The 72089-nt window shown below is 31.0% G+C and overlaps 1 protein-coding gene and 1 long non-coding RNA gene across 3 annotated transcripts; both read right to left on the bottom strand.

The window, feature by feature from the left end:
* Window positions 1-14882: 14882 nt before the first annotated feature.
* On the bottom strand, window positions 14883-18172 carry LOC149499126 (uncharacterized). Its single transcript, XR_016322712.1, has 2 exons — window positions 17582-18172; window positions 14883-15227 (listed from the first exon to the last, which is right to left on the bottom strand). It is a non-coding gene; the product is annotated as an uncharacterized LOC149499126 (long non-coding RNA).
* A 13285-nt stretch (window positions 18173-31457) lies between these two features.
* On the bottom strand, window positions 31458-35961 carry LOC149499125 (E3 ubiquitin-protein ligase, putative (DUF177)). 2 transcript variants are annotated; one of them, XM_089726317.1, is made up of 7 exons: window positions 35765-35961; window positions 35283-35462; window positions 34060-34149; window positions 33057-33146; window positions 32874-32970; window positions 31989-32034; window positions 31458-31674 (listed from the first exon to the last, which is right to left on the bottom strand). In XM_089726317.1, exons 1-6 carry the CDS (start codon window positions 35948-35950, stop codon window positions 32012-32014), a joined length of 666 nt encoding a protein of 221 aa, XP_089582443.1. In that variant the 5' UTR covers window positions 35951-35961; the 3' UTR covers window positions 31458-31674; window positions 31989-32011. The 2 variants fall into 2 exon arrangements, with proteins under 2 accessions (XP_089582443.1, XP_089582441.1); XM_089726315.1 differs by having other exon boundaries at window positions 32890-32970.
* Window positions 35962-72089: the final 36128 nt, after the last annotated feature.

Here is a 72089-nt window from a genome sequence, read left to right as displayed (position 1 = left end):
AAAGCTTAAGCAAATAATAGAAAACTGAGTATCACTTATATTGTGATTTATACTGAATGTTGAAGGGCATATTAGAACTTGGTATAATTACAATACAAAAATCCAGAGTTCTAATGTTTCACAGAGATAAAACTTATTCACGTTTAGAAACAAAAACTCATTAAGCACTTTGCATTTCTGAAAAAATTAACAGTTGTGTAAACAAAATATAATCAAGTAGAACTTCAGAAAATAAAAGAATATAAATATAGAGATTTATAGTGGTTCGGCATTAACTCGCCTACATCCACTCCTCAAGACTCATCTTGAGATCCTCCACTATGTTATCTCTGTTCAAGGGTAGAGACAAACCAACTTTTCAAGGAAATAGATCAACACCTAGATCTAACATTTGTCCCACTAGATTTTCCAAAGGTTCTGATCAACCTCAACCCTTTCTATTTTTCCAGAGTACAAAAACTCACATCAAGATATTAAAATCTCACACAAAGGAGAAGGTTGCTTGATAACCTGTTACACCATAGCTTTTCATCTCAGCTATTACATAAAATTTTTTCATTTAAAAAATCTCTAGTCTACAACAGATTACAAAACTTATATAGACAGAGAGAAATGCAATTGTAAAGCACAGGAAGAATAGAAAACATATTTTGAAAACAAAAATAAAGTTCAGAACTGTTCTTCAAAAAATGTTGTTATTAAATTTTCTTTTCTCTTTGAAAATATCTCTTGAAGCAAATCGATGAAAAAAAATAAAGGGGTTTGAACGGAGAGCTTTGAGAGATCTGAAATTTTTAATCAATGGACTCTTACTCTTGCAAAAACCAAATTCTCAAAAGAAAAAGCAAAATTTTTATAAGAGGAATAAAAATCCTATTTATAAAAGATGTTGATCTTTAGCTTTTAATTAGTACATTTGACATTTTGAAAATAGATGATACACGAAAATCTTTTATATACTCATTTATTTGTTGCCAAAAGTATTTAAGCCAAAATCTTTTTCATTTAGGTAAGTGGAATAAAAAGACAAAGATCTGACTTTTCTTTTTATGGCATTTTCCAAAAATAAAAAGATATGTGAATCTTTTGCAAATACTTGATTATTTGTTGCCAAAAATAATTAAGCCAAAATCTTTTTCATTTAGGTAAAAGAGTAAGATTTGACTTTTCTTTTTAAGGTAATTTTGAAAAATGATTTTGAGAGAGAGAAAAATATTTTTGTGCTTATAAAAGAATATTCTCTATATCCTATAATATATCCTAAGATACTAACCACTGAAATATCTTCAATAATCTTCATGGTCTTCAAAAAATCTTAGATTTGTAGGAACTTGCCTTCTTTAGCGATTTCCATATTAAAAATCTGCATAAAATAATTTTAGTACATACAAGAATATTAAATTTATTTATTTTGCATAATCATCAAAATCTCAAGATAAAATTGACACTTGAGCCTATAATCTATCCCTTTTTTATGATAACAAAACCAATAAATTTATTGAACATAAAAACATGTGCTCCCCCTAAGTTTATGCATATCAACAAAATACAAGTTTTAAACATAACAGATTTATCATGAAGCAAGATTATAACATATATAAAACTCCCCCCTGAATAAGTACAATATATTATCTGTGGGATTAGAATAGAATACAGATTTAGAAATTGACATTAGAATTAAAATTGAGTTCAAAGGTTTAATAATCAGAGCATGTGGTTCTCATTTATGTATGGCACAACCCAAGAGGGGAGTGAATTGGGTTTTCTAAAATTGTAACTTTTAAAAATAAAATTAGAATTTTGTTGCAACCGGAATAGAAAGCATTTGTGAGAGTTAGTTATCAAGTTTAGAACTACCTCACAAAGCTTGATGCAAGGTTAGAAAGATTATGTAAGGAGTAGCTATTGTGATTAGAACTGCTTCACAAATCTTAATCAATTTCAGAAACACTTTATGAAGGAAAGTTATTGTATTTAGAACTACTTCATAAAGCTAAGATAAATATTAAATTTTCTGTGAAAAACAGCTATTGAATTTTAGAACTGCTTCACAAAGCTTTAAGCAAACTTAGAAAACTGATTTAAATTCAAGTTGTGATTTATACTAAATATAGAAGAACATATTAGAACTTCGTATAATCACAGTACAGAAATCCAGAGTTCTAATGTTCAATAAAGATAAAGCTTATCCAGGTTTAGAACCATAAAATTATTAACAACTTTGCATTTCTAACAGATTATCAGTTATGTAAATAAAATAGAATCAAACAGAACTTCAGAAAATAAAAAGATAAATACAGAGATTTATAGTGGTTCGGCACTAATTCATCTACGTCCACTCCCCAAGACTCATCTTGAGATCCTCCACTATGTTATCTCTTTTTAAGGGTAAGAGATAAACCAACAGTACAAGGCAATAGATCAACATCTAGATTTACCCTTTCTCCCACTAGATTTTCTAAAGGTTCTAGTCAACCTCAACCCTTTTTGTTTTTGAGAGAACAGAAACTCAAATCAAGACATTAGAATCTCACACAAGGAGAAGGTCGCTTGATAACCTATTCCACCATAGCTTTTCACCTAAGCTATTACACAAAAGTTTTTCAATTAAAAAGCCTACCTACAACAGATTATAGAATCTATATAGATAGAGAGAAATGCAAACATAAGCATAGGAAGAACAACAAACAAGTTTTAAAAAAGGGTTTAAAGATTAGAACTCTTCTTCAAAAAATGTTGTTATTAAATTTTCTTTTCTCTTAGAAAATTTTTCTTGAAGCAAAAGGACAAGAAGAAATAAGGGGGCTAAGAGAGAGTTTTGAGAGATAAAAACGTTGATGTAATTAACTCTTACTCGTGAAAATCAAAATACCCATGTCCTCACAAGAGGAAGGTGTCTTTTATGAAGGGATGAAGATCCCGTATTAGAAAGTATAATCTTTAGCTGTTAAAGAAGATTTTTGAGTTTCCAAAACTAAAAGGTACATAGAGATCCTTATTTATTTTGTTGCCAAAAATTTTTTAGGTCAAAATCTTTTCTTTTAAGATAAGTACATAAAAACAAGATTTTAGACTTTCTTTATAAAATGATTTCTGAAAATAAAAGATATAAAAATCTTTTTCAAATATTTTGTTACCAAAGTTAATTAAGACAAAATTTTTTTCTTTTAGGAAAGTAAACCAAAAAGATCATGATTTGATTTTTATTATTTAAGGTAATTTTCGGAAATCATTTTTGAGAGAGAGAAGAATTTTTTTGTGCTTATAAAAGAATATTCTCTCTATCCTACAATAGATCCTAAGATAAAAAAAATCTTCAATAGTCTTCATGGTCTTTAATTAATCTTGGATTTGTAAGAACTTGCCTTCTTTATCATTTTCTATAAAAATAAATAAATCTGTATAACATAATATTAGCACAAACAAAAAAATATTAAATTTATTTGTTTTGCATAATCATCAAAATCTCAAGATATAATTGATCCTTGAGCCAACAATCTACCCCTTTTTGATGATGACAAAACCAATAAATTTATTAAACATAAAATCATGAGCTCCCCCTAAATTTATGCATGTCAACAAAATTATAAGTTCTAAACATAACAAATTTATCATGAAGCAATATTAGAACTTATAAAATTCTCTCTAAATAAGTGCAGTATAATATCTGTTGGAATTAGAATAGAATATGGTTTGAGAAACTGATATTAGAATCAAAACTAAGTTCTAGGTCTAAGATTCAGAATATACGTTTAGAATTAAGAATTAAGTTCTAAAGTCTAACAATCAGAGCATATAATCAGAGCAAATATAGATTTAGAAACTAATATTAGTGCTAAAACTAAGTTCTAAGTCTACATTCAGAGCATATGTTAGAATAAAAAAACTATGTTCTAAAATATAACTATCAGAACGTCATAGAAAGCCTAAAGCATATTCTATTTATATGGAAACGAAACACAATAACAATATCACATATTAGAACATGATAAGTATATAGATTAAGTACTAAAAATATAACATTTTCCCTCAGGTACTTAAGCACCAAAATGTACTGTGTTCTCCTCCTTTTTGTCATTATAAAAGAGGGTTAGTAAATCAGAGCAAAATAAAAAATAAAAAAACAAATAAAATATATCTAGAAAATTCTAAACAGAATAAAACAAACTGCAAAAAAAAAAAAAAAAAAAAAAAACAGAAATAGTTCACAAAACATAGTCAAAACAGATTAGCATGAAGTCAGAGGGGTTTAGAATCAGTTCTAAGTCTTTTAGAACTTCTGAGGTTCTGTGTTGTTGAAGTTTCAGTAGGACTTTTAGATTGTTTAGAAAAGGGATAAAGAGGAGGCTTCCTTCCATGAACTCTATACCTTCCAGTAGTGTGCTTTACTCTCTTAAGCTTTTCTGAGGTAGGAGTGTAGGGCGTAGCCTTAACCTTTAGAGTAGCTAGTCTTCTTTCATTGACACTTTTCATTCTTTCCATAGACTCAATGAGGGACTGATTATGTTCAATCACAACCTTACTATGTTTAATGGCCTCATCAAGTTCCCTATTGGGCTATTCAATGAGATCTTCTTCCAGTGTGTTCAGCATTGCCTCTCTATTCTTTTGTTTTGATAGAGATTCTAAAGTCTCCTTAGTTTCAGTTTCTAACTCCTTTTCCTCTTCATTATTTCTAACTTTTTCTTTTTCAACATCACTGGCATTTTCAACTTCTGCTTCATCTCCCTTTCCAGTTGACTTAATTTCTTTTCTTCCAGAATTCACAGAATCCTTTTTCTCTTCAGTTTCAACCTCATCCTTCTCTTTTTCATCCTCTTTTCCTTGTCTTTTTCTGACTTTATTTCGATCTCAGCTTCTGTCTCTTTTCGTTTTCTATTTCTTCCTTTTTCTCTTTTTCTGTTTCTTCCAATTTTTCTTTTTCTTCTTCTTTCTTAGTTTCTTCCAATTTTCCTTTTCCTTTTACTAATCATCTCTTCTTCTTCTTCTTTCTTAGTTTCTTCCAATTTTCCTTTTCCTTTTACTAATCATCTCTTCTTCTTCTTCTTACTCTCAGCTTCTTCTTCTTCCAACCTTAATTTTTCTTTTTCTATTCTTTCTTTTTCATCCTTTTCTTTTTCCTCAGCAACTTCTTTCTCTTTTTCTTCTTCACCTTCTTCATCCTTTAGCTTCAAAGATCCACTATCAAACTTTGAAAAACTATGACCCTCACTCTTACCTAAATCAACTTCCAAAAACTCAAAGGCACGAGTAAGCACCATACCATAGGGTAGTTTCTTTAGGTTATTTTGCATCTTATCAAAAATAATATGACACAGATTGAAGGGTTTCTTTTCAATTATATGCCACATTATACACAGTTCAACTTGGTTTACATAGGTGAGTGAATCACTCTTTGGGTAGATGTAATGCACAACTAACTTGTGTAACCACTTCATGTTGTCGTTAAGATTAGAGCATTCAATCACATTCTATTTTTCTGCAAAACCCTTCCTTGTGATTTTCCTTATAAATTCTTCCTTTTTATACCCTTCTGCCCTAGAGAATTCCTTAATCTCTGTTACCTTAGACCCATTATTTGGTGTATTATAGATTTCGCTCAACTCAGTGTAGGATAACACTTTGGTTTCACCCTTGATTTTCATAGACAATGTCTCTAAACCAATGACTTTGAGAGAGCCATAAAACTCCTTAACAATACTCTCATAGCAAGGTTTACCTAAGGATAAAAAGTTCATCCATCCTTGGAACTCAAATAGTACCTAAAAGTTCAATTCTTGTTTTCCATAGAATTTTCAGTCAATCATATATGAACGCATAAGAGGATTTGGGGATAAAATGGTTTTACCTTTGTTGTGAGAACCAGAGATCTGTTCCTTTGATTTTTCTTCCCTTTTTGATTTCTCCATTTTACTTTTCGATTTTTCTTTCTTCGAACTCGATTCCACAATTGATTTCTTCTGTCCTGATTCTTTCTTTTCGTACTTCTTAGATAATCTCTTAAGAAGTTGTAGTTCTTGGACAGTTAAAGAATCAGAGGAGGAAGAGATACAACTCGATTTGGCCATGGTTAGGATTTTGGAACAGATTGTGCTTAGGGTTTTGTTTGTGAGAAGGAGATAGATAAGAGAAAACAGTATTTGATAGAAGAAGGAGTGATTAATTGAAGAAGTTATAATTATAGGAAAGAAAGAAACACTTAAAAGAGAAGTTATAACAAAGAAGAAAACTAAAATAATAAAAACGGTTGGAAAACTCAACCGACCAAAAAAATTAAATAAAAGAAATAAAAAAAATGCCGCCAAAAATAAGTGAAATAAAAAAAAAATAAAATAAGATGAAATAAACAAAACTAACATAAAAAACTGACTTTTTTTTTTTTTAAATAAAATCTGATGTAGATGGTGACATTAGAAATCAGTGACATTAGAAATCCACATCAGAACCTTATATAGCTCTTCTAAACACAAAAACGTTTCTCAAAGTCACACAGAATAGAATATTTGAACATAACACAGAACGGTCTTTCAATGTCAAATATAGAAAGCATTTAGAACATACACATAGAATTCTAAAGTTAAGAGTTTAGAACTAACATACCGAGTTCTATTCTAATTAAGCAGAATTGGCTTTCACTTAAAGGTTTAGTAAAAATATCTGCTAATTGCTTTTCTGTAGGAATGAACTTGATCACTATATCACCTTTTTGAACATGATCACGTTTAAAGTGATGTCTGAGTTCTATGTGCTTGGTTTTGGAGTGCTGAACTGGATTCTTAGATAAGTAGATGGCGCTTATGTTGTCACATTTGATTGGAACTGTTTCTAATTTCAGAACATAGTCTGTCAATTGTTGTTTGATCCATAAAACTTCTGCACCCAGCTTCTAGCAGCAATTTATTCTACTTCTGCAATAGAGAGAGCAACAGAAGTTTGTTTCTTGCTAAACCATGATACAAGGGCACTACCTAGAAACTGGCAAGTTCCAGACGTGTTCTTTCTATCTATTCTTCTTCCTGCGAAATCAAAATATTATACCCAACAAGATCAAATGTATCATCTTTAGAATACCATAGACCCAAATTAGAAGTTCCACAAAGATATCTTAGAATTCTTTTTACAGCAATTAAATGAGATTCTTTGGGACATGATTGAAATCTAGCACATAAACAAACAGTAAAGTAAATGTCAGGTCTACATGTAGTTAGATATAGTAAAGAACTAATCATACTTCTAAACAGTTTAATATCCACATCCTTTCCACTTTTATTTTTTTCTAATTTTGAGGATGGGCTCATTGGTGTACTAAACACCTTTGCGTTCTCCATTTTGAACCTTTTTAATAGTTCTCGAGTTTATTTACCTTGGTTTATGAAAATTCCATTATCACATTGTTTGATTTGACATCCAAGGAAGAAGTTTAATTCTCCCATCATACTCCTTTCAAACTCACCATGCATAATCTTAGAAAATTCCTTGCAAAGAAGGTCATTAGTAGAACCAAAGATTATGTCATCAACATAGATTTGCAGAACTAGAATATCATGTGCTTTATTCTTAATAAATAGTGTAGTATCAACCTTTTATCTAAAAAACCATTTTCTAACAAAAACTTACTTAATCTTTCATACTAAGCTCTAGGAGCTTGTTTGAAACCATAAAGTGCTTTAATAAGTTTATAAACATGATTTGGTTTATCATAAACTTCAAAACTGGGTGTTTGTTCTACATACACTTCTTCATTTAGAAAATCGTTTAGAAAAGCACTTTTCACATCAATTTGACATAATATGAAGTTTTTAAAACATGCAAATACATAAAGCATTCTAATGGCCTCAAGTCTAGCAACCGGAGCAAAAATCTCATCAAAATCGATGCCCTCTTCTTAGTTGTAACCTTGAGCCACTAACCTTGCTTCGTTTCTCATAACATTACCTTGTTCATCAAGCTTATTTCTAAACACCGATTTTGTTCCAATAACAAAATGGCTTTTAGGTCTTGAAACAAGTTTCCAAACTTGGTTTATCTCAAACTGATTTAGTTCTTCTTGCAAGAATCCAACTTTCATCATTTTGAGCATCTTCTAAATTCTTATTTTCTAATTGAGAAACGCAAGCAATATTACCAAAACATCTCCTAAGCTGACCTCTAGTCATCATCCTTTCTGAAGGGTTGTCAATGATGTCATCTTGAGGATGATACTTGTGGAATCGACACTCTTTTGGTAATTCAGAATTCTCATTTTCTGTTTCTAGAATGTGACTTTCACTTGCATTCTGATCTTATGTTCTATTTCTATTTTAGCCTGATTATTAACATTCTGCTCATTTTCTGGCTATTCCAGTTGTTCTGATTATTCATTCTGCTTTTCTTCATTAAAATCTACAACATCATCATTTTCTAAAATTCTACAAGTAGAATCAGTTTCATGAAAAACAACATTGATAGATTCTTCTACAACTAGAGTTTTCTTATTAAACACCCTATATGCTTTACTATTATTAGAATATTCTAGAAAAATTCCTTCATAAGATTTAACATCAAATTTAGCAAGGTGATTTTTCTTGTTGTCTAGAATAAAACATTTAGACCCAAAAATGTGAAAATAATCAATATTTGGTTTTATACCTTTATATAGCTCATATAGAGTCTTTTTCAGTTTAGATCTTACCAAAGCCCTGTTTAGAATATAATATGCAGTGTTAACAGCTTCTGCCTAGAAATACTTTGGTAGTTTAGAATCACTTAGCATGGTTCTAGCCATTTCCTTAAGTGTTCTATTCTTGCGTTGCACTACTTCATTTTGCTGGGGTGTTCTAGTTGCTAACAAGTTATGGAGAATTCCTAATTCTTTGCAAAAAGCATCGAATTTCTGATTCTTAAATTCTCTTCCATGGTCACTTCTAATCATAAAGATGTTGTATCCTTTCTCATTCTGTATTCCCTAGCAAAGATGAACAGACACCTCATATGACTCATCCTTATTTCTAAGGAAGAGTGTCCAGGTGAATCTAGAGTAATCATCAACAATAACAAATGCATAAAATTTGCCTCCAAGACTAGAAGGAGTAACAGGTCCAAATAAATCAAGGTGTAGCAATTCTAAAGGTCTAGAAGTAGAAACCATGCCCTTAGATTTGAAAGATATTTTGGTTTGTTTGCCCAATTGACAAGCATCGTAAATGTGATCTTTCTCAAACTTTAGCTTTGGCAACCACGAACCAAGTCTTTCTTAGACAGTTTAGAAATAAGATGCATGCTTGTATGTCCAAGTCTTCTATGCCATAACCAACTAGAATTATCAACAGAAACTAAGCATATGTCTAGGTTATGCATATCAGAAAGATCTATTAGGTCTATGTTCCCAAACCTTTTTCCAACAAATAAAGTTTTGTTATCATGCATGTTCTGAACTTCACAATAAGAGGGTTCAAAGATCACTCTTCTATTCATAAATTTGACTTACACTTAACAAGTTATAATGTAATCCTTCTACCAAGCATACATCTTCTATTGAAGGATTAGAACTACCACACAAATGCCAACAATATTACCTTTTTGCTTTGTCTCCAAAGCTTATTAAACCTCCCTTGTTCTTTTCTAATCTAGTGAATTTCTTTCTATCACCAGTTATATGCCTAGAGCAAGCGCTGTCCACGTACCACATTTATGTTTTTAGCTCACTCCTTAGGCACACCTAAAAAGATCACGCAGATTTAGGTACCCTACTCGTATTGGGTCCTGGAGGGTTAGTGGTAACAGGTGTAGATCGTTTTACATTTATCTTACTATGATTTTTCAAATTGCTTATGATGTTCTAAAGTCGCAACATTAGAAATAGCATTTTTCTTAATAGAAACCTTATTTTGTCTTGAAATGCTATCATAGCTAAAACTTGTCTTATCTTTAGAAAATGATTCTGAAATTGACTTTAGAATTCTAATCTCAGTTTTCAAAGATTTATTTTCAGCATTCAAACTTTTGCATTTTTCTTCAATGTGTTTCAGATTTTCACAAATTTTTCACTACAATTTTTAAGATCTTTGATCTCTATAATAAGATCTTTGCATATAACTTCTTGATAAAAAGCATCTTCCAAATGATTACATTCAGTTTTCAATTTTCTGAAATCTTTCTTTAAAACTTTATGCTTTTAGCAAGCTTTTCAAATTTAGTGCAAAGGTTATTATATGTATCTAGAAGATCACTTTCAAATTCAAGTTCAGAGATATTTACATTCCTTTCATCACAGTTTTGGCTTGTTTCATCTGCTTCACTACTTTCAGCTTTCTGTTTTGAAGTCAGAGTGACGATTTTCTTAGAGTCAGAATCGATAGTGGCCATTAGACAGATATTCGCGTCACTTTGACTTTCAGAATTAGAATCATCTTAGTCACTCCAAGCAATACAAATGCCTGCTTCAGCTTTTCTTTCTTTAACTTCTTTTTCAGCTTAGGACAATTAGGCTTGATATGACTAGGCTTCTTACACTCATAACAAACCACTTCAGAAGGTTCTTTATTAGACAAGTTGCTATTTTTAGGTGAAAAGTTCTTTTTGATAAACTTTTTATGTGGCCTTCCACCTTTCTTATAGAACTTCTTGAATTTCTTAGCAATAAGTGCTAAATAATCACTATCAAAATTAGAAAAACTTTCTTCACTAGAAACTACTTTCAAATCCAGTCCTTTCTTTTTCTTATCTTCTACAGTCAAATAATATTTCATCTCTTTTGAAATAAGAGCTCCCATCAAATAATCATAAGTTACTGGAGTCTCTTTGTAGTTCATCACAGTTCCTATAGAATCCCATTTTTTAGGTAGAATTCTACAGGATTTCCTTAACAAGCTTATCTTCTGAAATTTTCTTTTTAAGAGTTCTCAAAGGATTAACTATATTTCTAAATTTAGAATTTAGTTCAGCTATAGTCTCTCCTTCTTTCATATTTAACATTTTATATTCTCTCCAAAGGATATTAATTCTGGATTCCTTCACTCGGTCAATACCCTCATTCATAACTCTAAGTTTTTCCCAAACTTCTGTTGCAAACTTACATCTAGAGACTTTGTTGTATTCTATTGGATCTAATGCACAGTGAAGAATGTTAGTGGTTTTTGCATTTATAGATATGTCATTCTAATCAGCATCCGTATATTCTTCTTTTGTCTTTCGGACTCTTACATTGTCTACAGTTTTCATAGGAATATGAAGACCAGTAATAATGTTCCTCCAACAATTTATATCAATTGATTTTATAAAGTTTTCCATTCTGGTTTTCCAGTAAGAGTAATTAGAACTATTGAGCGGAGGTGGTCTAAAAGCAGATTAACCTTTTAAAGATATAAGAGGAAATGGGGCTACCATGGGATCCTTTCTCTTAAGCTGTTAAGCTTCAGTAAGTCAAGAGCCAAGGCTCTGATACCAGATTATGGGTCCAATTTATGTATGGCACAACCCAAGAGGGGGTGAATTGGGTTTTCTAAAAATTTAACTTTCAAAAAAAAAATTAGAATTCTGTTACAACGAAAATAGAAAGCGTTTGTGAGAATTAGTTATCAAGTTTAGAATTACCTTACAAAGCTTGATGCAAGATTAAAAAGACTTTGTAAAGAGTAATTATTGTGATTAGAACTGCTTCACAAATCTTAATCAATTTCAGAAACACTTTATGAAGGAAAGTTATTCCATTTAGAACTACTTTATAAAGTTTAGATAAATATTAAATATTCTGTGAAAAATAGTTATTGAATTTTAGAACTGTTTCACAAAGCTTTAAGCAAACTTCGAAAATTGATTAAAATTCAAGTTGTGATTTATACTGAATATAGAAGAACAAATTAGAACTTAGTATAATCACAGTATAGAAATCCAGAGTTCTAATATTCAATAAAAATAAAGCTTAGTCAAGTTTAGAACCATAAAATCATTAACTTTGCATTTCTAAAAGATTAACAATTGCGTAAATAAAATAGAATCAAGCTGAACTTCAGAAAATAAAAATGTAGACACAGCGATCTATAGTGGTTCAGCACTAACTCGTATACATCCACTCCCCAAGACTCATCTTAAGATCTTCCACTATGTTATCTCTTTTTAAGGGTAAGAGACAAACCAACAGTACAAGGCAATAGATCAACACCTAGATCTACCCTTTGTCCCGCTAGATTTTCCAAAAGTTCTAATCAACCTCAACCCTTTCTGTTTTGGCAGAAAGAGGTTTAAAGATTAAAACTATTCTTCGGAAAATGTTGTTATTAAATTTTCTTTTCTCTTAAAAAATTTTTTTTCAAGCAAAAAGACGAAAAGAAGTAGGGAGAGTAAGAGAGAGCTTTGAGAGATAACAATGTTAATGTATTTAACTCTTACTCTTGAAAATCAAAATATCTACATCTTCACAAGAGGAAGGCGTCTAATATAGAGGGATGAAAATCTCATTTTAGAAAGTGTAATCTTTAGCTTTTTAAGAAAATTTTTGACTTTCAAAAACTAAAAGATACACGGAGATCCTTATTTATTTTGCTGCCAAAAATGTTTTAAGTCTAAATCTTTTCTTTTAAGGTGAGTAAATAAAAATGAGATTTTGGACTTTCTTTATAAAATAATTTCCAAAAATAAAAGATATAAAAATTTTTTTCAAATATTTTGTTACCAAAAATAATTAAGACAATTTTTTTCTTTTAGGAAAGTAAACCAAAAAGATCATAATTTGATTTTTATTATTTAAGTATTTTCGAAAATCATTTTTGAGAGAGAAGAAATATTTTTGTGCTTATATTCTCTCTATCCTACAATAAATTCTAAGATAAAAAAAAAATCTTCAATAGTCTTCATGGTCTTCAATTAATCTTGAATTTGTAGAAACTTGCCTTCTTTATCATTTTCTATGAAAATAAATAAATATGTATAACATAATATTAGCACAAACAAAAAAAATATTAAATTTATTTATTTTGCATAATCATCAAAATCTCAAATAGAATTGACCCTTAAGCCAACAGAGCATACATTAGATTTAAAACTGAGTTTCAAAATCTAACAATCAGAGCATACAAAGCATATTCTGTTCACATTGAAACAAAACATTAGAATAAAAATATCACAAATTAGAACATGATAAGCAAAGAGATTAAGTAATTAAATAAATATACTATCATGTTCTCCTTCAAGTACTCATGCATCAAATGTAGTACTTTCCCCTTTTTGTCATCATAAAAGAGGGTTAATAAATTAGAGCAAAATAGAAACAGAGACAAAAAATAAATAAATAGAGCTAGAAAAATTTTAGACAGAATGCAATAAAACAAACCTCAAACACAAATAGAAAACAGAGCAAATTAAAAAAAAATGTTCACAAAACAAAATAAAAACACACAGCAAATTATCATAAGCCCAAATGAAACACAAAACTAGAACAAGTGTGTGTTATCACAGCCTTACCATGCTTGATGGCCTCATAAAGTTCCCTATTATGCTCTTTAATGAGATCTCTTTCCATTTTGTTCAACATTGCCTCTCTACTCTTCTGTGCTGAAATGTGTTCTGGGGTCTTCTTGACTTCAGTTTCAGGCTCCGTTTCCTCTTCATCACTTATTTCTAATTTCTCAGTTTCAATCACTAGCATCTTCAACTACTTCTTAATCCTTTCTAGTTGTCTCAGGTTCATTGCTTCTAAGATCCACAAAATCCTTTTTATCTTGAGGCGCTTCAGTTTCAATCTCAGTTTCCTTTACTTTCTCTTTTTTATTGTTCTTTTTCTGGTTCTATTTCTGATTCAGCTACTTTCCCTTTTTCTTTTTCTATTTCTTCCCCTTTCTCTTTTTCTGCTTCTTCTAATTTCCCTTTTCCTCTTTTTAATCTCCTCTTTTTCTTTTTACTCTCAGCTTCCTCTTTTTCTAAACTTAATTTCTTCTTTTCTGCTTTCTTTTTCAACTCTTTCTTTTTCTAAAGCATCTTCTTTTTCTTTCTTTTCCTTATCTTCTTTATCTTTCAATTTCAAGGGGATACTATCCTATTTTGAAACATTGTGACACTCCTTTTTTTCTAAATCTACTCCTAGAAACTCAAAAATGGGAACCAACAACATACCATAGGGTAGCTTTTTGGGATTGCTCTGCATCTTATCATAGATAGCATGACACAAATTAAAAGGCTTCTTTTTAACTATATGCCACATTATGCACAATTCAACCTGATTAACATAAATGAGAGAGCCACTCTTAGGATAGCTGTAGTGCACAACTAATTTGTACAACTACTTCATATTTTCATTAGGATTAGAGCATTCAATCACACTTTGTTTTTCACAGATCCCTTTCTAGTAATTTTTCTTATAAACTCATCCTTTTTCTATTCATCAACCCTAGTGGTTTCCTTAATTTTAGGTATGGAATAGGGACTTCTTTATGTTGGGATTGGTCGTAACCAATATAAGGAAAGAAACCTGGTGATTTTCTTTCCAGAGATGGGGACGTTAAACCTTGTGAAGGGAAAACCCATACCTATTGTGTAAATCAATAGACTATAGAAAGAAGTAATTAAGGATTTGAGTGAAAGTAGTGTACAATAGGATAAAGCTATCAAAATACCTATAGGTGCTAAAGTAGGTATCAACCCTTAGACTTAGGAATAGAGTAATACCTGGATGATAGTGGATTGGCTTGATCACCCAATGCACTACTTTTCATGTGAACTCTATTCCTGTCAGTGAGTAGGTGTCATGACCCGAAACCGTGGGCTGGACCGGCACTAGGGCCTAGGTAAGCATAAGGCCCCCAAGGTTCGTGATAAGCCTGAATCACTAAATTCAATCACATCACACTACATCACAGGAACAATAAGCCCATATTATTTTATATAACAAAATCTTATGATTATACTATACCTTGGCCCAAATCCATCATTTCAAATATTTCATAACTTGAACTCAATTGCATTACACATTATCTATGATATGAGCTAACGGTCAGTACATGCACATATAGTTCTCTAAATCATCAACCTACAATTATTCATTAACAAGATTACACTCGTACATAATTGGAATTATCATGATCCTATAATAGGAGTAATCATAGTCCTACAACTGCGGAATTCAATATCAAACAGTAATAAATAAGTTCATGTACATAATGCTCAATATTTAAATAATTACTCGAATAGGAAATTACTTTTCTAGCTCTGCAGTGAAGGAAACAGAGCTTTAGCCGGGATAAAGAAGAATCTACTTCCTGAAAAAGTTAAACAAAAGAAATGAGTTTTACAATGAATAATAAATATTGCATAACACAAATGCTTCCTAAAATACTTAAATGAACACACAACTAGTCAAGCATATGCACAACATCAGCACTCACAAGTAATTACACCTTCAAATAATCAAACAAGTGGAAATTGGTCAGTGACATCATCAAAACTCCCCGATGAGCCGTCCTCACACATGGCCCACCCTCTTATCACGTATGCACCAGGGAGCCGATCCCCCCATACATGGCCAACTAGTCTCAGCCTCACTTGACCAACCCTCTCATTTTTTTTATACTCTCTTTTCTTTTCCATATCAACAGGAGGCCACCCTATGGTTTTCCATATAGTCCATATCATCAGATGCACACGGGGGCACGGATCTCCCCATACATGGCTAACGATATCGAAGATCGCCCTTATAAACCTATGTTGACCCACTTCATCCCAATTCCACACAAACAAGACAGTAATATCACAACACCAATAATCAAACATCGCATTTAAATGCAACACATTAATAAAAAAAGATTATGCATATGTACAAATACACACATATATATACTAAGTAGAAAAGTAATGAATTAAATAAGCAATAATTAAATACATAGATAATTATAGCATTATGTGGTAATGTAACTACGCATGATGCAAATGGTAGTGCACTGTTTATTATTATTCACAGTGATAAAGAAGATAAGCTGTTAGGTTCTGATTCAGAGGAGCGACGGACGAACTCAGATGATTTACTAAATCATAAATGCAAAGGAAATAACTAAAGTGAATAAAGAGATTTATTTTGAATATATCAATTATTCCAAACAAACATATTAACTTAGTCATTAAAGAGAACTAGCTTAGATTCGATCGAAATTTCGGTGGAACCTCCCCTAAAAATAGGACTTTCTACCTATTAAGATAATGTCAGATACTCACTATATATTTATTTAATCCAGGCAGCTCATCCATCATGCAATCAATCAAATCAAATGCCCATCCTCCTTTTAATACCATCACCAAGATCCAACCATCACAACTTCTTTACAAAACTTAATTTATATTCTAAATAATGTCATTTATTAATCCTTGTATTTATATATACATATATATAAGCATGTATACATAGTTAGCTCAGTTGACAAATACAACATTTCCAATTCCTTCATATCCTATCCTACCAGAAATATAAATATGATATTCATTCTCTAATTTAAATAGAAAAATAACATATAAAAATGCACCAAGCTATCACCATAAAAAATAAAAATAAAAATAACAATTTCATATTTCAATTCACGTTCAACTATTTTCATACTTCCTTTTTTCATTTTAGTCATAAAGGGCGGAAACTCTTTGATTAAATCTCATTCCAATCAAGGATACCTATAACAGCTTGAAATCATTACGAAAATAATTGAAACACATAATTTCCGGACTTGCTTCAATCCATAATCATGGAAATACTCAATTAGTTGTTGCCACTTTAACAAATCAATATTTTTCTTCACCAAACTCATTCACCATATATAATTAACTCATTCCCCATCACAAAATTCACTTATAACATCCTATAACTCATATCAAGGCAATAACCCAAGCAATTAACAAGAATAACTGCTGCCATCTCAGAAATTTCTCAATCTCACAATCAAAATCTAATATAACTACATGAAATTATCAGTTCCGTTTTGGATTTCCAGTTTAAACTTCCATCAAGGAATGATAGCAAATGTGTAATCAACCCTTCTAACAAATAAGCTAATTATTTCATTATCCATCAAGATTTTTAAAGTATAATACTTATTTCCTTCATATTATATCAAGAATTCAAACAAATGGCTAAAATAGCTACTGTCATGCTTAGGAATCCTTAATTTCTTTGTTAAAATAAGACATGGTAATTTACTCTTCCTTATACAATTCATTTTATAGGTTCCGTTACAACCTTTTTTTTTATCAAAATTTTTCCAAGCTAATTCGCATGAACAGTAGCTGGAGATTTAATCTTTGATAATTAAAACCTTTATACTCATAACAAAATATGAAGAGCATATTGATACCTAAATATAGACTTAATTCAAACAAAAACCATAATTTTCTCTAGCTAGAGGCTGCCACTATAGTTCAGTACTCATTTATAAGCAAAAATTCATTTGATCATGCTAACTTATTCATTAATAAGTTCATCATTTAAACTTGATTGAAGAATTAGATTTTCCAATCATATGAATAGTAGTAACTAGCATTTAGCTTTCTACAATAGCTTCATTCATGGATTACATCTTTCATCATTAACTAAAAGCTCTTAAACCATACTGAAGAGGGTCAAAAATTATCTTACCTTGTCGTAAAAGCACACCAGAAATCGTAAATTTTTGGGTAGAACGATCGGGAGCGGCTTCTTTGTCCAAAACCTATTTCTGTTGATGCTGGCTTGCCTGGAAAAGAGAGGAACAGTGGAGGTGAGGTGCTGGGGATGGGATGAGAGGTGGTTTGGCCGCCTCTTTACTGTTCTCGACGAAAACGAAGGAGAGAGTCGAGGGTGGAGCTGTCCGATCGAAAACAAGATCGCAGCTCCCTGTGATTGCTGCACTCGTTGGAAATAGAAGAGAGAGAGCGAGAAAGAGAGAGACCGGGGCTTCCTTGTCAACGAGAGAGAAGCCAGAGTTACCGAAAAGTCAAGGAGCAGGAGACTCGACACGGCTTCTTGATCGAAGGAGGTCGCAGCTCTCCTGCACCTTCTACGTTCGCCAGAAATGAAAGGGGAGGAGAGAAAGGATGGCCGAACTGCTGCGGTGAGGAGGCGACGTTGAGGACCTGCGACGAGGCCGGCACTGCTCTCCGGTGATCGAAAAACAAAAAGAAAAGAAAGGGGAGGGCTAAGTCGGCACTAAAGGGGAAAAAAATGGGTTTCTAGAATTTTCTTGCTTAAGTTTTTGTGAATGATTTGGTTCAAATCGGGTTTAGTTTGGTTCAAATCATGATTTTATGTGGTTTTCGATTTTTTAATTGGTTTTTACTTAGTTAAAGGTTTTTTTCAACTATATAAAATATATATTTTTAATTAACTAGTTAAATAAATCATAGGGTGTTAATTTATTAAATGTTTAAATGAAAAAAATTTGAAAATAAAATTTCAGGGTGTTTCAATCTACCCCCTTATAAAAAAATTCGTCCTCGAATTTAGAAATGGACACAGTAGAAAAAATATAACAAACAAATAGTATAAAAAGGTAATCAAAGAAAGATTACAATTCATAAAAGAGAAATAGGTTAAGTTAAATCACCAGCAAGATAGGAATCCTTTATGTAAAAGGAAAGAAGTAAGGATATTTCTATTTCATCTCAACCGCCACTTCCCATGTTCACTCCAAAGAAAGATTTTTCCATAAGACTTTAACCAGAATCTCTATTCAGATAAGCGTTATCAATATCATTAGAAATGTCAGTCTAGCCATAGTAACGTTTTGTGCCTTCAACTCCAATATTTGACATAGATAATGATTATCATTTTGATTAACATCGAAGAATAAACAGAGGCGAGGTTTCATGGTAATCAAATCCTGAAACTAGCAAACAAGATTCCAACTTTTACTTATTACTAGTTTATATCTGTCAGGTTCTTGTTCAACTTGCCTATCTCATCTGTCTCTATCAATCAATCTTTTTCTTATTTAAGTCTAGCAAGATATTTTATTCCTGTAATTTTATCTGCCATTTGCTCTTTATATATATATATATATATATATATATATATATATATATATATATATATATACCCTTAAACTATCTACATCCATTCCTAATGTTATCTTTTTCATTTAAACATTAAAGAGTCCTATACACCAAATCTGGTTGCAACTTAGCTTCTATACCAAAATTGCCTTCTCAAACCTTTCCAACATTCATGTTCTTAACTTGACTTCAATTTCCAACTATCTGCTTATTTATTATCACTGTTATCATCATTATTTATCTTATTCTTCTACTCCAAACGTTCCTTTGAAATCCTAATCATTTCATTCATTGACTTAGTTAATCGGCCTTATGATATATGTAGACAATTTCACAAAAATAATTATTTATATATAATCATAAAATTTTCGCATAGATAGGAAATCTTCAAGTGATTTATCATAACATCATTTAGATTCAAAATAAAGTTGGAGTCTTAGATTTAAAATAACAAATAGAAGCAATTACAAGGAATTTTCAATCTAAATAAAAATTGAAGGTACTTCAATAGCAGACCCTAGTGTTTGGGCACAAGTTATTGAGTATCTTAAAGTCATTCATCCTCTTAATTTAAACTCCCAAACATGCAATAAAAAGATTCGAGGGTTCACACATAAAAATTACCTATTCAATAACTCCAAAGCATCCATAATCAATTATATAACCATTTCATTTTGGTGATAGCTCCAGTGTATATGGTTAAGTAATCTTTCATAGTTACTTTTGCCATAAATATCCCTTATTCATTAATCTACCATATGAATAAAAAATTTCTATTCATGTCCTGACATTATCCCACTCACTTATAGGAATAGATTCCACATGAAAAGTAGTGCATTGGGTGATCAAGCCAATCCATTACTGTCCAAGTGTTACTCTATTCCTAGGTCTAAAAGGCGATACCTGCTTTAGCACCTGTAGATACTGTAATAGGTTGATCCTGTTGTCCACTATATTTCACTCAGATCCTTAATTACTTCTTCCTATGGTCTACCGATTTATAAAATGGGTATGGATTTTCCCACCCCATAGGGTTCGTGCGTCCACCATTCCTAGGGAGGAAAATCACAAAGTTTCTTTCCTTATATTGGTTACAGCCGATCCCAACATAAAGAAATTCCCGGCCCAAACCTACCCTTAAATGATTTCAATAACCTCCCCCCCCCCCATCTAATTCGATCATCTAGGTCATTCCTAATAACATATTCAAACTCATCCTCATGTAATCCAACTTCAAGAAATAGAACACATGCTCAGCATGATAAAGATTTATTCTAATCATGACAATAAGGAAAACGCTGAAGTAGAAGCAAATGAGACTGAGAAAGACGAGATGAAATTCCCTATACTCTGCAGTTACATTATAAGGTTCTAATCTAAGCTCTGATACCAACTTTGTCACGACCCGAAACCGTGGGCTAGACCAGCACTAGGGCCTAGATAAGCATAAGGCCCCCAAGGCCCGTAGTAACCCTGAATCACTAAATTCAATCACATCACACTAGATCACAAGAATAATAAACCTATATTATTTTATATAACAAATCTTACACTTACCTAGGCCCTAGTGCCGGTCCGACCCACGGTTTCGAGTTGCGACACTAGGATTGTGTAGAGTATAAATAAGATTTTCATTTGTATAGCAGATTCATGAATATGGATACCTATAGCATTAGTAATATAATAAATTCTTAGTCATTCACAAGTAAGCTATCACCAAAGTGAAATAGATATGCAATTGATTATGGTTGCATTGGAGTTGCAAGAATAAATGAATTGTATGAAATAACCTTGAGTCTTTCTGTTACATGTCTAAGACTATATGTTAGGAAGAGTGAATAACTTTAAGGTAATTAGGAATCTGTGTTCAAGTATTCAGCTCAACTACTGAATTTCTTTAGAGTTTATTCAAAATATAAACTTTTTATCATTTTATTTACTTGTTATTTGAATTTAAAATCTCAGCTTGATTTTGAATTTATATCATATTCTGATAAATAATTTAAAATTGACTATTTATATAGTTTTCGAAAGTTGTCTATTTATATCACGGGGACAATTGGATGAGATAATAAAATGAAATGATCACGAGGATAGTTAAAACTTAAAAGAAGATTTGAAGAAGAAGAATAAGATAAATGGTGATAATGATGATAGCAATGATAATAAATAAGTAGACACTTAGTAGTCAAGTTAAGAACATAAACGTTGGAAAGGTTTGAGAGGATAACTTTGGTATGGAAGGTAAGTTACAATAAGATTTAGAGTACAAGACTCTTGAATGCTTAAATGAAAACATTAGGAATGGACTTGGATAAGGGTATGAGGAATAATTTATAACAAGTTGTAACATATATGTATTAGGAGCAAGTGGTGGATAAAATTAGACGAATTTATAAATACCTTGCTAGACTTGAATAAGGAAAAGATTGATTGACTAAAGACAGACGAGATAGGTAAGTTGATATATGAATTGAATTCCTATTACAAATATAATTGATAAATGTATAGAAATAGCTAGATTATTGCTTCTATTGCAATTTTTAGTATGGTAGCAACTGTTTTAACTGTTAGCTTGAGTTCTTGATATAATGTGAAGGATATTGATATTATACTTTAAAACTTTCATGGAAAATGAAACAATTAGCTTATACATTGTAGATGCTAATTAGGAACTTTGCTGTTGTTCCTTAATTGAGGTATAAACTGAAATTTCATATAGAAATGAATAAATTATTTAGTTTAACGCAGAATTTAGTAGAGGAAATTGAGTTATTGATGTCTATTTATTTGATGTGATATTTGGATGGTAAGGCAGCATTAGGTCGGAATTTAAGAAATTTTATTGAAGTCCTTCGTGCAAATGAGTATTAGGTAAAAAGTGAGTATTTAGGGTAAGTAATAAATGTCAGGTCGAAATACTAGAGATTAAATAAATCTTGAATAACGATGATTAATAGTACGAAAGAAACCAAATAGACGAAATAATTAATAAGAGTACTCTAATATCCTTAGAATGTACTAATAAGCAACATAGGTGGAATGGAAGGTTATTAAAAAGAAAAGAGTTAAGAGAGCTGAAAGGTAAATTAGCAAAAGATGTTATTATGAAGGTCAACTTTGATGATAAATTTTGGGGTAACTTAAGAAATCAAGTATTAGAGAGAAATTGATGGTTAAGAAAGCATTAAAATCTATATAGAGGTAAGATAACTATGGAGTGCAGTGAGGTCCTTTAGTCCAGGAGCCATCTAATAATTGAACTAGTATATGGTAAGAATATCATAGGGAGAATAAGACTTGTGTAGATAGAACCAAGAGAGTGACCTCAAATCGCTCTGTGATACTATAGACAACATACTGGATTGGTGTTGAAATACTCGTGTAGAGATCAATGAATGATTTACTTCAAATCTCACAATCAATTTTGTATTTATTTCTTATAATCTTCTCCATTTAAATATGTATATATAAATCTTTGGGTTAATTATAAATTTAGTGTCTTAATTTTTTAAAATTTTTTATTTTAATGTCTCAACTAACACCGTTTGTAATTAAGTGTTTAAATTTCAAAATCATTTTCAATTGAGTGTCTACCGCTGACGTGCCAAACCAAGAGCAAATCAAGAATGTCATGGTTTAGATTATTTAAAAGGCCCTCATTTGGTACCTTCCGTCCACTCTTTCAGACTCTCCTCTTTCCTGGCATCTTAGCTTCTCCTTCATTTGAATCAAACCCGAGGTATATAATCATCTTTTAGGGTTTCAAGAAAGAACCAACACCAACGCAGTAGAGAGAGAATGGCTATGGCGGCATTGCAAAGTTTTTAGAGAGAGAAGTTTCTTAGAATTTAATGTTCGCTCCCTACTCCAATGCCAAGGCCAACAGCAACACCAACACAGTCAAGTAAAGGAAGAAAAAAAAAATAGAGAATTCAAGGCGAGATTAACGCCAGCTAGCTTCTCTTTTGTTACTACTAGCTGGCTACCTCAATTTACCCACCATCAAAACCAGAAGAGAAAACTGAATATCAATGCGCAAATTTGTAGTTAGAGAGGAAATATACAGAATTCTAAGAAAATTAGATTACGCCTCTTTCTTTTTTCCCATCAGAGAATTTCTAGAGTTATTAATAATAAGAATTCAGAAAGAAGAGTACCCATTCGATAATCTGGGTTTCAAAGACAAGCGAAACCCAGATAGTGACATTTTTTATATGGATTTTCTGTCAAAATTGAGGATTGGGTCAGGTTTAGTGGAAGAGAAACGGCTGGATTGTTTTCTGGTAACTGGTTGTTGCAATTTCCTCTTTTCCTTTCCTTTTTCACTTACCTTCTTTTTAAAAAAAATCAATTCTGTAGGTGGTCTCTAATTGCTGGGAGGATTTCAGGAAGAACAGCAGAGGAAAGTGAGAAGTATTGGACTTCCTGATACTTCTTTGATGTAACCCAAAAAAAAAATTCTTTTGATTGATTCGTAGGTAGAGAAGATAATTAAACATACCAAGGATTGGTTTTGCAGAATATTGCTCCATGCTTGAGAGGAGGAGATTGGCATGTCATTGGGGTTATTGGCACAAGCTCTTAGGATTTTCTTTGCTGGATTTGCAGAACCGTAGATAGCTGGGTTTAAGAAGGCCATCGGTAATGCAATTTGAAATGAATTTAATTGTCATCAAATCTATTTTGCCAACAACAGATTAAATTGGTAACTAATAATTTTGGAAGCTTTTGGCTAATCTGATGGTGGATGTACATGGGTATTTAAAACTCTTTATTGATTGATTACGGTGAAAACTTTTATTATTTTTTTATTGTAATCAGATGATATTATGTTGTTACAGTGAGTTGAGGGTAGTGAGAGGATGGTAGCAAAAAAATCCACGTCAACAGAAAATCCACATCCATGTCAGCAAAAAATCCAACTTGGCATAATATTTCTGTCTTATTTGTATTTGCGATTTGCCACATAAACCAGAGAAATCCGATTAAAAATTTTTTTTGGCTTTAAACATTTGATTGCAAACGTTTTCAGTTGAGATACCAAAATAGAAAATTTTTGAAAATTAAGACAATAAATATATAATTAACCCAAAATCTTTCTAATCTTTCTCTCTTTTGATGAATTTTGCCAAATTTATGAAAAGAGAGGAAAACTAGGGTATATGAAGAGGAATTTTCTCAAAAAAAGTTTGAAGCTCACGCAAGAACTTCAATGGAGGCGAGAGGCAGATTAACAGAGAAATAGGTTGCAAAGAGTAGAGGATTGGGAGAGAGAAATGCGCAAGAAAATAAAAAGAAAAGAAGGACAAAATAGAAAATATCACCGTATTTGGATTATGGAGCCCACTCTTTATAATATTTTAATATTAATCTTAATTTTAAATTATTTTTAGAGTACAATTACAATTATAGACAAAAATTAGAGTACTTATGAAACAAAAATCAAATTAAAGTTAAAATACAGCTACTTGCAAAGTTGCTGGTGAAATAATATATTAAGTTGATACGAGAAGGAAAGATTAGAGGGGGACGAGGATGAAAGCAAAATATAAAAATTAAAATTAAATTTTTATTCTGAAAAAGTTATTCTCATTCAAGCTTAATTATAAGGTGTAATTGTAATTAAATTATCAAGTCTGGGTAAATTTTTAAAGGTCGGAGTAAAATTACAAAAACAAGCAATGTTTTGAAATAATTTCAATTATTAGACCTTATTATAAATATATGTGTATATAAAGTTGTACCGAAGGGTGTAATATAAAGTCTAATAAACTAGCAATTGATTATGAAAATCTCCATCTCTTACATTAATAAGCTGTTACTATCTCTGCTCCATAATACTTATTATGTTTGAGAAAATAGCTTGTTCCAAGATACTTGTCACATTTGTGGTTTCAAGGAGTAATAAATGTTTTTTTTTTCATGTTTACCCTTATATATGACCAATAATTATTACTTCAATTTAATAGTTTTATTAGAGAATTAGTATTAAATTAAAGGTAATATAGTCAATTTACTCAATAATTTATTATAACTTTGATAAATTTAACGATTTTCTTAAGGAATGTAAAATTCTAAATGTGACAAGTATTATGGAACAGAGTTATTAGTGCATTGACTGGCCATCAATAGTTTTGATATACAATCAAAAAATATACATTTAACTCTCGCTATATATATTAATCCCTTACCTTATTTTACAAGATAATTAATGACTCAAAATACTCTTTTTTTTTTTTTTTTTTGTTTGATGGGAAAGTAAATTCATTAAACCAAATCAGCAGATAAAATATCACAAATGAAACTAGGAGAGATAGACCCCACTCTTTAAAGCCAGACATAGAATATGCTCGAGTTACTAGAATATGAGGAACGCTATTCGCTGACCTCTTAACAAAAACCACAGAAATATACACAAGTTCGTGTAAAAACATCCTACAATAAAAAACAATGGAACTGAAATACGAACGGTCAGAAGAGTTAGAGTTAATGGCCTGGACTAGCAACTGGCAATCAACTTCAAAGATCACTCAGTGTAAACCTCGCCCTTTTACCCAGCTCAAGGCTTCCCTGAAAGATAGAGCTTTAGCCTCAATCGGAGACGCAGCATCTGACAGCACCAACTGACACCCATCAAGCCACAAACCATCCTCGTTTCTCAAAACCCAGCCTGCACCCACCCGAAATGAGTTGGGATGTTTCGAAGCATCTATATTACATTTTAGAAACCTACAAGTGGTCTGGTCCACACAAGAGACCCAGAAGCAGACCCAACAGACTGATCAGCTGCGCATACTTGAGCAGACTGCCATGAATGAAACCAAGCACGTGCTGAGTGCAGCTGCAATGCAGCAGAGGTGTGAACCTGCCTCCATAGAACAGAGTTTCTATTTTGCCATATCACCCAGATAGCAAGACAAAAAATATGAGTGTTAGATAAAGAAAGCACACTGAAGGAGCGTAGGAGCCATGCATTTACAGAGTCAGGATGTTGAGAGATAAAAAACTCGAGACCAACAGGAAGAGACTGAGACCAGCACTCCCTAGCAAACAAGCAATCTGCACAAGAGTGCATCAACGACTCGCTTGGACCACCACACACTGCACACAAGTCAGAGACCTCTACCCCCCTTGCCCGTAACCGAGAACATATTGGTATACTGTCAGTAGCAACCCTCCGAAGCAAGTTTTTCAATTTTGGTGGGATCTGCAGTCGCCATAGGGACTGCCATAAAGGCTGCATAGCATCTGTAGCAGCATCCCGCTGTACCCGACCCCAAAGCTTTGTATCCGCTACGAACAGAGTATGAAGCATTCCTCTCATTCCACCATATCCAGTCATCATCAATTCTATTTGGACTAAGAGGAATCCCAAGAATGCAGTGGACATCTCTGGGCAAGAATAGGCTGTGCAAGATATCTCTATTCCACTTCGTACCACCATCTGCAATAAGAGAGCTGACAAAATAGAAACTACAGTTCGGAGGCATAGGCGTTATTAGTCTAGGATTGACAATGTCCGGCAACCAAGCATTGTTCCAAATGGATATCAAAGCAACTCTTCCCACCTTCTTAACAGCACCTGATTGGATCAAAGGAATATATATCTCACACTACTCCATATATAACTGGGATTTGATCCAAGCTCAAATTCAAAAATAGAGTTGTGGGGGAAGTAACAAGCTTTATACAAACGGCCAATAAGACAATCTGGATAAGCAACGAGTCGCCACACCGTTTCCGCAGCATAGCAACATTAAAATCATAAACCCGATGGACGCTCAGCCCACCTGATAACTTCAATTTACACAGAAACTCCCAACGCCGCCAGATTATGCCTTTACTCTGCGTCCCGCTATTCCAAACGAAACCGTTCATCAGGCGCTCAAGATCAGCACAAAACGTTTTGGGTAGGAGGAAAACACCCATAACATAGGAAGGGATGGCCTGTAACACAGACTTGATTAAAACCTCTTTACCGTCCCTCTGTAGGAGTAACTTTTTCCAGCAGCTGATTCTCCTCCATATTTAATCCTTGACATAAGAGAAGATAGCTCTCTTATTTCTCCCAACATCAGATGGTAGGCCCAAGTAAATTCCCAGATTAGAAACATCTTCGACTAGCAACAAAGAACAGATAGCCCTCCTCTTGTCTTGCTTTGTGTTGGAGCTAAACACCATAGAAGACTTCTAAAAATTGATAACTTGCCCGGAAGCTGCTCATAAAGTTTCAAGCAGTCCTTAACCTGTAAACATTCGGCTTCTTCTGCATTGAAAAATGGTAAGTTGTCACCAGCAAAGAACAGATGGGATATAGGAGCACCTCGAGTGATGGAACAGCCATGAAGGAGGTTACTACTCTCCCGATTACAAATCAACCTCGAGTGATGGAACAGCCATGAAGGAGGTTACTACTCTCCCGATTACAAATCAATGAAGACAAGCCTTCCGCATATAGGATAAACAGATATGGCGACAAAGGGCATCCCTGACGAAGGCATCTTCCTAGAATCACTAGGACACACAGTACATCAAACTGTTGTGGCGGTGTCCACTCAAGTAGGACTTACATACTTTAAAATATTCAAAAGACATTGTGGCGGTCCCACTCAAGTGGAACCTACATGAAATTCAACACTCAAGTGGAACCTACATGAAATTCAACAAAAGTTGGCAAAGATATTCAACAAAAATTGGCAAAGAAATTCAACAAAAGCAGCGCACGTTTTTAGGCAGTGAATGCGTTACTTACGCATCTCACAGTCTCCTATAAATAGAGGAGATTAGCCAAGCCTCATACACAGCAGAAAGAAGACAAAAAAAAAAAAAAGAGTTATCTAGTTTTAGGAAGAGTTTCCTAAAACTAGGGGAGAGAAAAATAATGATGAAATTATTTTAGAATGTTTTTGGGAAACACGTTGTGTGCCACTAGTTATTTAGTTTAAGAAATGGTTTTCTAAAATCTAGGGGAGAGAAAAATAGTGATGAAATTATTTTGGAATGTTTTTGGGAAACACTTTGTGTGCCACTATTTTTGTATTACTCTCTTTGTGTACCTACTATTTTTAATAGTGGAAGATTTATTCGGAGTTTGTCCCGTGAATGTAGTCCTAAACAGTTAAGAGTGAACCACGTAAATTTTTGTGTGTCATAATTTTGATTATTCCGCTGCGGTAATTATTCTCATAATTTTATTGCCGAGGCCCCTAACAAGTGGTACCAGAGCTGAGGCAAATGATATTTAGGCCCAACACAAACAGAGTAAGAGACTGAGGATACATAGAATAGTATTAAATCCACAAGCTTTTGGCAAAATCCCATCTTTTCAATTATGCCCCGTAAGAAAGCCCATTCAATCCAGTCATAAGTCTTACTCATGTCAATTTTAAAAGCTGCCACCCCGTAAAACCTTGTCGTTTGCCCCTGATATGATGAATGACCTCATAAGCTACCATAACATTATCGGTTATTAAGCATCCCAGGACAAACGCACTTTACAAAGGAGAAATAAGCCCTGCCAACAGTTCCTTGAGTCGATTGTCTATAACTTTGGCTATTACTTTGTATAGAACACTGCACAGGGAAATCGGACGAAAATCCACCATAGAAATAGGATTCTTTTTCTTAGGATTGAGCACGATATTCATCCGGTTGAGAATTGAAGGGAAATCACCATTATTCAGGAATTCCAAGCAAGCAGCTATGACGTCAGAACCCACTATGGGCCAGAAAAAGCCGAATTCATACCGTCTAAACCCGTAGATTTATCAGGGTAGAATACTTCACTTCACTTGGTAGAATACTCGTTAAGAAAGGTAGAATTTTGTTCAGGAGAAATCTGAACGTTAATGTACTCGAGAACCGGTCGACCAGCACATCCCATTGAGTGAAATAACTCAGCGAAATACCCCACTATAACCTCCTCAAGGCCTGAATTCTTATTGCACCAGTTGCCACAATTATATTGAAGCTGAGAGAGAGATAGAATTCTTTTTATGACGGGATGAAGCTGTGCATAAAAAAATTTCGAATTCGCATCTCCCTCCTTAAGCCATAGCTGTTTCGCCCTCTAACGCCAGTAAATTTCCATCTCCTCCAGGTAATGATCATATAATTTCTTCGCAGCCTTAAAATTCTTAATGGACAATGGATCCCTTTTACCCTTTAAATCTGCCATGTGCCGTTTCAACTTAAATAGTTGCTTGCGTTTTGCTTTCAGGACGCCACCACCCTAGATAGCTAAGGCCTTGCTGCAATCTGATATTTTCCCAAGAATGTAAGCAGACAAAGATAACGTCCAGCCCCTCTGAACCTGACGCTTGCACTCCGAGTTAAGTAACCAAAGATTCTCAAATCGAAAATGATGGTGGTTACCTGACATAGATGAATTCGGATGGATCAATATGGGAGAGTGATTCGATTGGTTACTAGTGGTATTTGAGACCACCCAACCATGAAAGAGTTCCAACCAACAGTAGAAGCAAGGGCTCTGTCAAGTCGCTCTTCAAACCAACCTGGTATGCCTCGACCCTTTTCCCAGGTGAAAGGGTGCCCTTCCATCCCCAAATCAAATGTGCACGTCTCTTCAATGGCATTTCGAAAACCCTTAATAAGCCACTGCGGTTGAGGATGAGTCCCACTTTTTTCCGTTAGAGCACAAGATGTCATTGAAATCTCCTATACAACGCCGGGGGAGAGATGACTTGTACTTCAACCGTTTCAAAAGATCCCAAGATTCACGCCTAAGGCTACGCTCAGGCCTGTCATAAAACCTCGTGAGACGCCATTCCCTATAGTGTTTCAATTTGACACCCACATCAACATGGAACTGTGAGCAGCTAATCAAATGAACTGAGTCTTTAATCTTCCACAATAAAGCCAGTCCCCCGCTAAGTCCGATACTATCAATTGCAAAGCAGCCTTCAAAGCCCAGGGCCCTTCTAACACCTTTAACTCTTACTTTATTAATTTTTGTTTTAGTAAAAAAAAACAAACAAGGGCTTATATGTACACACTAGATCCTTTAGGACCCGAACTATCCGCGGATTGTCCAAACCACGCAGTTCCAAGATAAGCAACTCATGAGGATCAGTGGACCGGGGATCCAGGACCCACCGGAACAAGATCAGATGAAGAAGAGACCGGGATTTCCACAGGAACAGAAAAGCCCAAAACTCCTTGGTCTAATTTATTAAACTTTCTGCGTTTACGTTCCCCAGCCCTAGGCCTAACCAAAGCAGAGTCCAGTTCAGACGTATTACATGGACCAGAGAATAACTGCTCCTTCCCTATTCCCACACGAGGATTTTTTGAATCAGTTCCTTCTAATTTTGCGCTACCTGCTCGCACGACGCGATGGTGGGAAGCGGGAAGCTGTAACCGTCAAAACGGTTGAATTTTGGCCAGCACAAGTAACCTCATGCTCCGCCGTCGCCAACGGAGGAGCCACCTCCCTCAGCCACTTGTCCTCGACATCTAGAGAGCTTCTCCTGAAACCAGCTCTGAGTTTCGGTCCATATAATCATGTCGATGAAGAGGCTACAACTTCTATTTGATGGTGGCAAAATCTCTCTGAATGGCCTATAATTCCACAAAGAAAGAAAAAGTTTGGGAGGCGCTCATACTTGAACTGCACAAAAATCCAGTCACCTTCAGGCTTTAGAATACGCATTTTCCATTTAAGGGGGGAGGCAGACATCCATGCGAATTCGGATCCTCGTAAAACTCTTCCAGATACTAGTGAAGTTTTCATCATCCGCTTCTAAAAAAGTACCCACGTAGTTGCCTATGAGCTCGGCAACCTTCGCTGTCATGAAACCATGCGGGTGATCGTGTACTTGAAGCCATATTTGAGTATGAAACAAGGAGACCGACTGCGGTTGCTTGTCAGGGCCCAGAACTTGGAAAAGCAACAGATGGTGATCAAAGGTCCAGGGACTCATTCGAAGCACTCTATCAAGATCGAATGCATGAAAGAACTGAAAGAGAAAAGGATTGCGGGCAGCTTCTCTGATGCTAACACACGAGTTGGTCTCCAAAGAATCTCCATTGACTATTTCATTGCATTAATATTAATGCTCTTATCAGTTAAGAAGCGCCCAACCAGGGTGGTTGGACAGGTCGCGCTTCCGATCGTACATCTCCGAAACCCAAAATCACCTCTCCAACCTCCTCCTCCTCCAGGATATTAAGGGTAGTAAAACCTTGGGTGGAAAAAAAATAACAAACCTTGCCAGAGAAACAAGACATTCACTTGCCGACAGAGGACAAGACCTTCTTAATAAAAAAACTCTTAATATCTTAATAAAGATTCATTTGCCGACAGAGGACAAGACCTTCTTAATAATATCTTAATATTATTTAGTACCTCAATTATACTCAAATATATCAAGTCAGGACTTCCTATTTTTAAAATCTACTAATAAAATTTCTCTTATTATACTAGTTAATCTTTTTATTACATTCATAAAATAGTATAATAAAAATAAATCGAGAGACTATATTTAAATTAAAAAAACAAGAGATCTTGACAAACACATTTGAGTATAAAAAAAAGTTAAATAGATATTCACTCTAAAGATAATTGACTCATTTGAGAAATAATATTTGTGAGAGTTCCTCAAGTAGTTGCTTTCTTCAACTCCAAGAGCCTAGACCATCTTTTATCAATAAAAGTTGCACTGCTTCCACCATTATCTGTGAGAAACAATAAGCAAATTTGGCATTGTAAGTGCGCCAACTAGAGGTTATTGTAAGGGTTGATTAGTTGCTATTAGTAATTTTAGGCTAATTTTGATCCTTTTACCCTTCTGATTCATATGAAAATTACTTTTCTTTTATTTTTCAATTCAACATAGAGTACAACTGATTCTAAATTTTCAAAAAAATTTGGGCATTTGACCATTATGCCAAGAACCAAACTACCCCTAATGCAATATTCTGTTCGCAAAATAGAATCCAGTGTTATATAATCAAACTTGTATTCTAATAGTTGTCTTATAACAACTTACATTGGAATGTGGATTCAGAATTCTCACATGATTCTGAGCAAGTATCCTGCAGAATGGGAAAGGAAAAAAAATATTATGGTTATTAGCATACCTGCAAATACATGTATTGACAGGATGAAAGCGCTATAAGTTCGATTTGTATGAAAATGAAATTTGTCAGCTGTTAGATTCAGGAAATAATATTCACCTTGTTTATTGAATTTGATTGCGATGTATAATTTACTCAAAATTTAGCTTTTAGAATGGTTTTAATAGTAATTTTAATCCAAAGACAAATTGGATCTATTTTTCAAACGTGTTTAAACTGAGAGAAAGTCAAATTACTAAATTTTTCTTATCATCTATCTTTTTATTCCCATGCATTGATCAATCAAGAGTCAAATTGGTCTTCTAGTTGAAAATTCCTAAAAACTAAATTTTGGTAAATTGTACGTGGCAGACAAGATTATTCTTTAGATATACTGGTATAAACAGGGTTTTATTGTTGATATATTTAATTAATTCCAATATAATTTTAAGTTTAATGACAGATATCTTTTAGGCCAACGTTTTTACCTCAACGGGATTAACCGGCTTTATCGTGAACCACTAAATAGACACGAATCTAGATACCTCATAAAAGTATCTAAAAAATTTAATGATTGATAAGTTCATGTCACATAAAAGTGTAATTTATAACCTATGGATTGTGACTAAGTTGGCAATGCAGGTTGCGCATGTGGAAAGAGCCCTCGTGTTCGATCCCCACTAAACGCATTTGCAGGGAGGGACGGAGAGCATTAACTATGACTAAACCTCAAACCTAATTAGATGATCCGGCCCGGATACTCATAGTTTACTTAAAAAAAAAAAAAAAAAAAAAAGTGTAGTTTATAACAGCCAAACCGTTATTGGTATATACTTTAGCGGAAGTGGTAAGCCTTATTGTGTCTTGTATTAACGAATCGAGATTGGCTTCATGTCCAGGCTTCACATAAATAACCTGCACAATTAATAACCGACTAACTGTATTATTCTTATATTTGAGAGATGAACAGAGAAAGAGAAAAACAGAGTTTAGAGACTTAATGATGGATCATCCCCGCCGATTTCTGGTAGTTGGATTGCATCATTGTCTTTTTTGGATGGAAGAACCCACACGTTAAAATTGGTATCAATCTGACATTAAGAATAAAAAAAATAAAAATGACTTCTATTAGACATTTTTAATTATGTCTTTTTATTGAGAAAAGTGTTATCTTGAAAAAATTAGTTAAAGATTGTTAAACATTGTTTTACAACGAATAATAAAATTGGTATTCGCACTTTATCAATTTTGTTATTATTATTTTGCGGTGAGATAAAAAATTTTGATAAATTTCAAATATTAGGCTATGTTTGTTTCCCGAAAATAACTTAGCTTTTGGAAAATGTTTTTCTTACAAAATATTTTACAAATGACTTGTCTTTCATTGTTGGTTGCAACATTGAAAATTAATTTTAAAAAATATTAAAACATTTAACTCATAAGACCATGAAAATATGTATAATAATAGAAATTTCATAATTTAAAAATTTTTATTGTTAAATATGAGAAACAATGCGCAAAAATAGGTAAATTATAAAATTCATTGGCAAATAGTGGTGGCCGGTAGTAGTGACTATTGATGATTAATAAATTAAAAAGTATGCATATATATAAAGTTATAATAAGTTTGTTTATATTTAGAAAATGTTTTCCTCTCCTGAAATTGAAAGTCATTTTCTATTGACGTATTTTTTTGAACGCCACAGACAATGGAAAATTGTGAAAATATTTTTCTGCAAATTATTTTACGAAAACAAACAGATTTGTAAGTCATTATCAAACATGATAAAATGTATTTACAATGTATATGATTAAAAAGTAAAATAGTTTCGATTACATTACATTTTGTTACGGATTAACTAAACTTATCCTAATAGTATAATTATCCCTATTTTTAACAAAATATTTATTTTTAATTATTGCTCAAACAGTAAAACGAAATGAGTGGATTCCAAAACTTAAATTTCAATCTTAAAGTTAGCATACTCTAATTAGATACCATACCTCTCTGCGGTATGGAGAAGAGCAATTGCTACATTTTCTAGTGAAGGATGTGATGATCCTTCCATCCACTGATAACCCAAAGCCAGCATGCTAATAAGAGGGAAGACAAGAATTATATAGATCAAAATGGGCTCATTTTGAAAGGTTAAGATAATACATCAATCATAATTATATCATTTGAGAATCCTCTCATTAAAACAATATAGTTAACAGTATATAATAGAGGGAAAGACAAGCTTACCTACACTACACCCAGACCCAGTGGCGAAGCCAGAATTGAAGACTAAGTAACTTAAAAAATTTTCTTAAGTTAAGGAAATGCAAAATTAATAAGATACAGCATTTTAAAAGTAAAATTAAAAATTTTCAGTTTTTCTGAGGCAAATTTTGAAAAAATTTTTGAGCTACGAGCTGAGCCACCCATCGGTTTTCGCCTTTTCGTACACTGGCTATATACATCCGATAAATTTTAATAAGGACAATTGACCGTATCGTATTGAGAAAAGAAAAAGGATAAAATACTAATAAACAATAATAATTTTTAAAATAAAAAAGATTTAGCTTACCTACACCCAGTGGCGAAGCCAGAACTCAAGGCTAGGTAGCTAAAAAAAATTTTCAAAAGTTAAGTGAAGGCGAAATTAATAAAATACAATATTTAAAAGTAAAATTAAAAATTTTCACTATTTATTTAGGTAAATTTTGAAAAATTTTTTGAGCTAGAAGCGGGAGCCACCCATCCACCCTCCGCCTTTTCCTATACTGACTTTTTTTTTTCTTTTTTTTTTTAAAGGAAAAAGCCAATTTTCCTATACTGACTATATTTATATACACCCAACAAATTTTAATAATGACATTAATTGACTCAAATGACCATATAATTATTGACAAAGAAAAAGAGAAAATATTAATAAAATTACTACATCTGTTTCTAAATACTTATCACATTTGAAATTTTACGTCTCTCAAAAAAATTACTAAATTAATTTGTTTAAATTATAATAAATATTGAATAAATTGATTATATTACCTTTAATTTAATATATATCGAGAATGTTACAATTATTTAGGATTGGAGGCGGTAATAGTTTTTATGAATGATAAATAATGAATGTACGAAGAATGGGTACAGACCCAAGATGGACAAATGTTTTCCAGCAATAATATTTTGAATTTGGCATTAATTCAAAATAAAATTAAGCAGTGAACTAGAGAAAAACTACCTTTTGGATAGTGAGATTGATAGAAATGTCAGCATCTTTTTGTTCATCTTCAATCAAATCCTGTAAATGTAGGTCTCGAAGGGAGAGCAAGTATTCACAAGTCCAGTTTCCGTGCCATCTCCCATCTGCAGTTGATATAGTGATCAAACGCCGTGGATTTCTGTAACTCTTTTTTGTTATCTGTCATCAAAGAAAGCTCAAATCTCCAGTTATAAACGCAAAGTTGGACAATAGGAGAAGACAAATAATTGAATCAAACATGTTCTAAGGTATGAGATTAAGTAATTGAACATATCTAGCATGGAAACCAGAACAGACATGGTAAAATAGAGACGCAGAAATGCTCGTGAATTGGAGTTTCCGTGCATCATAATAAATTTAGTTAATTTTTCAGTGCAAGTATCACCATGAAATTAAGAATGGCCAATTGGGCATTAGCTGAATATGTTATGCTAATTGAAAAACAAAGTAAATAGAATTACCAGTGTGAAATCTTTTCTTCTTGATACAAGAACTGTTTTAGAATTTTGATACAGAAACTTGTGGTGTTTCTCCTTTGCTGGGTAAAATCTTGGAATGTTTTTGATAATTCTACTTGATACCAAATGCCCAGTTTCTGCCATCCCTCTCCCTCTCTCTCTCTCTCTCTCTCTCTCTCTCTCTCTCATAAACACACAAAAGAGATTGCAAATAGATATATAAGCTTATCTGCATATTCAATTTTGATTGGCAGCTGATGTAGGGATATTTTCTTCGGGTCCACGTTGGCTTTTTCATTATTATTATATTCTTTTTAGTTTTCAGTTATTTTTTTTTAGTAGTAGGCAACTGTAGACATCAGACTCTTTATAATAACCGGATTAAGTTCAAAGTTTATTTCCTGTGCAAAATACAAATTCAGAGAAATGGGGAATTAAACTTGAAATCTTTTGGTCATAAGGCTTTAGATTTGGCCACCAACTAAAATCTCATAGGCTGCCTTTTTATTATTTTATTGTATTTAAGTAGAACAATAAATATCTTAAGTGATTGTCATTTTGAAATAAATTTTAATAATTTAAATTTTTATTTTTATTAAAAAATTGATAAAATTTAATGGTGAAATTGAGATCACAAGAAATTTGTTATTTATAACTTGGAACCGATTTATTCTCGATTAAATAAAAGAATTTGACAAATTCACAAAATATTTAAAAATTAGATCAATTTCAACCACGCAACTCAATTTTAGACATTATTCAGTTTTCATCAATTATTATGTCACTGCATACACATTGAGTTAAGAATTTCTAAAACACTTTCTAATATAGTTAAATTGATTAAAAAAAAAAAAAAAAAAAAAAAAAAAAAGGAAAAGCTCTCATCTCAATCAAGGATGCTATTTCCATTGGATATAACATAGACAAAAAAGGAAAAACAAGGAGTAAGCTTTTTTTATTACACAATCTAATACTGAGATTTTTTTTTTTTTAAATTAATAGTGAGAATTAAAATCTTCTGAAATTATTGCTTTTAAATTATTTGATTATATAAGGTTCCGTTTTTTTTAAAATGAAAATATTCTTTTTTCAAATAACTCATTTTTGTATGTTTGATTTAATTTATAATTAGTGTTAGAACTCGCGCGATGCGTGAAGAAATATTAAACAATGAAATAATCTATTATAACATCATTCAAACAAAATCGTATAATAAAATGATTGTGAAATATATTACAAAATTGTATCTTATCGAGATATGCTAAAAAAAGTTGCAATGTAATGATGTGTATTTTTAAGTATCCTACAAAGTCTTTTACCAGAGTATGCAATAGCAAAAATCATACATGATACGACCTAGGGGTGTCAAAATAGGTTGGCATGTCTGGTTCGACACGGATTCGCTTAACATAATGCAATGTAATGTAATCAAAGATGTAATACAATGAAAAATATAATGAAATGGAATGTATTAAGATTCCATTACTATATTTGGCAATATAATTGATAAAATTTATGGAATGTAATCAGCATTTCATTTTTGTGTTTGTTTGTAAATATGTAATGTAATGTAATTAAAATATTACCACCACCAATCACACCGCCGCCGCCGCCACCACTCCTCCATCGTCGCCGCCACCGCCACCACTCCTCCACCACCACCAATCACACCCCATCACCGCTCCACCATCACCACCACCATCACAACCACCCAATCACACCACCACCACCACTCCACCACCACCACTCCACCATCACAACCACCCAATCACACCACCATCACCACTCCACCACCACCACCATCACAACCACCAATCACACCACCATCACCACTCAACCACCACCACCATCATATTATATTAATACAAAAAAAAAATATCTGAACTAAAAATTATTCATTATATTAAGCTATTAAAGATCATTTGGATTTATAAATTTATTTGAACTAAAAAAATTAAAAGAAGGTAAGCTAAAAAAAATCTAATTTAGGGATGATCATTCGGCCAATTTGGTCAATTTGAGTAAAATTTTCAACCGAAATAAATTAATTAAATTTTTTTTACTTAACTGAATTTAACTAAATTAATTTTTTAACCAAACTTAATCGAACTGTTTTGGCCTAATTAATTTGATTCTTAACTAAAACGAAATTAATGAAATTAAAAACTTAATTAATAGATCGAATTTAACTGAAATCTATGATTAATCGAATTTAACCGAAATAAAAATTAATCGAAGTTATTAATTACTACTTAATCAAAATAAAAATTGAAATATTTTTAATTTTTAAGTTTATTATCTGCTTAATCAAAAAGATGTAGTTTTGAGAGTCGATTAATTTGATTAATTCTGTTAAATTAACTTTTAACCGATCACCAAAATTCTAATTTTCTTTAATCGAACTTTCAACCGAACATTTATTGACAAACCAAATTGGCTGAATTAACTGAATTGGCCAAATCGAACGCTCACTCCTAATGTAATATTACAAAATAAAAGTTAATTATGTCATTACAAATTAACATTTTTTCATATATTTTCATGGAATAAATTAAATTACAAAATAAAATTATGGGTGTTTTGATCTTTTTATTGATTTTTCATTCTATTCTTATCATTCCAATAGTAAAATAAAATAATAAAATATAATTTTTATTGCATGTTGCATATTGACCACCAAAATATAGTTTTTATTATGTGGTGGTGGTGATAGAGTGGTGTTTGTGGTGGCCATGGTAGAGTGATTGAGTTGGTGGTGGCAGCAACGCAAGGTGATGTAGACATGGCCACGGTTCCGGAACCGGCGGTTCCGGTTCCAGAAAAGCTGGAACCGGAACCGAACCGAAATGGTCCGGTTCCGGTTCCGATCCGATTACAAAACTGACGGTTCCGATTGGTTTTCCGGCGAATCGCATAATTTTAAATTTTAAATTTTGGATACCGGTTTAAAAAAAAATTTTATATGAACATAAAAAATTAAAAAATACAGTTAAAAAATTATAAAATATGAAGACCGGTTAAAAAAAAAATTATTTGAACATAAAAAATTAAAAAATACACCTAAAAAATTTTAAATTTTGAAGATCGGTTTAAAAAAAATTATTTGAACATAAAAAATTAAAAAATACACCTAAAAAATTAAAAAATACTTCAATTAAATTTATTTTTTTAAAGACTTGAATTGTTGAGTGTTGAACATAATGATTTTTTTAAAAAAAATTTTGAACTGAATTTTTTTTTTTTAAGTTTGAACAAAATTAAAAAAAAAAATGGGCTTGAACTTAATTTTTTTTTTTGTTTAAATCAAACAAGCATATAACAATTTATTTCTGATGTGGAAGATCACACTAAGGTGCAACCACAGAGCATACTTATACAACATACAATTTTACGCAAGAACATTTTTAAAGGTTTAGGGTTCCTGCAACCTTAACCTGGGATCCCCAGAATTAAGTCAGAGTGTGGAGGGAGAAGAGAAGGATGCCTTCAACAGGGCATTTAATAAGTATCAATTTATAAATAAAATATAAAACTTTATTTAATTACAAAGATTAAATTTGATTTACAAAATTGAAAGACATATACAAAATTTAAAAGATTAAACTTACAAAGTTTAAAGAATCTCTAACCTTGAATCCTTACAATGAACGTTGGAAGGAGAGGAGAGAGGTTTACTAACTAAGCTTTCGGGCTTAGGATTGCCTATAATTGGACAATTGGACAATTGGACAATTGGACAATTGGACAATTGGACAATTGGACAATGCCTTCACAAAGAGGAGAGGCTCTCTTTATATATAAAATTTAAGAATCTTACTGTGTGCTTTTTACTGTTGATGAACAGTGACTTGTCTGCCACAGAATCTTTACTTTTTACTGTGGACGAATAGTGACTTGTCTGCCACCGAATCTTGACTTTTACTGTGGATGAACAGTGGGTTGTTTGCCACAGAATCTTTACTTTTACTGTTGATAATAGTAACCTGGCTTCTACTGTTGGAATAGTAGCTTGGTCTTTCCTGTGCTGAATAGTGGTTGACCTTTACTGTGTATAAATAGTCTTTGGTCTGCCATATGATCAGTTTGATGATGCGTTGTCGTTTTTACAAAAATAATGAGTTGAAGGAATTAGGTTCCTTCTGCCTTTTACAAGAAGATGAGGACAATGAGCTGTCCTTCTTTTTACTTTTCTTTTTATTATCACTTTTCTTTTCTTTTCATTTTTCTTTTATCTTTTGACTGTAATAATGGAATATCATCATGAATTGCACTATCACCATGTGAAGGTGATGATGATAATATAATTTTATCTTTTTATGCCAAATATTATTGAGACCATTTGGGCCTATTTTATTGGGCTTGACTAATATACCTATAATATACCCAGGGCGAAAAGAATGACCTGTACAATGGGCCAAGGAATGATACTGGGGGATCATCCTTTAACCATAAGGATACAAATGGGTTGAAAACCATTACAGTATTTTACTAGTGAAATTGAAATGGATTTTTGGCAAATCCACAGCCATTAACGGATTTGATAGCTCTTTACTGTCTACCGTTTGAGACAGAGTAGCCGTATCATAAGCGGATACGATCGCGTTTAAGTTTAGAAGTCATACCTGCGTATCTTCCGCTGAAGAAGATACTATATCATATAAAATCTTTAGAAGGATTTTAGTGGATTGAGGATAAGTATCAATCCAGTGTTTCATATCGCTAGAGAGGGATATTTTAGTGGTAAGGGATGTAATAATAACCTCAATTTGCTTTGAAAGAGCTTGAATGGGTGAGTGGTTTCTCCCAGTAGCGTTCTTTCTTTCCATTGTCCTTGTAAGGCTGCAAGGAAGATTTAAAATAGGCAGAGCAAAATATAGGAAAGTAGTTATAGATAGAGATATATATAGTAAAGTCAAAAATATGAATTTAAATTATGAAAATGATTTTAAGTATGATATGTGGCGTTGTTATACCAAGAAGACGACTAATTAAATAGTCCTTTGGACCAGTAGCCCGCACTTCTGGGTTTCCAGCCTATATATCAATACTGTTTTCAAAAACAGTTACTGTTTAGATCGTACTTTAAAAATAAGTACTGTTTATCAAACAAGTATATACTACGGAATTTTACTAGAAATACAAAGATACTGTATAATACAAAAATATTTTATTCGGATGAACTGGTTGTTGAATCTAATTCATCAATTTGATTTTTACTTTTTCTAAATTCAGATTCTGAATTATCTGAATCAATATACAGTTTATAGATTTTATTCAAAACTTCTTTTTCCCAATTTAATGCATTTAATTTTTGATTGAATTTACAAAAGTTAGACGTATGTCCCTTCTTACCACATGTATAACATGTCAAATCGTTATAAGAAGTTTTATGATATTTTCTTTTATTAGAATCAAATTTGTCATTTTGATAAGATTTATCTTTATAATGTCGTTTAGAATTTTTATTAGGTTTATGTGATCTAGAACACTGGCCATCACATCTTGGAGGAGATGTTATGCCATAATCAAATTGTTTACAATAAGATCCTAATTCTCTTTCAGTTTTACGCATTTCATATTTTAAATTTCTTTGAAGTTTCAAATCATGACAGATTTGTAGACCTTCTTTATAAATTATACTAATTAATTGACCATATGTTAATTTCCTATAAGGTATAGGATTACCATGTTGCTGTTTAATAAAATTCCTAACTTTTTCTCCCAAAAAATAAGGTAATCCCGCCAAGAATTTTTCTTTCCAAAAATCTTGACTTGAATCTTCCCTTAACATTAATCGGGTGAGAAAGATGGTTTTATATTCTTGAAAATCACCTAATGTTCTACATTTAAGATTACTTAGTAATTCCGCATTTTTATCTTTTATGTGAGATGGATCTCCTATAAAATGTAATGAAATAGTAAGAATTAAAGATGACACTGCATCTTGTATTACATCACCATTTTCATCATATATAGGTTGCTCATCTTCATCAATTTTAATTGAATTTAGAATGTCTTCATGTTGTTTTTCAGTGAGATGATAATCCCACCATCCTTTAAGTTGGCCGGTAAAGCCAGCAATTAAGATTTCTGCTATAGTTTTATCAGATATAATTGACTGAGTTTTATAAGCATTCGCAGCCATTGTCATTTGTTGCAAAAGACTTAATATATTATATTCACTTAAACCATCTATGTTCCATTCATAGATTGTTGAAGCATTATATTTAAATTGACTGATAGTGTTCGGTTTATTAATTATACCTAAATCAGGTGCTCTATTTATTATTTCCCTATGATGATTTATTGGATTTATGTCAAATTGTTTTATATCTTCTGAGTTTTCGTCTTGTGATCCAGACTCAAAATCAGAATGTTCTTCTATAATGTTTATAGTTGGAGAAGCCTGAGGGGTGTCAGGAGCTACTAGTTGGGTAGTTGTTGAATGTATGTCAAGCTTATTGTATTGATTTTTTAATTGGTTTACAAATTCAAATTTACTAGACTGAGAAAGTTGATGACTTTTTATTGTTTCTTTACCTTTAACACTTTTATTTACAATTGGTTTTTCATTAATTAAATCTGTAGTACTTAATTTATTTTGTTTAATTAAAATTTTACAAAATTTAGATGTGTGTCCTATTTTACCACAATGATAACAAGTTATGATTTTTGATTTTTTATACGAAATTTTCTTCGATTTTTTATTGCATTTACAAACTTTAGCTGTATGACCGTGTTTTCCACAAGTATAACAATTTAAATCTTTATACGATTTTTTAATTGATTTTTCCTTATGTTTTTTAGGAGATGTAGATGTTTGTGTGTGATCATTTTTACAAATTAATTGTGATTCTAGACATGTTACTGGATTTACACCTTTATCAGATTGATTTTCTTTAATTAAGTTATACCAATCAAAGAATTGTATTTCATTTTGCCTATTTAGTTTATAGTCTAAATATTCAGATTTTAATTCTTCAAAAGGATAAGTTTTGAGAATCTGCTTCATTTTAATTAAGTTTTTTATTTTAGATATTTCATTTAATAAATCTTTTTCAATATCTTTTTTAGTTAAAATATTGAGGTTTTTAGCAACTGTAGAAACATTTACTGTAGAGATCTTAAAATCATTTTTATCAGGAACAATCACTGTAGAAATCATTTTTGCATCAATAGCTTTATAATCATCCTTAGAAATTAATTCATTTCTATTAATAATCCTTTGAAATTTTGAAGATTCAAAAACATTCGATTTATTACTACTAATCGAGCTACATATAAAAGGATCCATTTTATAAAATAGCATAGATTTTAATGACAGTGGTCCGGTTATACTACACAGATCTAAGTCCGGTTATGATATCTCAAGAACTCGGCCAGGTTATACCCTTCAACTGCCCTACCAATCGGGTCTTACACATGGGTTCAAAATAGGCCTCTTACTGTATCTGATATCTCAAATGGACCTTAGATGTATAGTTCAATGGAACCATATCAAGACAACCTATGATATATTATAAATCGGAGTCGTTATATGTATACCAATTAGCAGATCTAAATCGTCAGGCTCTGATACCAACAAAAGCTTATAGGACCGATTAACAGATCTGAATCTTATAAAAGGAATAAATTTAAACGAAGTAAATGCTATGATGAAATTATTTAATATTCCTATTTTAAAGATCAAACATTATACAAATTAATTTATTAAACAAATAAATTTATAACAAGTACTGTTCAAATTAAACTTAAGAAATAGTTACTGTTTATCTTTTTTATATGAACAAACAGTTACTGTTTAAATCAAACAAGCATATAACAATTTATTTCTGATGTGGAAGATCACACTAAGGTGCAACCACAGAGCATACTTATACGACATACAATTTTACGCAAGAACAATTTTATATGGTTTAGGGTTCCTGCAACCTTAACCTGGGATCCCCAGAATTAAGTCAGAGTGTGGAGGGAGAAGAGAAGGAAGCCTTTAACAGGGCTTTAATAAGTAGCAATTTATATTTACGAAAATAAATAATTGAAATAACAAAATAGTATTACAATATTTAAATACAAAATTAAACTTTAAATGATAAACTTAAACGGATCACACTAAGGTGCAACCACAGAGCATACTTATACGACATACAATTTTACGCAAGAACAATTTTATATGGTTTAGGGTTCCTGCAACCTTAACCTGGGATCCCCAGAATTAAGTCAGAGTGTGGAGGGAGAAGAGAAGGATGCCTTCAACAGGGCATTTAATAAGTATCAATTTATAAATAAAATATAAAACTTTATTTAATTACAAAGATTAAATTTGATTTACAAAATTGAAAGACATATACAAAATTTAAAAGATTAAACTTACAAAGTTTAAAGAATCTCTAACCTTGAATCCTTACAATGAACGTTGGAAGGAGAGGAGAGAGGTTTACTAACTAAGCTTTCGGGCTTAGGATTGCCTATAATTGGACAATGCCTTCACAAAGAGGAGAGGCTCTCTTTAAATAACAAAAGAAAGAATCTTTACTATTTACTTTTTACTGTTGATGAATAGTGACTTGTCTGCCACCGAATCTTTACTGTGGATGAACAGTGGGTTGTCTGCCACCGAATCTCTACTGTGGATGAACAGTGGGTTGTCTGCCACCTGTTTAGTTGGAGATAATATCTTGGATTTTTATGAGATCAAATTGAAGGAATAAGGTTCCTTCTGCCTTTTACAAGAAGATGAGGACGATGAGTTGTCCTTCTTTTTACTTTTTTCTTTTTATCTTCACATTTCTTTTCTTTGATTTATCTTTTATCTTTTGACTTTAATAATGGAATATCATCATGAATTGCACTATCTCCATGTGAAGGTGAAGGTGATGATGATAATATAATTTTATCTTTTTCTTTATGCAAAATATTATTGAGACCATTTGGGCCTATTATATGGGCTTGCTAATATACCTATAATATACCCAGGGCAAAAAGAAAGCCAGCCTGATTTTTCGAGTATGGGTTTTAAAATAGTGATATTAAACAATTTAATCAAACAATGTCTTTACATATAGCCTGAGCAATCAATTAAATAATCAATATATTGGATTTTTGGCAAATCCACAGCCATTAACGGATTTGATAATTCTTTACCGTCTACCGTTTGAGACGGAATAGCCATACCATGATCGGGTATGATCGCTTTTAAGTTTAGAAGCCATACCTTACTCTTCTGTGGAAGAAGAGGTTATACCTTGTCATTCCTTTAAGAAGTCCTGTTGATGATTTACTATGCAGGGGAAGTGTTTTAGGAAAGTGTTTAAGAGGAATTTAGAGGTTGAGAGAACATGTATCCCTGCTTCCTTTCCAAGTTGCTGTAAGAATTCTAGAGAGTCCAGAATACAATACAAAAATATTGTAACAAAATACAAAAGTTTAATATACGGATATGTATCAGAAAATGTCCAAAAATACTTTATAAATGTATATGAATATTTTATTCGGATATTTAAAACTTTTGAATACGGATTTTTACTAGAAACATAAAGATACTGTATAATACAAAAATATTTTATTCAGATGAACTGGTTGATGTTTCGAGTTCATCAGATTCTATAGACTCAGAGTCTGAAGTGTCTGAATCGAGATATAATTTATGAATTTTTATTAATATTTCTTTTTCTAATTTTAATGCATTTAATTTTTTATTAAATCGACAAAATTTAGAAATATGACCGTTTTTACCACAAGAAAAACAAGTTAAATCTTTAAAAGAAGTTTTTCTTGAAGATTTATGTGGTTGTGTCATTTTAGGAGTTTGAGATTTAGAGGATGGTTTTCTTGTACAAACTTTGGACGTATGTCCTGGTTTACCACAAATATAACAAGTTATATTTTTATAAGAATTTTTAGATGAAGATAAATTTGATATAGAACACTGACCACTACAAGGTTTGGTAGAAGTCATGCCATAATCAAACTGTTTACAAAAGGATCCTAATCCTTGTTGAGTTTTACGTATTTCAGATTTTAAATTTAATTGAATTTTTAAATCATGACAGATTTGTAATCCTTCCTTTTGAATAATACTATTTAATTGACCATAAGTCAATTTATCATAAGGTATTGGATTACCAAACTGTTGTTTTATAGAATTTCTAATTTTCTCGCCTAAGTAGAAAGGTAGTCCAGCTAAGAACTTTTCTTTCCAAAAGGCTTGATTTGAATCTTCCCTTAACATTAATCTTGTAAGGAAAGTGGTTTTATATTCTTGAAAATCACTTAATTTTCTACATTTAAGATTACTTAATAATTCACCATTTTTATCTTTTAAGTGAGATGGGTCTCCTATAAAATGTAATGAAATAGTGAGAATTAAAGATGACACAGCATCCTGAATTACATCACCATTCTCATCATATACCGGTTCACTATCATCATTTACTTGAATTTTATTTAAAATTTCTTCATGTTGTTGGTCAGTTAGGTGATAATCCCACCAACCTTTAAGTTGTCCAGTAAATCCCGCAATGAGGATTTCTGCTATAGCTTTATCAGAAATAGTTGACTGGGTTTTATAAGCATTTGCAGCCATTGTCATTTGTTGCAAAATACTTAATATATTATATTCACTTAAACCATCTATGTTCCATTCATAGATTGTTGAAGCATTATATTTAAATTGAGATAACGAATTAGGTTTATCAATAATTCCTAAATCTGGAGCTCTATTAACTATTTCCCTATGATGATTTATTGGATTTAATTCAAATTGTTTTACATCTTCTGATTCTGGTTCACTAAGTTCAGAATTAGAAGTTTCTTCTAAATTATTTATATTTCGTGATGCTTGAGATGTATATTGATAATGCCACGTATCATACTTAAATGATTCATTGTTTTGTAAATCATATTGATAATAGTGTATTAATTGATATATATTTTAATGATATTTTGATTAACATGTATATTGATAATGATCGTTGTTTAGTTCATGCTTATATAGGTTTTAATATGTATGATATGTTTATTAATTTATAAATATTAAAATCAACTTAATATTTGAATTATAAACGGTCCTTTTCTCTTTTGTTGGTATCAGAGCCTAAGGATTTAGATCTGCTCGTTGGTATACATATAAAGACTCCAATTTATAATATATCATAGGTTGTCTTGATATGGTTCAACTGAGATATCAGATACAGTAAGTGGCCTATTTTTGAACCCGTGTGTAAGTCCCGATTCGTAGGGCAGTTGAAGGGTATAACCTGGCCGAGTTCTTGAGATATCATAACAGAACCACTGTCATTAAAATCTATGTTATCTAATAAAATGGATCCTTTATTATGTAGATCGGCTAGTAGTAATAGATCTGAAGACTCAGATAACTCCGAAATTAAAAGGGTAATAAATAGAAATGAATTAATTTTACAGGATTTTAGTAAAGCTATTGATGAATGGGAAATTCCTAAAGTTGATAAAGAACAAATTTATAAAATTTCTAAATTTAATTTATTTAAAACAGATTATGTAATTAAAACAGAAGAAAGAGATTTCCAATTAAGTAAACCTTTTGAACGTATAACTCTTTTGTCTTCTAAAACTTTGCAACATCATAAAAGTAAAAAATATAAATATATTCATATAGGATTAATTCAAGTTGGAATAAAACATTTAACCAGAGAAGGATTAAATACTAGTATTCTTGCTGTGATAAGAGATGCTAGATTTTTAAATTTTCAAGATTCTTTATTAGGATCAGTTGAGACTAGCTTAAGTGAAGGACCGATCTCTTTTGAGGTCTATCCGGATATGACTGTCTCATTAAATGATTTAAATATTTTAGAAAGTATAGTTTTAGAAATTAAAACCCATAATTATAAGATGAAGCAAGGATCAATTCCTATAGCTTTGATTTATAAAATTCATTATAAAGCAATGAACTCAGCTTTTGGAACTAAATATAAGTTACAACCTAAAATTGGTGAAACACGTTTTCTTCAAACAGATTTAACTAAAACAAACACTGTAATACCTAAAACCATTCAATGGAAAGACATCACACTTCCCGATGAATGGATTTTGGAAGGGGTTGTACCTCCTCCTATATTAGAACCAATTAGACCAAATGTCAATTTACAAAAAATTGAACAGTTTGAAGATGGTAAGGTTACATTAAAATTTAATAGAAGTCATAGTATGAGGTTTACAGGGTCATCTTCCTCTGTAACTACAGATGAAAATGATAAACCTAGTTCTTCTATACCTTCTGTTATTTATGCAAAATATAAAGAATCTGAACCTAAACCAATTATTCAAACTTTAGTAAAACCTAGGTATTCTACTTCAGATATACCTAATTTAAATAAAATGAAAGGAGTTGATTATAGTTCTTCTATACCACAGGCTGTTTATAATCCTGTAGATAACTATGTTAATCAACAATCTAATTTGGTAAATTCATCTCCAGAATCACCCACAGCTTCAGCTATAACTGAAAATGTTAGTGCAATAGACAGAGAATTAAATGTTCTTAGTAAAGAAAATATTGAAAAGAATTTAATAAAAGAAATATCTAAAACAAAAAATTTATTAAAAATGAAAAAGATATTAAAAGCATATACTTTTGAAGAATTAAAATCTGAATATTTAGAATATAAATTAAATAACCAAACTGAAATTAAATTCTTTGATTGGTATAACTTAATTAAAGAAAATAAATTTGAAAAAAGTCTAAACCCAATAACTATTAGAGATAAGAGACCAGAATTTGTAGTAAATGATCAAACAATAAAGAGTGATTTTCCACCTAAAACAATTAGTAAATTAAAACATCATGATAATGAAATTACTTGTGCCCCATACAAAACTGCTCAAGATAATGATGTAAATAAAAAAATAATCGAACAAAATAATTTTGCTAATGCAAGTTTAATTTGTTTAAATACACAATTAAAAAGAATTGAAAACTTATTGGAAAATAATCCAATTGTGAATGAAACAGTAAAAGGTAAAGAAAAAGTACAATCTCATATGTTTAAACCTTTTCAAATTTCCCAATCAAGTAAAAAAGAATTTGTAAATCAATTAAAAGATCAATTAAGTAAAATTCAAGTTCGATCTGCGACTACCCAACATGTAGCTCAGGATACTACTCCATCATCAGCATCAAGAAATATAAATATAATTGAAGAAAACACCAACTCTGATGTAAGTGAACCTGACTCAGAAGATGTTAAGCAATTTGAATTAAATCCTATAAATCATCATAGAGAAATAGTGAGTAGGGCACCAGACCTAGGTATAATTGATAAACCTAATACTATATCTCAATTTAAATATAATGCTTCTACAATCTATGAATGGAACATAGATAGTCTAAGTGAATATAATATATTAAGTATTTTGCAACAAATGACAATGGCTGCAAATGCTTATAAAACCCAGTCAACTATTTCTGATAAAGCTATAGCAGAAATCCTCATTGCGGGATTTACTGGACAACTTAAAGGTTGGTGGGATTATCACCTTACTGACCAACAACATGAAGAAATCTTAAATTCAATAAAAGTGGATGAGGACGAAAACCCTATATTTGATGAAAATGGTGAAGTAATTCAGGATGCTGTGTCATCTTTAATTCTCACTATCTCATTACATTTTATTGGTGATCCGTCTCACATAAAAGATAAAAATGCAGAATTATTAAGTAATCTTAAATGTAGAAATTTAGGTGATTTTCAAACTTATAAAACAACTTTTCTCACTCGATTAATGTTAAGGGAAGACTCTAATCAAAGCTTTTGGAAAGAAAAGTTTTTAGCTGGATTACCTTATTTTTTAGGAGAAAAAGTTAGAAACAATATTAAACAACAATTTGGACAACCTATTCCTTATAATAAATTAACCTATGGACAATTAATTAGTATAATTCAAAAGGAAGGTTTACAAATTTGTCAGGACTTAAAACTTCAAAAAAGATTAAAATATGAAATGCAAAAAACTAAACGAGAATTAGGATCATTTTGTAAGCAATTTGATTACAGTCTCACAACAAACCAAAGATGTGATGGTCAATGTTCTAAAATAACTAAACCTAAAAAATATTATAGAAATAAATACTTTAAAAAACAATATAGGTCTACGCCTAGTCAAGATAAATTTTATAGTAAAAAGAGAACAAAACCTTCTTATAAAAACAAAAGTAAACAACCTTCTAAATCTACAACTAAAAATTCTTATAAAAATTTGACTTGTTACAATTGTGGTAAAAAAGGACATACATCTAAATTTTGTAAATTTAATAAAAGATTACATGAATTAAATTTGGAAGATAATGTTTTAAATAAAATTTATGAATTATATATTGATTCGGATTCTTCGGAATCTGAGACTAATGAAAGTGAAAATCAAATTGATGAATTAGGAACTACTACAAGTTCTTCCAGTTCATCAAAATTTTCTTTAAATATGTTATCTAAAGATCAAAGTAATTTATTAACAGTAGTTAATGGAATTGAAGATCAAGAAACTAGAGCTAAACTTCTTAAAAAACTCATCAAAAGTTTTGAAGACGAAGATGACATAAAAAATATTACTCCTAAAATTCAGTCTAATACTTATGATTTAACTACCATATTAAATAAAAATAAACCTAAAAAGGTCGATGCGGATGAATCTACTAAAGAATTATATAAAGAAATTAAGATGCTAAAAAATGAAGTAAAAGAATTAAAAACCCAACTTCAACAAAACTCTAAAAAAATAAAAAAACTAGAATCCCAACTTATTTCTAGTTCTTCCTCAGAAGAAGATGAACCAGATAATAATTTAAAAATAAATGAATTAGATGAAGATGTAGATTGTAATTTTCTCAATTTATTACAAGAAATTACTTCACGAAAATATTTAGTAAAAATAAACATTCAAATAAATGATTTTGTGATAGATGCAATTGCACTCTTTGACACAGGTGCAGATTTAAACTGTATAAAATCTGATCTAGTTCCTAAAAGATATTGGTTAAAAACTAGTGAAAAATTAAGTACAGCCAACAAATCTAAACTTGAAATTATAGGAAAAACAGATGCAATAATCATAGATCAAGCCTTAGAAATACACACAGTATTTTTACTTTCACCCCAGATAAATTATATGGTAATATTAGGCACTCCATTTATAAATCTCATCACACCATATTCAGTTAAAGAGGATTGTATTAAATTTAAAATAAAAAATTGCAAAGCTCAATTGGAATTTACGGAAAAACCTAAAAAGAAACAATTAAATTTACTAAAAGTTCATTCTATTAAAATGTTAGAAATAAATTCTTTAATCAAATCTAAAGAAGAAAACTTAAAAGATTTGCAAAATAATGCATGTTTAAATAGAATTAAAAACCAATTAAATTCTGATGATATCCAAAATAAAATCTCAACTCTAAAAAATTTTATGGAAAACAAATTATGTGCTGACCATCCAAATGCTTTTTGGAATCGTAAACAACACATAGTGGACTTACCATATGAAAAAGATTTTGATGAAAAAACCATTAAAACTAAAGCTAGACCAATTCAGATGAGTCCTGAATTGATTGACCATTGTAAAAATGAAATTCAAGATTTACTTAATAAAAAATTAATTTCTAAATCTCGAAGTCCATGGTCTTGTGCAGCTTTTTATGTGAATAAAAACGCTGAAATAGAACGTGGTGCTCCCAGATTAGTAATAAATTATAAACCATTAAATACAGCTTTAAAATGGATTAGGTATCCTATTCCAAATAAAAAAGATCTTTTAAAGCAACTCTATAATGCAAACATTTTTAGTAAATTTGATATGAAATCTGGCTATTGGCAGATTCAAATAGACCCCAAAGACAGATATAAAACAGCATTTACAGTTCCATTTGGCCAATACGAATGGAATGTAATGCCTTTTGGATTAAAAAATGCTCCTTCTGAATTTCAAAGGATCATGAATGATATTTTTAACCCTTATTCTAAATTTTGTATTGTTTATATTGATGATGTGCTTATATTTAGTACAACTCTAGAACATCATTTTAAACATTTAAAAACATTTTGTATGATTATCGAGAAAAATGGTTTAGCATTAAGTAAAGCTAAAATGGATTTGTTTAAAACTAAAATAAGATTTTTAGGACATCATATAGAACAAGGTAAGATTCAACCTATAGAAAGAGCACTTGTTTTTGGTGAAAAATTTCCTGATGAAATTTCTAATAAACCCCAATTACAACGTTTTCTTGGTTGTTTAAATTATGTCATTGACTTTTATCCAAATTTAAATTGCATGATAAAACCTTTACATAATAGACTTTGTAAAAATGCTGGTCCTTGGACAACTCAGCATACTCAACTAGTAAAAAAAATAAAATCATTAGTAAAAGAAATCCCTTACTTATATATTCCTGATCCTAATGCTTTTAAAATTGTTGAAACTGATGCTTCTAATATTGGTTATGGCGGCATTTTAAAACAAAAAATTAATAGTAAAGAAAGAATAATCCAATATACTTCAGGTCATTGGACTTCAACTCAATTAAATTATTCTACCATTAAAAAAGAAATTTTAAGTATTGTTATTTGTATAAATAAATTTCAATCTGATCTTTTAAATCAAAAATTTTTACTTCGTATTGATTGTAAATCTGCAAAAGAAGTTTTGCAGAAAGATGTCCAAAACCTTGCCTCTAAGCAAATTTTTGCTCGATGGCAAGCGCTTTTAAGTATTTTTGAATTTGACATAGAATATATTAAAGGCAATGATAATAATATTCCAGACTTCCTAACTAGAGAATTCTTACAGAACAATGGGAAGAAAGAAGGATAAAGGGAAAGAAATTAAACAAGATTCCGGCTCCCCAACTAAAGCTCTTTCTGAGCACTCTGAAGATCTTAGTAAAACCTTAAACACTAAAACCACCTCTCCTAAAGACCTTAAAAAATGGATTGAGGAACTTTCTCAATCTCCTGAAGTAATTAAAGCACTGCAGGGAATGGCATCCTCTTCCACAGAGGACCCAGGTATGTCTTCTAAATCTAAAGCGATCGTATCCGCTCATGATACGACTACTCTGTCTCAAACGGTAGACAGTAAAGAGTTATCAAATCCGTTGATGGCTGTGGATTTGCCAAAAATCCAATATAAATCTACTGGTAATATACATAAATGGTTTGATAAAAATTTATTTGATTTTGAAATCGAAGTTGAGGATGGTTATAATCATACTAATCCTTGGCAAATTATAAAAAATTATTATCCTGAGAATTGGTTTTTTATGCCAACAGACTTGTCAAAACCTCAGGCCTATTATAATAATATATTATTAGATACTGAATCAGTAAACATTAAACATACTTTTGATAAAAATGGCATAATTTCCTATTCTTCTATAAAAATAAAACGCGTCATCCATCCTAAGGATTGGCCCGTATCTTCCTTAACAACGCCAGTAAAATTTAAAGGATTACATAAATATAATATGAGTTATAATTATTTTGATTATAAAAAAGCGTGGGATACGATATTTTGTCTTCAAAATCCCACCACTACTCATTCCTGGTTAATATATTTTGATCAAAATATACGCACTGATTTAAAAATCCCAAATTGGTTTAAACGATGGTGGCAGTTTAAAGGAATTTCTGAGGAAATCATTCCTCATGATATCCATTATTTGTACCAGTTCTTTAAAACCCATTATAAACCTAAACCAGAAGAAGTTCATATTCCTTCTTTGATGTATTATTGTATGACCTTCTTCACTCCATGGGTATATCAATGGTATTTTGATTATCAGTATGTTCCAGGAAGCCAAATTCCCATGATAATAAAAAGACATAAAATAAAATGGTGGGGATCATTCAAGAATTCCACCACTGAACATAAAATTAGTCAATGGATCCGCAATAAAATATCCAGCCCATCTAAACCAGCTTTAACCTATGCCCATACATTAGCTATTCAGGATAGCCCCCAGTTTGGTATCCAAAAAGCCCAATGTCAGGCCCGGTTAGCTGCAGCCAAAACAGCAGAAGAATATAGATTGATCTGTCAAGAGATGTCTGAACAACTCTCAACCAGTTCAAATCAGCCCATAAAACCATCCACCAGTAAAGCCCAAAGTGCATCCTCCAGTAAATCTTCAAACACTACACACCATAAAGGCAAGGGTAAAATCGTCTTACCATCATCCTCATCATCTAGTTCATCTAGTGACGAAAGTGATGACAGCGATATCATAAAAATCCAAAGTAAAGCAGGTAAAAAAGAAAAAGAAAGACAAAAGAAGTTAAAACAGAAAGAAAAAATAAAAAGAAAAGAAAAGTTAAAAAAGAAAAAGAAGGACACATCATCGTCCTCATCTTATTCTGAATCATTGTAAACAGGCAGAAGGAACCTTATTCCTTCACTCTTTGTAAAACACCCAACCAAAGCGGCACACAAGTTTTTAGTAAAAGGCCAAAGGACAGCTCAGCAACAGTAAATGTCCACTCGCCAACAGTAAAGGTCCACTCGCCAACAGTAAAAGTCCACTCGCCAACAGTAAAGGTCAACTTGGCACAGTAAAAGCAAACAGTAGAGATTCTCCGACAGAGACTACTGTTCACCAACAGTAAAAGCAAACAGTAGAGATTCTTCGACAGAAACTACTGTTCACCAACAGTAAAAGTAAATAGTAAAGATTCCAAGATTTTTATTTAAGGGAGCCTTTTCCCCTTGTCAAGGCATCGATTGTAAACTCATAATACAGCATATACTCCAACATAGGCATAGTGATTCCCTCCTTAAACTATCTCCCTCCTTTCCCAGTTCGATTGTAAAGGATTCAAGTGTTGAAAGTCTTAAAATTCTTGTAAGTAAAAACTAGTTTAAGTTTATCATTTAAAGTTTAAATTTTGTATTTAAATATTGTAATACTATTTTGTTATTTCAATTATTTATTTTCGTAAATATAAATTGCTACTTATTAAAGCCCTGTTAAAGGCTTCATTCTCTTCTCCCTCCACACTCTGACTTAATTCTGAGGACAAAATCGGGTCCGTTCCATGGGGGGCTCTCACTTTGTGACCTTGTGACGAAGCAGAGGCTCTTACCCCCAGGTTACCCTATTCGACGAATGCGGCTCTGTGGCCAAGGGCCCTCTATGGGTAGGGACGCCACTTAGTTTTGCACGTCAGCCCTTCAATGGGGTAGGTTGGGCGTGTCGTGAGGCACAAATCGATTCAGCCCGTAAAACAGAATTAAGTGGTACCGCAAGTTGTCACGATCCTGAGGTGCGGGTAACCAGTCCCCTCTCGCTTAGACCTTCGGACACCTAAGCAGCCGGATTTGCGGATTTGTTCAAACTTATAGGACCGATTAACAGATCTGAATCTTATAAAAGGAATAAATTTAAACGAAGTAAATGCTATGATGAAATTATTTAATATTCCTATTTTAAAGATCAAACATTATACAAATTAATTTATTAAACAAATAAATTTATAACAAGTACTGTTCAAATTAAACTTAAGAAATAGTTACTGTTTATCTTTTTTATATGAACAAACAGTTACTGTTTAAATCAAACAAGCATATAACAATTTATTTCTGATGTGGAAGATCACACTAAGGTGCAACCACAGAGCATACTTATACGACATACAATTTTACGCAAGAACAATTTTATATGGTTTAGGGTTCCTGCAACCTTAACCTGGGATCCCCAGAATTAAGTCAGAGTGTGGAGGGAGAAGAGAAGGATGCCTTCAACAGGGCATTTAATAAGTATCAATTTATAAATAAAATATAAAACTTTATTTAATTACAAAGATTAAATTTGATTTACAAAATTGAAAGACATATACAAAATTTAAAAGATTAAACTTACAAAGTTTAAAGAATCTCTAACCTTGAATCCTTACAATGAACGTTGGAAGGAGAGGAGAGAGGTTTACTAACTAAGCTTTCGGGCTTAGGATTGCCTATAATTGGACAATTGGACAATTGGACAATTGGACAATTGGACAATGCCTTCACAAAGAGGAGAGGCTCTCTTTATATATAAAATTTAAGAATCTTACTGTGTGCTTTTTACTGTTGATGAACAGTGACTTGTCTGCCACAGAATCTTTACTTTTTACTGTGGACGAATAGTGACTTGTCTGCCACCGAATCTTGACTTTTACTGTGGATGAACAGTGGGTTGTTTGCCACAGAATCTTTACTTTTACTGTTGATAATAGTAACCTGGCTTCTACTGTTGGAATAGTAGCTTGGCCTTTCCTGTGCTGAATAGTGGTTGACCTTTACTGTGTATAAATAGTCTTTGGTCTGCCATATGATCAGTTTGATGATGCGTTGTCGTTTTTACAAAAATAATGAGTTGAAGGAATTAGGTTCCTTCTGCCTTTTACAAGAAGATGAGGACAATGAGCTGTCCTTCTTTTTACTTTTCTTTTTATTATCACTTTTCTTTTCTTTTCATTTTTCTTTTATCTTTTGATTGTAATAATGGAATATCATCATGAATTGCACTATCACCATGTGAAGGTGATGATGATAATATAATTTTATCTTTTTATGCCAAATATTATTGAGACCATTTGGGCCTATTTTATTGGGCTTGACTAATATACCTATAATATACCCAGGGCGAAAAGAATGACCTGTACAATGGGCCAAGGAATGATACTGGGGGATCATCCTTTAACCATAAGGATACAAATGGGTTGAAAACCATTACAGTATTTTACTAGTGAAATTGAAATGGATTTTTGGCAAATCCACAGCCATTAACGGATTTGATAGCTCTTTACTGTCTACCGTTTGAGACAGAGCAGCCGTATCATAAGCGGATACGATCGCGTTTAAGTTTAGAAGTCATACCTGCGTATCTTCCGCTGAAGAAGATACTATATCATATAAAATCTTTAGAAGGATTTTAGTGGATTGAGGATAAGTATCAATCCAGTGTTTCATATCGCTAGAGAGGGATATTTTAGTGGTAAGGGATGTAATAATAACCTCAATTTGCTTTGAAAGAGCTTGAATGGGTGAGTGGTTTCTCCCAGTAGCGTTCTTTCTTTCCATTGTCCTTGTAAGGCTGCAAGGAAGATTTAAAATAGGCAGAGCAAAATATAGGAAAGTAGTTATAGATAGAGATATATATAGTAAAGTCAAAAATATGAATTTAAATTATGAAAATGATTTTAAGTATGATATGTGGCGTTGTTATACCAAGAAGACGACTAATTAAATAGTCCTTTGGACCAGTAGCCCGCACTTCTGGGTTTCCAGCCTATATATCAATACTGTTTTCAAAAACAGTTACTGTTTAGATCGTACTTTAAAAATAAGTACTGTTTATCAAACAAGTATATACTACGGAATTTTACTAGAAATACAAAGATACTGTATAATACAAAAATATTTTATTCGGATGAACTGGTTGTTGAATCTAATTCATCAATTTGATTTTTACTTTTTCTAAATTCAGATTCTGAATTATCTGAATCAATATACAGTTTATAGATTTTATTCAAAACTTCTTTTTCCCAATTTAATGCATTTAATTTTTGATTGAATTTACAAAAGTTAGACGTATGTCCCTTCTTACCACATGTATAACATGTCAAATCGTTATAAGAAGTTTTATGATATTTTCTTTTATTAGAATCAAATTTGTCATTTTGATAAGATTTATCTTTATAATGTCGTTTAGAATTTTTATTAGGTTTATGTGATCTAGAACACTGGCCATCACATCTTGGAGGAGATGTTATGCCATAATCAAATTGTTTACAATAAGATCCTAATTCTCTTTCAGTTTTACGCATTTCATATTTTAAATTTCTTTGAAGTTTCAAATCATGACAGATTTGTAGACCTTCTTTATAAATTATACTAATTAATTGACCATATGTTAATTTCCTATAAGGTATAGGATTACCATGTTGCTGTTTAATAAAATTCCTAACTTTTTCTCCCAAAAAATAAGGTAATCCCGCCAAGAATTTTTCTTTCCAAAAATCTTGACTTGAATCTTCCCTTAACATTAATCGGGTGAGAAAGATGGTTTTATATTCTTGAAAATCACCTAATGTTCTACATTTAAGATTACTTAGTAATTCCGCATTTTTATCTTTTATGTGAGATGGATCTCCTATAAAATGTAATGAAATAGTAAGAATTAAAGATGACACTGCATCTTGTATTACATCACCATTTTCATCATATATAGGTTGCTCATCTTCATCAATTTTAATTGAATTTAGAATGTCTTCATGTTGTTTTTCAGTGAGATGATAATCCCACCATCCTTTAAGTTGGCCGGTAAAGCCAGCAATTAAGATTTCTGCTATAGTTTTATCAGATATAATTGACTGAGTTTTATAAGCATTCGCAGCCATTGTCATTTGTTGCAAAAGACTTAATATATTATATTCACTTAAACCATCTATGTTCCATTCATAGATTGTTGAAGCATTATATTTAAATTGACTGATAGTGTTCGGTTTATTAATTATACCTAAATCAGGTGCTCTATTTATTATTTCCCTATGATGATTTATTGGATTTATGTCAAATTGTTTTATATCTTCTGAGTTTTCGTCTTGTGATCCAGACTCAAAATCAGAATGTTCTTCTATAATGTTTATAGTTGGAGAAGCCTGAGGGGTGTCAGGAGCTACTAGTTGGGTAGTTGTTGAATGTATGTCAAGCTTATTGTATTGATTTTTTAATTGGTTTACAAATTCAAATTTACTAGACTGAGAAAGTTGATGACTTTTTATTGTTTCTTTACCTTTAACACTTTTATTTACAATTGGTTTTTCATTAATTAAATCTGTAGTACTTAATTTATTTTGTTTAATTAAAATTTTACAAAATTTAGATGTGTGTCCTATTTTACCACAATGATAACAAGTTATGATTTTTGATTTTTTATACGAAATTTTCTTCGATTTTTTATTGCATTTACAAACTTTAGCTGTATGACCGTGTTTTCCACAAGTATAACAATTTAAATCTTTATACGATTTTTTAATTGATTTTTCCTTATGTTTTTTAGGAGATGTAGATGTTTGTGTGTGATCATTTTTACAAATTAATTGTGATTCTAGACATGTTACTGGATTTACACCTTTATCAGATTGATTTTCTTTAATTAAGTTATACCAATCAAAGAATTGTATTTCATTTTGCCTATTTAGTTTATAGTCTAAATATTCAGATTTTAATTCTTCAAAAGGATAAGTTTTGAGAATCTGCTTCATTTTAATTAAGTTTTTTATTTTAGATATTTCATTTAATAAATCTTTTTCAATATCTTTTTTAGTTAAAATATTGAGGTTTTTAGCAACTGTAGAAACATTTACTGTAGAGATCTTAAAATCATTTTTATCAGGAACAATCACTGTAGAAATCATTTTTGCATCAATAGCTTTATAATCATCCTTAGAAATTAATTCATTTCTATTAATAATCCTTTGAAATTTTGAAGATTCAAAAACATTCGATTTATTACTACTAATCGAGCTACATATAAAAGGATCCATTTTATAAAATAGCATAGATTTTAATGACAGTGGTCCGGTTATACTACACAGATCTAAGTCCGGTTATGATATCTCAAGAACTTGGCCAGGTTATACCCTTCAATTGCCCTACCAATCGGGTCTTACACATGGGTTCAAAATAGGCCTCTTACTGTATCTGATATCTCAAATGGACCTTAGATGTATAGTTCAATGGAACCATATCAAGACAACCTATGATATATTATAAATCGGAGTCGTTATATGTATACCAATTAGCAGATCTAAATCGTCAGGCTCTGATACCAACAAAAGCTTATAGGACCGATTAACAGATCTGAATCTTATAAAAGGAATAAATTTAAACGAAGTAAATGCTATGATGAAATTATTTAATATTCCTATTTTAAAGATCAAACATTATACAAATTAATTTATTAAACAAATAAATTTATAACAAGTACTGTTCAAATTAAACTTAAGAAATAGTTACTGTTTATCTTTTTTATATGAACAAACAGTTACTGTTTAAATCAAACAAGCATATAACAATTTATTTCTGATGTGGAAGATCACACTAAGGTGCAACCACAGAGCATACTTATACAACATACAATTTTACGCAAGAACATTTTTAAAGGTTTAGGGTTCCTGCAACCTTAACCTGGGATCCCCAGAATTAAGTCAGAGTGTGGAGGGAGAAGAGAAGGATGCCTTCAACAGGGCATTTAATAAGTATCAATTTATAAATAAAATATAAAACTTTATTTAATTACAAAGATTAAATTTGATTTACAAAATTGAAAGACATATACAAAATTTAAAAGATTAAACTTACAAAGTTTAAAGAATCTCTAACCTTGAATCCTTACAATGAACGTTGGAAGGAGAGGAGAGAGGTTTACTAACTAAGCTTTCGGGCTTAGGATTGCCTATAATTGGACAATTGGACAATTGGACAATTGTCCAATTGTCCAATTATAGGCAATCCTAAGCCCGAAAGCTTAGTTAGTAAACCTCTCTCCTCTCCTTCCAACGTTCATTGTAAGGATTCAAGGTTAGAGATTCTTTAAACTTTGTAAGTTTAATCTTTTAAATTTTGCATATGTCTTTCAATTTTGTAAATCAAATTTAATCTTTGTAATTAAATAAAGTTTTATATTTTATTTATAAATTGATACTTATTAAATGCCCTGTTGAAGGCATCCTTCTCTTCTCCCTCCACACTCTGACTTAATTCTGGGGATCCCAGGTTAAGGTTGCAGGAACCCTAAACCATATAAAATTGTTCTTGCGTAAAATTGTATGTCGTATAAGTATGCTCTGTGGTTGCACCTTAGTGTGATCTTCCACATCAGAAATAAATTGTTATATGCTTGTTTGATTTAAACAGTAACTGTTTGTTCATATAAAAAAGATAAACAGTAACTATTTCTTAAGTTTAATTTGAACAGTACTTGTTATAAATTTATTTGTTTAATAAATTAATTTGTATAATGTTTGATCTTTAAAATAGGAATATTAAATAATTTCATCATAGCATTTACTTCGTTTAAATTTATTCCTTTTATAAGATTCAGATCTGTTAATCGGTCCTATAAGCTTTTGTTGGTATCAGAGCCTGACGATTTAGATCTGCTAATTGGTATACATATAACGACTCCGATTTATAATATATCATAGGTTGTCTTGATATGGTTCCATTGAACTATACATCTAAGGTCCATTTGAGATATCAGATACAGTAAGAGGCCTATTTTGAACCCATGTGTAAGACCCGATTGGTAGGGCAATTGAAGGGTATAACCTGGCCAAGTTCTTGAGATATCATAACCGGACTTAGATCTGTGTAGTATAACCGGACCACTGTCATTAAAATCTATGCTATTTTATAAAATGGATCCTTTTATATGTAGCTCGATTAGTAGTAATAAATCGAATGTTTTTGAATCTTCAAAATTTCAAAGGATTATTAATAGAAATGAATTAATTTCTAAGGATGATTATAAAGCTATTGATGCAAAAATGATTTCTACAGTGATTGTTCCTGATAAAAATGATTTTAAGATCTCTACAGTAAATGTTTCTACAGTTAAAGAACAATTCTATAAAAATTCTAAGTTTTATTATGAAATAGAAACTAGAATACCCCGAACATTAAATATACTTAGTAAAGAAGAAATTGAAAACGAATTACTTGAAGAAGTATCTAAAATAAACAACTTAATTAAAATGAAGCAGATTCTAAAAACTTATACTTTTGAAGAATTAAAATCTGAATATTTAGACTATAGACTAAATAGGCAAAATGAAATAAAATTCTTTGATTGGTATAACTTAATTAAAGAAAAAATTCAATCTCATGTTTGTAAACCATATCACATTTCACAGTCTAGTAAACAAGAATTTGTCAACATATTAAAAGATCAATTAAGTAAACTTGAAGTGCATTCAGCGACTACTCAACCAGTAGCTCTTGACACACCTCAAGCATCACGAAATATAAATAATTTAGAAGAAACTTCTAATTCTGAACTTAGTGAACCAGAATCAGAAGATGTAAAACAATTTGAATTAAATCCAATAAATCATCATAGGGAAATAGTTAATAGAGCTCCAGATTTAGGAATTATTGATAAACCTAATTCGTTATCTCAATTTAAATATAATGCTTCAACAATCTATGAATGGAACATAGATGGTTTAAGTGAATATAATATATTAAGTATTTTGCAACAAATGACAATGGCTGCAAATGCTTATAAAACCCAGTCAACTATTTCTGATAAAGCTATAGCAGAAATCCTCATTGCGGGATTTACTGGACAACTTAAAGGTTGGTGGGATTATCACCTAACTGACCAACAACATGAAGAAATTTTAAATAAAATTCAAGTAAATGATGATAGTGAACCGGTATATGATGAGAATGGTGATGTAATTCAGGATGCTGTGTCATCTTTAATTCTCACTATTTCATTACATTTTATAGGAGACCCATCTCACTTAAAAGATAAAAATGGTGAATTATTAAGTAATCTTAAATGTAGAAAATTAAGTGATTTTCAAGAATATAAAACCACTTTCCTTACAAGATTAATGTTAAGGGAAGATTCAAATCAAGCCTTTTGGAAAGAAAAGTTCTTAGCTGGACTACCTTTCTACTTAGGCGAGAAAATTAGAAATTCTATAAAACAACAGTTTGGTAATCCAATACCTTATGATAAATTGACTTATGGTCAATTAAATAGTATTATTCAAAAGGAAGGATTACAAATCTGTCATGATTTAAAAATTCAATTAAATTTAAAATCTGAAATACGTAAAACTCAACAAGGATTAGGATCCTTTTGTAAACAGTTTGATTATGGCATGACTTCTACCAAACCTTGTAGTGGTCAGTGTTCTATATCAAATTTATCTTCATCTAAAAATTCTTATAAAAATATAACTTGTTATATTTGTGGTAAACCAGGACATACGTCCAAAGTTTGTACAAGAAAACCATCCTCTAAATCTCAAACTCCTAAAATGACACAACCACATAAATCTTCAAGAAAAACTTCTTTTAAAGATTTAACTTGTTTTTCTTGTGGTAAAAACGGTCATATTTCTAAATTTTGTCGATTTAATAAAAAATTAAATGCATTAAAATTAGAAAAAGAAATATTAATAAAAATTCATAAATTATATCTCGATTCAGACACTTCAGACTCTGAGTCTATAGAATCTGATGAACTCGAAACATCAACCAGTTCATCTGAATAAAATATTTTTGTATTATACAGTATCTTTATGTTTCTAGTAAAAATCCGTATTCAAAAGTTTTAAATATCCGAATAAAATATTCATATACATTTATAAAGTATTTTTGGACATTTTCTGATACATATCCGTATATTAAACTTTTGTATTTTGTTACAATATTTTTGTATTGTATTCTGGACTCTCTAGAATTCTTACAGCAACTTGGAAAGGAAGCAGGGATACATGTTCTCTCAACCTCTAAATTCCTCTTAAACACTTTCCTAAAACACTTCCCCTGCATAGTAAATCATCAACAGGACTTCTTAAAGGAATGACAAGGTATAACCTCTTCTTCCACAGAAGAGTAAGGTATGGCTTCTAAACTTAAAAGCGATCATACCCGATCATGGTATGGCTATTCCGTCTCAAACGGTAGACGGTAAAGAATTATCAAATCCGTTAATGGCTGTGGATTTGCCAAAAATCCAATATATTGATTATTTAATTGATTGCTCAGGCTATATGTAAAGACATTGTTTGATTAAATTGTTTAATATCACTATTTTAAAACCCATACTCGAAAAATCAGGCTGGCTTTCTTTTTGCCCTGGGTATATTATAGGTATATTAGCAAGCCCATATAATAGGCCCAAATGGTCTCAATAATATTTTGCATAAAGAAAAAGATAAAATTATATTATCATCATCACCTTCACCTTCACATGGCGATAGTGCAATTCATGATGATATTCCATTATTAAAGTCAAAAGATAAAAGATAAATCAAAGAAAAGAAATGTGAAGATAAAAAGAAAAAAGTAAAAAGAAGGACAACTCATCGTCCTCATCTTCTTGTAAAAGGCAGAAGGAACCTTATTCCTTCAATTTGATCTCATAAAAATCCAAGATATTATCTCCAACTAAACAGGTGGCAGACAACCCACTGTTCATCCACAGTAGAGATTCGGTGGCAGACAACCCACTGTTCATCCACAGTAGAGATTCGGTGGCAGACAACCCACTGTTCATCCACAGTAAAGATTCGGTGGCAGACAAGTCACTATTCATCAACAGTAAAAAGTAAATAGTAAAGATTCTTTCTTTTGTTATTTAAAGAGAGCCTCTCCTCTTTGTGAAGGCATTGTCCAATTATAGGCAATCCTAAGCCCGAAAGCTTAGTTAGTAAACCTCTCTCCTCTCCTTCCAACGTTCATTGTAAGGATTCAAGGTTAGAGATTCTTTAAACTTTGTAAGTTTAATCTTTTAAATTTTGTATATGTCTTTCAATTTTGTAAATCAAATTTAATCTTTGTAATTAAATAAAGTTTTATATTTTATTTATAAATTGATACTTATTAAATGCCCTGTTGAAGGCATCCTTCTCTTCTCCCTCCACACTCTGACTTAATTCTGGGGATCCCAGGTTAAGGTTGCAGGAACCCTAAACCATATAAAATTGTTCTTGCGTAAAATTGTATGTCGTATAAGTATGCTCTGTGGTTGCACCTTAGTGTGATCTTCCACATCAGAAATAAATTGTTATATGCTTGTTTGATTTAAACAGTAACTGTTTGTTCATATAAAAAAGATAAACAGTAACTATTTCTTAAGTTTAATTTGAACAGTACTTGTTATAAATTTATTTGTTTAATAAATTAATTTGTATAATGTTTGATCTTTAAAATAGGAATATTAAATAATTTCATCATAGCATTTACTTCGTTTAAATTTATTCCTTTTATGAGATATCAGATCTGTTAATCGGTCCTATAAGCTTTTGTTGGTATCAGAGCCTGACGATTTAGATCTGCTAATTGGTATACATATAACGACTCCGATTTATAATATATCATAGGTTGTCTTGATATGGTTCCATTGAACTATACATCTAAGGTCCATTTGAGATATCAGATTCAGTAAGAGGCCTATTTTGAACCCATGTGTAAGACCCGATGGATAGGGCAGTTGAAGGGTATAACCTGGCCGAGTTCTTGAGATATCATAACCGGACTTAGATCTGTGTAGTATAACCGGACCACTGTCATTAAAATCTATGCTATCTTATAAAATGGATTCTTTTATATGTAGCTCGATTAGTAGTAATAAATCGAATGTTTTTGAATCTTCAAAAATTCAAAGGATTATTAATAGAAATGAATTAATTTCTAAGGATGATTATAAAGCTATTGATGAAAAGATAATTTCTACAGTAATTGTTCCTGATAAAAATGGTTTTAAGATCTCTACAGTAAATGTTTCTACAGTTGCTAAAAACCTCAATATTTTAACTAAAAAAGATATTGAAAAAGATTTATTAAATGAAATATCTAAAATAAAAAACTTAATTAAAATGAAGCAGATTCTCAAAACTTATCCTTTTGAAGAATTAAAATCTGAATATTTAGACTATAAACTAAATAGGCAAAATGAAATACAATTCTTTGATTGGTATAACTTAATTAAAGAAAATCAATCTGATAAAGGTGTAAATCCAGTAACATGTCTAGAATCACAATTAATTTGTAAAAATGATCACACACAAACATCTACATCTCCTAAAAAACATAAGGAAAAATCAATTAAAAAATCGTATAAAGATTTAAATTGTTATACTTGTGGAAAACACGGTCATACAGCTAAAGTTTGTAAATGCAATAAAAAATCGAAGAAAATTTCGTATAAAAAATCAAAAATCATAACTTGTTATCATTGTGGTAAAATAGGACACACATCAAAATTTTGTAAAATTTTAATTAAACAAAATAAATTAAGTACTACAGATTTAATTAATGAAAAACCAATTGTAAATAAAAGTGTTAAAGGTAAAGAAACAATAAAAAGTCATCAACTTTCTCAGTCTAGTAAATTTGAATTTGTAAACCAATTAAAAAATCAATTAAATAAGCTTGACATACATTCAACAACTACCCAACTAGTAGCTCCTGACACCCCTCAGGCTTCTCCAACTATAAACATTATAGAAGAACATTCTGATTTTGAGTTTGGATCACAAGACGAAAACTCAGAAGATATAAAACAATTTGACATAAATCCAATAAATCATCATAGGGAAACAATAAATAGAGCACCTGATTTAGGTATAATTAATAAACCGAACACTATCAGTCAATTTAAATATAATGCTTCAACAATCTATGAATGGAACATAGATGGTTTAAGTGAATATAATATATTAAGTCTTTTGCAACAAATGACAATGGCTGCAAATGCTTATAAAACTCAGTCAATTATATCTGATAAAACTATAGCAGAAATCTTAATTGCTGGCTTTACCGGCCAACTTAAAGGATGGTGGGATTATCATCTCACTGAAAAACAACATGAAGACATTCTAAATTTAATTAAAATTGATGAAGATGAGCAACCTATATATGATGAAAATGGTGATGTAATACAAGATGCAGTGTCATCTTTAATTCTTACTATTTCATTACATTTTATAGGAGATCCATCTCACATAAAAGATAAAAATGCGGAATTACTAAGTAATCTTAAATGTAGAACATTAGGTGATTTTCAAGAATATAAAACCATCTTTCTCACCCGATTAATGTTAAGGGAAGATTCAAGTCAAGATTTTTGGAAAGAAAAATTCTTGGCGGGATTACCTTATTTTTTGGGAGAAAAAGTTAGGAATTTTATTAAACAGCAACATGGTAATCCTATACCTTATAGGAAATTAACATATGGTCAATTAATTAGTATAATTTATAAAGAAGGTCTACAAATCTGTCATGATTTGAAACTTCAAAGAAATTTAAAATATGAAATGCGTAAAACTGAAAGAGAATTAGGATCTTATTGTAAACAATTTGATTATGGCATAACATCTCCTCCAAGATGTGATGGCCAGTGTTCTAGATCACATAAACCTAATAAAAATTCTAAACGACATTATAAAGATAAATCTTATCAAAATGACAAATTTGATTCTAATAAAAGAAAATATCATAAAACTTCTTATAACGATTTGACATGTTATACATGTGGTAAGAAGGGACATACGTCTAACTTTTGTAAATTCAATCAAAAATTAAATGCATTAAATTTGGAAAAAGAAGTTTTGAATAAAATCTATAAACTGTATATTGATTCAGATAATTCAGAATCTGAATTTAGAAAAAGTAAAAATCAAATTGATGAATTAGATTCAACAACCAGTTCATCCGAATAAAATATTTTTGTATTATACAGTATCTTTGTATTTCTAGTAAAATTCCGTAGTATATACTTGTTTGATAAACAGTACTTATTTTTAAAGTACGATCTAAACAGTAACTGTTTTTGAAAACAGTATTGATATATAGGCTGGAAACCCAGAAGTGCGGGCTACTGGTCCAAAGGACTATTTAATTAGTCGTCTTCTTGGTATAACAACGCCACGTATCATACTTAAATGATTCATTGTTTTGTAAATCATATTGATAATAGTGTATTAATTGATATATATTTTAATGATATTTTGATTAACATGTATATTGATAATGATCGTTGTTTAGTTCATGCTTATATAGGTTTTAATATGTATGATATGTTTATTAATTTATAAATATTAAAATCAACTTAATATTTGAATTATAAACAAATTCTTTTGTTGGTATCAGAGCCTAAGGATTTAGATCTGCTCATTGGTATACATATAAAGACTCCAATTTATAATATATCATAGGTTGTCTTGATATGGTTCAACTGAGATATCAGATACAGTAAGTGGCCTATTTTTGAACCCGTGTGTAAGTCCCGATTCGTAGGGCAGTTGAAGGGTATAACCTGGCCGAGTTCTTGAGATATCATAACAGAACCACTGTCATTAAAATCTATGTTATCTAATAAAATGGATCCTTTATTATGTAGATCGGCTAGTAGTAATAGATCTGAAGACTCAGATAACTCCGAAATTAAAAGGGTAATAAATAGAAATGAATTAATTTTACAGGATTTTAGTAAAGCTATTGATGAATGGGAAATTCCTAAAGTTGATAAAGAACAAATTTATAAAATTTCTAAATTTAATTTATTTAAAACAGATTATGTAATTAAAACAGAAGAAAGAGATTTCCAATTAAGTAAACCTTTTGAATGTATAACTCTTTTGTCTTCTAAAACTTTGCAACATCATAAAAGTAAAAAATATAAATATATTCATATAGGATTAATTCAAGTTGGAATAAAACCTTTAACCAGAGAATGATTAAATACTAGTATTCTTGCTGTGATAAGAGATGCTAGATTTTTAAATTTTCAAGATTCTTTATTAGGATCAGTTGAGACTAGCTTAAGTGAAGGACCGATCTCTTTTGAGGTCTATCCGGATATGACTGTCTCATTAAATGATTTAAATATTTTAGAAAGTATAGTTTTAGAAATTAAAACCCATAATTATAAGATGAAGCAAGGATCAATTCCTATAGCTTTGATTTATAAAATTCATTATAAAGCAATGAACTCAGCTTTTGGAACTAAATATAAGTTACAACCTAAAATTGGTGAAACACGTTTTCTTCAAACAGATTTAACTAAAACAAACACTGTAATACCTAAAACCATTCAATGGAAAGACATCACACTTCCCGATGAATGGATTTTGGAAGGGGTTGTACCTCCTCCTATATTAGAACCAATTAGACCAAATGTCAATTTACAAAAAATTGAACAGTTTGAAGATGGTAAGGTTACATTAAAATTTAATAGAAGTCATAGTATGAGGTTTACAGGGTCATCTTCCTCTGTAACTACAGATGAAAATGATAAACCTAGTTCTTCTATACCTTCTGTTATTTATGCAAAATATAAAGAATCTGAACCTAAACCAATTATTCAAACTTTAGTAAAACCTAGGTATTCTACTTCAGATATACCTAATTTAAATAAAATGAAAGGAGTTGATTATAGTTCTTCTATACCACAGGCTGTTTATAATCCTGTAGATAACTATGTTAATCAACAATCTAATTTGGTAAATTCATCTCCAGAATCACCCACAGCTTCAGCTATAACTGAAAATGTTAGTGCAATAGACAGAGAATTAAATGTTCTTAGTAAAGAAAATATTGAAAAGAATTTAATAAAAGAAATATCTAAAACAAAAAATTTATTAAAAATGAAAATGATATTAAAAGCATATACTTTTGAAGAATTAAAATCTGAATATTTAGAATATAAATTAAATAACCAAACTGAAATTAAATTCTTTGATTGGTATAACTTAATTAAAGAAAATAAATTTGAAAAAAGTCTAAACCCAATAACTATTAGAGATAAGAGACCAGAATTTGTAGTAAATGATCAAACAATAAAGAGTGATTTTCCACCTAAAACAATTAGTAAATTAAAACATCATGATAATGAAATTACTTGTGCCCCATACAAAACTGCTCAAGATAATGATGTAAATAAAAAAATAATCGAACAAAATAATTTTGCTAATGCAAGTTTAATTTGTTTAAATACACAATCAAAAAGAATTGAAAACTTATTGGAAAATAATCCAATTGTGAATGAAACAGTAAAAGGTAAAGAAAAAGTACAATCTCATATGTTTAAACCTTTTCAAATTTCCCAATCAAGTAAAAAAGAATTTGTAAATCAATTAAAAGATCAATTAAGTAAAATTCAAGTTCGATCTGCGACTACCCAACATGTAGCTCAGGATACTACTCCATCATCAGCATCAAGAAATATAAATATAATTGAAGAAAACACCAACTCTGATGTAAGTGAACCTGACTCAGAAGATGTTAAGCAATTTGAATTAAATCCTATAAATCATCATAGAGAAATAGTGAGTAGGGCACCAGACCTAGGTATAATTGATAAACCTAATACTATATCTCAATTTAAATATAATGCTTCTACAATCTATGAATGGAACATAGATAGTCTAAGTGAATATAATATATTAAGTATTTTGCAACAAATGACAATGGCTGCAAATGCTTATAAAACCCAGTCAACTATTTCTGATAAAGCTATAGCAGAAATCCTCATTGCGGGATTTACTGGACAACTTAAAGGTTGGTGGGATTATCACCTTACTGACCAACAACATGAAGAAATCTTAAATTCAATAAAAGTGGATGAGGACGAAAACCCTATATTTGATGAAAATGGTGAAGTAATTCAGGATGCTGTGTCATCTTTAATTCTCACTATCTCATTACATTTTATTGGTGATCCGTCTCACATAAAAGATAAAAATGCAGAATTATTAAGTAATCTTAAATGTAGAAATTTAGGTGATTTTCAAACTTATAAAACAACTTTTCTCACTCGATTAATGTTAAGGGAAGACTCTAATCAAAGCTTTTGGAAAGAAAAGTTTTTAGCTGGATTACCTTATTTTTTAGGAGAAAAAGTTAGAAACAATATTAAACAACAATTTGGACAACCTATTCCTTATAATAAATTAACCTATGGACAATTAATTAGTATAATTCAAAAGGAAGGTTTACAAATTTGTCAGGACTTAAAACTTCAAAAAAGATTAAAATATGAAATGCAAAAAACTAAACGAGAATTAGGATCATTTTGTAAGCAATTTGATTACAGTCTCACAACAAACCCAAGATGTGATGGTCAATGTTCTAAAATAACTAAACCTAAAAAATATTATAGAAATAAATACTTTAAAAAACAATATAGGTCTACGCCTAGTCAAGATAAATTTTATAGTAAAAAAAGAACAAAACCTTCTTATAAAAACAAAAGTAAACAACCTTCTAAATCTACAACTAAAAATTCTTATAAAAATTTGACTTGTTACAATTGTGGTAAAAAAGGACATACATCTAAATTTTGTAAATTTAATAAAAGATTACATGAATTAAATTTGGAAGATAATGTTTTAAATAAAATTTATGAATTATATATTGATTCGGATTCTTCGGAATCTGAGACTAATGAAAGTGAAAATCAAATTGATGAATTAGGAACTACTACAAGTTCTTCCAGTTCATCAAAATTTTCTTTAAATATGTTATCTAAAGATCAAAGTAATTTATTAACAGTAGTTAATGGAATTGAAGATCAAGAAACTAGAGCTAAACTTCTTAAAAAACTCATCAAAAGTTTTGAAGACGAAGATGACATAAAAAATATTACTCCTAAAATTCAGTCTAATACTTATGATTTAACTACCATATTAAATAAAAATAAACCTAAAAAGGTCGATGCGGATGAATCTACTAAAGAATTATATAAAGAAATTAAGATGCTAAAAAATGAAGTAAAAGAATTAAAAACCCAACTTCAACAAAACTCTAAAAAAATAAAAAAACTAGAATCCCAACTTATTTCTAGTTCTTCCTCAGAAGAAGATGAACCAGATAATAATTTAAAAATAAATGAATTAGATGAAGATGTAGATTGTAATTTTCTCAATTTATTACAAGAAATTACTTCACGAAAATATTTAGTAAAAATAAACATTCAAATAAATGATTTTGTGATAGATGCAATTGCACTCTTTGACACAGGTGCAGATTTAAACTGTATAAAATCTGATCTAGTTCCTAAAAGATATTGGTTAAAAACTAGTGAAAAATTAAGTACAGCCAACAAATCTAAACTTGAAATTATAGGAAAAACAGATGCAATAATCATAGATCAAGCCTTAGAAATACACACAGTATTTTTACTTTCACCCCAGATAAATTATATGGTAATATTAGGCACTCCATTTATAAATCTCATCACACCATATTCAGTTAAAGAGGATTGTATTAAATTTAAAATAAAAAATTGCAAAGCTCAATTGGAATTTACGGAAAAACCTAAAAAGAAACAATTAAATTTACTAAAAGTTCATTCTATTAAAATGTTAGAAATAAATTCTTTAATCAAATCTAAAGAAGAAAACTTAAAAGATTTGCAAAATAATGCATGTTTAAATAGAATTAAAAACCAATTAAATTCTGATGATATCCAAAATAAAATCTCAACTCTAAAAAATTTTATGGAAAACAAATTATGTGCTGACCATCCAAATGCTTTTTGGAATCGTAAACAACACATAGTGGACTTACC

The sequence above is a fragment of the Jatropha curcas genome, chromosome 1 (assembly GCF_041381405.1).
Source record: "Jatropha curcas cultivar XTBG-Jc1 chromosome 1, XTBG_Jcur_1.0, whole genome shotgun sequence".
Taxonomy (NCBI): domain Eukaryota; kingdom Viridiplantae; phylum Streptophyta; class Magnoliopsida; order Malpighiales; family Euphorbiaceae; genus Jatropha; species Jatropha curcas.
Note: the sequence above shows the minus strand (reverse complement) of the source record. Positions and strands in the feature narration are given on the sequence as shown.

What these genes read in the sequence shown, in the direction of transcription:
- LOC149499125 (XM_089726315.1), bottom strand. Translation starts at nt 35,950, where the DNA reads ATGAGAGAGAGAGAGAGAGAGAGAGAGAGAGAGAGAGGGAGAGGGATG. An exon ending in TCGGCGGGGATGATCCATCA is followed by an intron (nt 32,971 to 33,056) that starts TTAAGTCTCTAA and finishes TTAATTGTGCAG; the next exon opens with GTTATTTATGTGAAGCCTGG. An exon ending in TTCTGAATCCACATTCCAAT is followed by an intron (nt 31,675 to 31,988) that starts GTAAGTTGTTAT and finishes TGTTTCTCACAG; the next exon opens with ATAATGGTGGAAGCAGTGCA.